The sequence below is a fragment of the Pinus tabuliformis genome, chromosome 8 (assembly GCF_031772625.1).
Source record: "Pinus tabuliformis cultivar Carrire ecotype Pingquan chromosome 8, CPIR1, whole genome shotgun sequence".
Lineage (NCBI taxonomy): Eukaryota > Viridiplantae > Streptophyta > Pinopsida > Pinales > Pinaceae > Pinus > Pinus tabuliformis.
The window spans coordinates 1,303,779,646-1,303,851,734 of NC_142294.1; positions in this window are offsets into that span (position 1 = coordinate 1,303,779,646).

Genomic DNA, 72,089 nt, shown 5'->3' on the forward strand with positions numbered 1-72,089 from the left:
CGTAGATAGGGCAAGCAAGACAACCTTGGTTGAAAATTTGACTGAGGCATTAGCAGTTGAAAAACGCGTAGTAGCCCTAGAAAAGAGATCTGCAATCGAAGAACGTAAATCTAAGAAAATCTCTTTCAAAGAAGACACCAAGAAGAAGCAAACGAAAGATCCTTTCGATATGGAAGGATTACAAAAGGTGTTAAAGGCCATGTCTAATGAGATGATTGACATAAGAAAGCAAGTAGCAGAATCGTCCCCAAGAAAGCCTTTTAGGAATTTTAAAAGAAATCCTCCCATGGAGACGAAGCCACCCAATGTGGTCTCAAACGTTGAATCTGAAGAAGAAGATGAAGAGAGCACCATCGAAACATAGACCGACGATGAAGAGGTGGTGGAACTGCAAGGAATGTGGGATTTCATCCTCCCACAAGAAGAGGATCAAGAAGCATTTCCGGTTAGCACGCGAAGCAAAAACCAACTTGATCCTCCCCAAACTACCCCCAAACAGAAGGGCGCAAGCCCTGCAGCAAAAGAAAAGGTCGCAACAAAGAAAACCACTGCTAAAGCGACCCAATTTAACCCAGTCCAATCAGATCAAACGCCTCCATCAAGAACACTGATAGTGTCGGATGAAATAGAGTATAACATCATCGATGACATGAAAAAGACTAGGGCTAATATCACTCTGTACGAGTTGAGCAAATTGAAACACCAACAGAAAATCATGATGAAAGAGTTACATGCCGTGCCTACTACCCCTTTACCTACAGCTGTAGCTTCCCACCATATAGGAAGACCTCCAGTCAACACGATCAATAAAATCGATCCGAATGACATCGCTTTGATTGGAGGAAGATCTAGATCTCATACTCCTCCTTTCCTCCTCACTTATGAAATCTTTAATAGAAACGTGCACAACTGCTTGGTTGATTCTGGTGCCTCAACCAATATTTTACCCAGGTCAATATGTGCCAAACTGAATGTTCAACCGCAGAAATCCGCAGTGCGCATAGTTCAACTTGATCGATCGCAAGTCGAAGTGATAGGTTAACTTAAGCAAGTCACCATAAGACTGTCGTCTAACCCCAAGGTATGCCAGGTTATCGACATTCTAGTGGCTGATATCCCTGAATTTTATGGTTTGATTCTTAGCAGGGACTGGTCCGAGAAACTTCACGGATACTTTTCAACTGACTGGTCGCACATGTGGTTACCCTCCAATGGGAAACCAAATCAAATAAAGGTTGAACGAGAGTTGCACCAAAAATACATAGTGACGGATTTGGAAGGAGAGAATGAAGCCATAGCATACAACAACAGCATCATAGGCAACTACTCGGTAGATTCTTTCCTCGGAAATTTCAATGCTCACATATCACCTTATTTAGAAAATTCAGTTTTGTCCCAAGTAGAAAACTTTTCCCAGACTGATGATTCAAAATGTGTTAGTTTTTTAGATAACCCTGTAAATACATCTTTATTTTGGAAATTATATTTTGATGGATCTAAGTCCAACGAGGGAGCAGGAGCAGGATGCGTTTTAATTAGCCCAAATGGAAATAAGACTATGCTTACATGCAGACTCGAGTTCGATTGCACGAACAACACAGCGGAATACGAGGCCTTGGTGCAAGGCCTATACAAAGCAATCGGATTGAACGTCAAGTATCTTCAAGTCTTTGGAGATTCCGAGATCGTCGTCAAGCAGGTACGTAACACCATACACTGCCTGTCAGGTCATTTGAAGCACTATCAATCTTTAGTACAAGATCACACTGCACATTTCATAGCATTCAATATTTCATCAGTCCCGAGACTCCAAAATGCAAGCGCAGACCTGTTAGCTAACGTAGCCTCCAGACTCATTCCCTCCGAAGACTTTAGTCCAGATAGATTCTCGATAGAGTTAATTTTTAAACCGTCCATCCCTGACAACATCACCAACTGGAGGGTATTCAACGACGACCCACACATCGTAAGTTTCCTCACCTCTGAAGGATCCTACTCAAACCAGATAATTGACGAAGACTGTCATGATCACCAAATACAACGAAATAGCGCTGATAACGCTATACCTAAATAGGTGGTCAAACTAGAAGACTTATATGACTTAAAAAGTCGGTTCAAAAGGTCAACTAATGCCAAGCTCTACAGTTCAACTTTGAACTACGAATCAGTGAACCTAGGAACCGATGAGAAGCCGCAAAACGTTAATCTAGGCCAAGGTCTAGCCCCCGAAGAGAAATCAGCATATATCCGTCTTCTACGACAGTACAAAAACGTTTTCGCCTGGAATTATGATGAGCTGAAAACTTACAACACTTCTATCATTCAACACACTATTCCTATGATTGAAAACGAGAAACCTGTCCAACAGAAGCTCAGAAAAATCCACCCCAACTTGGAAAATCAGATAAAAACTGAGCTGAATAAGTTGTTGAGAGCCAGAATAATCTTCCCGGTCAGACATTCCAAATGGGTATCCAATATGGTACCTGTTAGGAAGAAAAACGGAGATATTAGAATCTGCATCGACTTCCGGAATCTCAACAAAGCCTGTCAGAAAGACAATTTTCCCCTCCCACCGATGGAACAAATATTACAGGCAGTAGCAGGCTCAGAGTTAATGTCTTTCCTGGATGGATTTTCAGGATATAACCAAGTGCTAGTACACCTGGATGATCAGTTAAAAACCACCTTCCGAACCAAATGGGGTACCTACGCGTATCGGAAGATGCCATTCGGTCTGATCAACGCCGGCGCTACTTTCCAGAGAGCCATGGACATCGCATTTAAAGGTTTAGTCAATAAATCGGTAGTGATTTACCTGGATGATATAACTGTGTACTCCAAGAACAGAAACGACCATCTCAAAGATTTGAAGCAAATCTTTCAAAGATGTTTGAGGTATCGGATCTCGCTTAACCCGAAGAAATCTTTTTTCGCGTTGAGTGAAGGGAAATTGCTAGGATTCATAGTGTCCAAATCGGGCATCCACATTGAACCTGACAGAATCAAGGAAATTTCCGAGATACCCATGCCCCATAACAAAAAGACCATGCAATCTTTCCTAGGACAGATCAATTTTGTGAAACGGTTTGTCCAAGATTTTTCACGTATTATCTCTCCTTTACAAAAAATTATAAAAAAGAATTCAAACTTTAAATGGGGTCTAGACGAGCACGAAGCGTTTAACTTAATCAAATAAGCCATCATCAATGCTCCATCTTTAGCAACCCCAAATTTTTCAGAACCTTTTGTCTTATACACGTTTGCCTCAAAGAATTCTTACGCTGCAATTTTGACTCAAGCGAATCAAGAAAAGGTAGAAGCTCCAATCACATTTTTTAGCTCAAACTTACAAGGTGCTGAACTCAATTATTCGAACGTAGAGAAACAGGCATACGCCGTTTTCAAAGCGATCAAATATTTCAGACCTTTCTTGCTAAAGGCCCATACCAAGGTCATAGTACCGTTTCCAGCGGTAAGAAACCTCCTGATACAGAAGGACATGGGCGAGAAGAGAGCGATTTGGATCACCGCCTTACAAGAATACGACCTGGAGATCAAGCCGGCACACATCGTAAGAGGTCAAGGCTTCTGCAAGATGTTAGCTGGAGCATCGCAAATCCCTGAAAACTCATCTGAAGAGGTACACGCGTATGAGGTAAGCCTAAACGACACAGAATCATTATATGCTGACACCATTTATTTCCTTAAGAACGGGTATGCTCCATTTCACCTGGATCACACCAAGAAGAGAGCCCTGAGATTGAAAGCTAAACAATACCAGCTCGTAAATGATGTCATGTTTAAAAGAAATTATGATTATATACTTCTTAGATGTCTTGAGAAAACTGAAGCCGAAAAGGTTTTGCAGGAACTCCACGATGGACCAGCAGGTGGACACTATGCTGGAGAAGCCACCACACATAAAATCTTACGTGCAGGATATTACTGGCCCACGCTGTTCAAAGACTCGTACAATCACGTAAGGAAATGCCAGGTCTGCCAGACTGCTGCAGGAAAACAAAAGAAGTCATCCATGCCACTGCAACCAGTTAACATCGAGCAGTCGTTCAGTCAATGGGGCCTGGACATAATAGGTGAGATCGTTCCTCACTCCTCTAAACAGCATAGGTATATCCTCACAGCAACTGACTATTTTACTAAATGGGTAGAGGCGGTTCCTCTCAAGAGAACTAATTCTGAAAACATTGTTGAATTCATAGATCAGTTTATTATCACTAGGTTTGGATTGCCAACGGCCTTAATATTTGATAATGCTTCATATTTTTCTGGAAATACCATGACTGAGTTCGCGCTCAGGGTTCAAACTGAAGTATTCTGCCAACTACTATCCGTAAGGTAATGGGTTGGCTGAATTGACAAACAATAACCTAATCAGGATTATTAAAAATACAGTCGACCAAAACCAAAAGAATTGGCACAAAGCACTGGTAAACGCCTTATGGGCAGAAAGAATTACAAAGAAAGCCTCTATCGGCACTTCTCCCTTTAATCTAGTTTACGGGAGAGAAGCAGTTCTTCCTACTCACTTAGTTATTCCCTCCTTGTCCTTAGTACAATACATTGATGAAGTATCTACTTCCTCCTTACAATTAAGACAAATGGAAATAATCAAACTAGAAGAACAACGAGAACAGGCTAGGAAAACCCATGCTCACCACCAAGCGCTAATAAAATCCTCTTTTGACTCGAACATAATGACCAAAAAAAACTTTCAGATGGGAGATTTAGTTTTGAAGTGGGATAAGGCTCATGAAGAAAAGGGCAAACATACGAAATTCCAGAAGCTATGGCTTGGTCCTTTTCAGATTGTAGAAGTCATAGGCCCCTTGACCTTTGTGTTGCAGGACATAACAGGCAGGAAAGATTCTCTGCCTGTGAATGGACAAATTCTCAAAATGTATTTCCCATAGAAGGTCACTCTTCTATTTTTGTAGGATAATTTTAGTTTTATTTTAGTTTTTCATTTCTTATAGATAAAGGTTGGTTGTAAATGATCATAAATAGTATTCATGAAGGAACATACCATTTCTCTATCAGATTTTGATTTCACTTGTATAAATAGCAAAACTTTTCGAAAATCTGGCTTTTATTATTGACAGATAGAGTTAACTTTAGCCTGAATATGATGTTAGTTTCAACCTCAAAGAAATCTGGGACGAAAGTAACGTTTGGCAAAAAATTGTTTTACGCCAATGCAATGAAAGGTATCATCAATAATAAAATAAGTATTCTCTGCAAAACTGTTGTTTTTAAACTCTATTATTGTCGTCCAGAGCTTTCTTAAGGAAAAACAATGACTTCCTCCTTGCTAAGGAAAATCGCAGCATCCAGAGAAACAATCCAAGAGAACACCATATCTCAAAGAATAAGAGGTCTCATCACGAGCCGGCTTATCATGATCACAGATATATAACTTGCTGACTTTGCCAATACTGTCTACCAAAACAGGGCAACGACTCAAGATTGTTGCAATCAAAAGACAAGGGGTATCATCACGAGCCAGCTTGTTCAGCAAAAGTGTAAATCAAGTGAATGACTGTGTCATAATTTGGCCACCAAACCAAGACATTGTTCTTTAGAGAAAAAAAATTAAGAAAGAAAGAAAAAAGGTCGAAGGGATTTTTCTCTGGAATTTTGTAAATAACCTCAAGCAGGAAAAAGGATCATTGTTGGATAACATGGTAACCCTGTCGAGGCTATGGACGCTTGCGGGCAGCAGAGGCTCTACCTACGACAAATGAGCATATTTTACAAAGCCAGTACGCAGAGGACACCTTATTTTATCTTTGAAAATACCGAGTAATGTCTGGTGCGAATACAAGAAATAACCCAGAGGGAGCAAACAATCAGAATGAAACAAAAGTTATGACGAAACATCATTGACAAGATAAGGGGTAATACTCTATCTGTCCATAACAAAATTTAGATATACGAAATTTTTTCTGTTTTGGAAGTGAAAGTGCAATAGAACAAGCATAGATAACTGGTTCTTCACAGTGAATCGCCATTGTTGTGGTCACCAACAACCCCCCCTCTTTGTTTAATATTAGCTATAACATCAAGCAAAGGGGGGACCCTGAACAAAAAATCCAAAAAATATTTTGTTAGAATTTTTTTTTATTTTCCTCCCTAAAGCTTAAATCGCATCGCAGGGAAAGGCTGAAGCATCCCCCAAGCGCGAAAAGAAAAACTGGGAAAGAGCGACGCGAAGTTCATCGCGTCGCATGCATTCCAAGAACTCTTAAAAAGAAGATCTTCAAGAAACGCCGATCGCCGATATGCGACATCGCACATCGCAAACGTCGCACTAAGAAGCATAAACCATCGAATGAAATCTGCGATCTGCGATCTGCGATGTCTGCGATCTGCGATGTCTGCGATCTGCGATATGAAAAGACTCATCGCAAGAATTCTCCCACGTACACGATAGATTCAAGTTTAAGCGCGCACCTTAAATGAAATTAATGACCGCATGCTTGAGTATCCAGAGATGATTGCATCGCATTTCCTGAAGAGTCAAGTCATGATGAATGTCAGGATAATGCATTCAATAGAATTTAATGCTTTCATGTCAATCTTTTCATTTTTCCTTCTTCTTTGCGTAGACTGCAAGACACGCAACTGATATAAATCTATATGCAGGAAACATCAAAGGAAAAAGGGAAAGCGCCAATCAGATAACAGAGAGAAGATGCCTCCGCAAATGGATGCCGCATGCAGCAAGACCGCGGATTCCAAACTATCAACCAACCGGCACTGATGAAATTAGACTGTTCAAGATGAAGAGTCAAAGGCGCACAAAAGCAGTGTGTTTGCAAAAAATCCTGAAGCTCAGACTTGGTAAAGCAGAGAAAGAAGCGCAAGAGAAAGAGGACGCTCCAGAAAAGCCTGGAACAAAGAACGGAAGAAATTCTCGACTCAGGGAGTTGTCCATACAGCACGACTCCTAACTCACTCAGTCATTCGCATGACCAGAAACCAAAATAGCAACAGCAAAATCAGTTCGAGAAGAACCTGGGTTGTGCTAAGTATATGCGCAGCGAATACACCCAGCTAGAGAAAGATTTTCGAAAATATCTTGTGGTCTGTCAGAAGGAGTTGCCAGCTCTTGTTATTTCCACTTTTATCTCCCGAGCGAAAAAAGAAGCCAGCCCGCCGACTCTTCCCAGGCAAACGTAGCACTGTTTACAGCACTAAGGAGAATATACAGAAACGGTCAGAAATTAGATTTAAGTTTTAGAAATAAATTTGCTTTTAGTAAAGGGCGGTGATTTGAAGCCGTTTCCCTAAATTCGTGTAAATAAGATTAATTAGTTAGTAGTATTTAACCCTTCTCATGGCATTTAGAGAAGGGTCCGGAAATCTGTCAAAACACTTGTTCTCAGAACATGCACTTCTGCACCCTCGGAGGAGGTTTTTGATGAATGGATGGATCGAGATTTATTTATGTTTGCATTTTAATGTCTGTTACTGATGTTGCACTTTTGTACTCTTAGCAGATATTAGAACAAGTAGAAATAAATCATTATTGCTTGAAGTTTATTAGTGAAGTCAGTCATAAATGGTACTTTTATCTCTTGACTAAATTCTACTAGTATTCCTAAAGTGATATGCAGCTGAGTTCTTTATATGTTACTGTATGAATGTGTGTATTACCATTTGGCACTTCTGTACGGTGGAGTCATTTATTTATGCTTGACATATGAATAACTAATTATGCGATATGTTGTTCACAACTATTCTGCCTAACTTCTTATGCAGAGTGGTTTATCTTTATTGATTTATATTCTGATAATAGCTGAATGATCTTCATTACCAGCTGTTGTTTGAAATCTTTCTAGATCGCATAACAAAAGAAAACACCCCGGGTTAGCGTAGATTAGATGTATTGTTTTTCTTCATTAGATTACATTAGCATAGAGTTAGTTTAGCAGTTAGAATTAGGACTAGCTTAGAAAAACCTTTAAATCAATACCATCAAACTCTACACACACACACACACCCTTCACATTGGGAAACTAGTCCCATTACCCCCAGTCAGACCCGCTACTCCAAACGGGCAAGGAGCCGCCAACCAGGTTCCGGACCGGGTGGGTATCCCCCTTGTTGTCGACCCGATTTTGGGGCCCTCAACATTTTTGGCGCTAGAAGGAGGGCCGAGCTATGAATGGCACATAATTCAAAATCCAAATACCATTCTGAGAGCAAATCACCCTCACCAACTTCCCCGACTTCACCGGTACGATTAAACTCGGAACTAGAGGTCGCTCGGGCATCTACCGTTGCTACACACCCTAATACATCAGACCAACTTATCATTGATCCCCCTGAAACTCAAACTTTGATCCATAAACTCCAGGGATTCTCTATTTTTACTCAGAGGTTTAATAAATCTAAAGGCAGCGTGACTTCGCAGTACAATCCTGCTCATCCCCTGACTAGATTGAAGAGTGAAAGGTTTGGCATCCAGCCAACTGAAATTCCTCTCCCCACTAGGAAAAGAGCAAGGAAAGCACTTCCAGAGTCTGACAGAGAGACTCTTTCATCCACTTCGTCCATTTCGACTACCTCCCCGCGAAGTCAACCACCCACATCTTCACCTCAAATCACCCATCCATCTTCCACAACCCTTCCTCCGCAATCATCGAAGATCATAATACCTCCATCTTCTCAACATCAGAGATCACCTTCTGCACTTTTGTTAACTAGCAACTCAGCGATGACCCAATCTCCATGGAACAATCCTGGGGTGGTTTTAATGCCTCCACCCCTAAGTCCAATACCCGCTCATCCTGAGAAATGGCTACCGAAGTTCAATCCAGAAATAGGAATGGTAGCCGAAGAACATATCAATAATTTCATGCTTTCTGTTAATCTCAACGGAGTTACCAACGAAGATTCCGTAGTCCGACTCTTTCCCTATACAATGCAAGGGACAACCGGGTCATGGTATTTTCGCTGCCCTCCGGATCTATCACGAGCTGGGATATTTTTCAAAATCAATTTCTTACCAAATTCGGTGATGATAGATCGAAAACGACACTGATCAACGATTTATCCAATCTCAAAGTTGAGGCTAGGGAGCCCATTAAATATTTTAACTTACGGTTCAACAAGATCCTCAATAAAATCCCCGCTGCTTCCCAACCCAGCGAGGAAGTGAGATGTGAATGGTACATCACGGCCTTACCTTCCAACTTGGCCATCTTCGTAAATAGGGCAAGCAAGACAACCTTGGTTGAAAATTTGACTGAGGCATTAGCAGTTGAAATACGCGTAGTAGCCCTAGAAAAGAGATCTGCAATCGAAGAACGTAAATCTAAGAAAATCTCTTTCAAAGAAGACACCAAGAAGAAGCAAACGAAAGATCCTTTCGATATGGAAGGATTAAAAAAGGTGTTAAAGGCCATGTCTAATGAGATGATTGACATAAGAAAGCAAGTAGCAAAATCGTCCCCAAGAAAGCCTTTTAGGAATTTTAAAAGAAATCCTCCCATGGAGACGAAGCCACCCAATGTGGTCTCAAACGTTGAATCTGAAAAAGAAGATGAAGAGAGCACCATCGAAACATAGACCGACGATGAAGAGGTGGTGGAACTGCAAGGAATGTGGGATTTCATCCTCCCACAAGAAGAGGATCAAGAAGCATTTCCGGTTAGCACGCGAAGCAAAAACCAACTTGATCCTCCCCAAACTACCCCCAAACAGAAGGGCACAAGCCCTGCAGCAAAACAAAAGGTCGCAACAAAGAAAACCACTGCTAAAGCGACCCAATTTAACCCAGTCCAATCAGATCAAACGCCTCCATCAAGAACACTGATAGTGTCAGATGAAATAGAGTATAACATCATCGATGACATGAAAAAGACTAGGGCTAATATCACTCTGTACGAGTTGAGCAAATTGAAACACCAACAGAAAATCATGATGAAAGAGTTACATGCCGTGCCTACTACCCCTTTACCTACAGCTGTAGCTTCCCACCATATAGGAAGACCTCCAGTCAATAGGATCAATAAAATCGATCCGAATGACATCGCCTTGATTGGAGCAAGATCTAGATCTCATACTCCTCCTTTCCTCCTCACTTATGAAATCTTTAATAGAAACGTGCAAAACTGCTTGGTTGATTCTAGTGCCTCAACCAATATTTTACCCAGGTCAATATGTGCCAAACTGAATGTTCAACCGCAGAAATCTGCAGTGCGCATAGTTCAACTTGATCGATCGCAAGTCGAAGTGATAGGTTAACTTAAGCAAGTCACCATAAGACTGTCGTCTAACCCCAAGGTATGCCAGGTTATCGACATTCTAGTGGCTGATATCCATGAATTTTATGGTTTGATTCTTAGCAGGGACTGGTCCGAGAAACTTCACCGTTACTTTTCAACCGACTGGTCGCACATGTGGTTACCCTCCAATGGGAAACCAAATCAAATATAGGTTGAACGAGAGTTGCACCAAAAATACATAGTGACGGATTTGGAAGGAGAGAATGAAGCCATAGCATACAACAGAAGCATCATAGGCAACTACTCGGTAGATTCTTTCCTCGGAAATTTCAATGCTCACATATCACCTTATTTAGAAAATTCAGTTTTGTCCCAAGTAGAAAACTTTTCCCAGACTGATGATTCAAAATGTGTTAGTTTTTTAGATAACCCTGTAAATACATCTTTATTTTGGAAATTATATTTTGATGGATCTAAGTCCAACGAGGGAGCAGGAGCAGGATGCGTTTTAATTAGCCCAAACGGAAATAAGACTATGCTTACATGCAGACTCGAGTTCGATTGCACGAACAACACAACGAAATACGAGGCCTTGGTGCAAGGCCTATAAAAAGCAATCGGATTGAACGTCAAGTATCTTTAAGTCTTTGGAGATTCCGAGATCGTCGTCAAGCAGGTACGTAACATCATACACTGCCTGTCAGGTCATTTGAAGCACGATCAATCTTTAGTACAAGATCACACTACACATTTAATAGCATTCGATATTTCATCAGTCTCGAGACTCCAAAATGCAAGCGCAGACCTGTTAGCTAACGTAGCCTCCAGACTCATTCCCTCCGAAGACTTTAGTCCAGATAGATTCTCGATAGAGTTAATTTTTAAACCGTCCATCCCTGACAACATCACCAACTGGAGGGTATTCAACGACGACCCACACATCGTAAGTTTCCTCACCTCTGAAGGATCCTACTCAAACCAGATAATTGACGAAGACTGTCATGATCACCAAATACAACGAAATAGTGCTGATAACGCTATACCTAAATAGGTGGTCAAACTAGAAGACTTATATGACTTAAAAAGTCGGTTCAAAAGGTCAACTAATGCCAAGCTCTACAGTTCAACTCTCAACTACGAATCAGTGAACCTAGGAACCGATGAGAAGCCGCAAAACGTTAATCTAGGCCAAGGTCTAGCCCCCGAAGAGAAATCAGAATATATCCGTCTTCTACGACAGTACAAAAACGCTTTCGCCTGGAATTACGATGATCTGAAAACTTACAACACTTCTATCATTCAGCACACTATTCCTATGATTGAAAACGAGAAACCTGTCCAACAGAAGCTTAGAAAAATCCACCCCAACTTGGAAAATCAGATAAAAACTGAGCTGAATAAGTTGTTGAGAGCCAGAATAATCTTCCCGGTCAGACATTCCAAATGGGTATCCAATATGGTACCTGTTAGGAAGAAAAACGAAGATATTAGAATCTGCATCGACTTCCGGAATCTCAACAAAGTCTGTCAGAAAGACAATTTTCCCCTCCCACCGATGGAACAAATATTACAGGCAGTAGCAGGCTCAGAGTTAATTTCTTTCCTGGACGGATTTTCAGGATATAACCAAGTGCTAGTACACCTGGATGATCAGTTAAAAACCACCTTCTGAACCAAATGGGGTACCTACGCGTATCGGAAGATGCCATTCGGTTTGATCAACGTCGGCGCTACTTTCCAGAGAGCCATGGACATCGCATTTAAAGGTTTAGTCAATAAATCGGTAGTGATTTACCTGGATGATATAACTATGTACTCCAAGAACAGAAACGACCATCTCAAAGATTTGAAGCAAATCTTTCAAAGATGTTTGAGGTATGGGATCTCGCTTAACCCGAAGAAATCTTTTTTCGCGTTGAGTGAAGGGAAATTGCTAGGATTCATAGTGTCCAAATCGGGCATCCACATTGAACCTAACAGAATCAAGGAAATTTCCGAGATACCCATGCCCCATAACAAAAAGACCATGCAATCTTTCCTAGGACAGATCAATTTTGTGAAACGGTTTGTCCCAGATTTTTCACGTATTATCTCTCCTTTACAAAAAATTATAAAAAAGAATTCAAACTTTAAATGGGGTCTAGACGAGCACGAAGCGTTTAACTTAATCAAACAAGCCATCATCAATGCTCCATCTTTAGCAACCCCAAATTTTTCAGAACCTTTTGTGTTATACACGTTTGCCTCAGAGAATTCTTACGCTGCAATTTTGACTCAAGCGAATCAAGAAAAGGTAGAAGCTCCAATTGCATTTTTTAGCTCAAACTTACAAGGTGCTGAACTCAATTATTCGAACGTAGAGAAACAGGCATACGCCGTTTTCAAAGCGATCAAATATTTCAGACCTTTCTTGCTAAAGGCCCATACCAAGGTCATAGTACCGTTTCCAGCGGTAAGAAACCTCCTGATACAGAAGGACATGGGCGAGAAGGGAGCGAATTGGATCACCGCCTTACAAGAATACGACCTGGAGATCAAGCCGACACACATCGTAAGAGGTCAAGGCTTCTGCAAGATGTTAGCTGGAGCATCGCAAATCCCTGAAAACTCATCTAAAGAGGTACACGCGTATGAGGTAAGCCTAAACGACACAGAATCATTATATGCTGAGACCATTTATTTCCTTAAGAACGGGTATGCTCCATTTCACCTGGATCACACCAAGAAGAGAGCCCTGAGATTGAAAGCTAAACAATACCAGCTCGTAAATGATGTCCTGTTTAAAAGAAATTATGATTCTATACTTCTTAGATGTCTTGAGAAAACTGAAGCCGAAAAGGTTTTGCAGGAACTCCATGATGGACCGGCAGGTGGACACTATGCTGGAGAAGCCACCACACATAAAATCTTACGTGCAGGATATTACTGGCCCACGATGTTCAAAGACTCGTATAATCACGTAAGGAAATGCCAGGTCTGCCAGACTGCTGCAGGAAAACAAAAGAAGTCATCCATGCCACTGCAGCCAGTTAACATCGAGCAGTCGTTCAGTCAATGGGGCCTGGACATAATAGGTGAGATCATTCCTCACTCCTCTAAACAGCATAGGTATATCCTCACAGCAACTGACTATTTTACTAAATGCGTAGAGGCGGTTCCTCTCAAGACAGCTAATTCTGAAAACATTGTTGAATTCATAGATCAGTTTATTATCACTAGGTTTGGATTGCCAACGGCCTTAATATTTGATAATGCTTCATATTTTTCTGGAAATACCATGACTGAGTTCACGCTCAAAAGAGGGTTCAAACTGAAGTATTCTGCCAACTACTATCCGCAAGGTAATGGGTTGGCTGAATTGAAAAACAAGAACGTAATCAAGATTATTAAAAAGACAGTCGACCAAAACCAAGAGAATTGGCACAAAGCGCTGGTAAACGCCTTATGGGCAGACCGAATTACAAAGAAAGCCTCTATCGGCACTTCTCCCTTTAATCTAGTTTACGGGAGAGAAGCAGTTCTTCCTACTCACTTAGTTATTCCCTCCTTGTCCTTAGTACAATACATTGATGAAGTATCTACTTCCTCCTTACAATTAAGACAAATGGAAATAATCAAACTAGAAGAACAATGAGAACAGGCTAGGAAAACCCATGCTCACCACCAAGCGCTAATAAAATCCTCTTTTGACTCGAACATAATGACCAAAAAAAACTTTCAGATGGGAGATTTAGTTTTGAAGTGGGATAAGGCTCATGAAGAAAAGGGCAAACATACGAAATTCCAGAAGCTATGGCTTGGTCCTTTTCAGATTGTAGAAGTCATAGGCCCCTCGACCTTTGTGTTGCAGGACTTAACAGGCAGGAAAGATTCTCTGCCTGTGAATGGACAAATTCTCAAAATGTATTTCCCATAGAAGGTCACTCTTCTATTTTTGTAGGATAATTTTAGTTTTATTTTAGTTTTTCATTTCTTATAGATAAAGGTTGGTTGTAAATGATCATAAATAGTATTCATGAAGGAACATACCATTTCTCTATCAGATTTTGATTTCACTTGTATAAATAGCAAAACTTTTCGAAAATATGGCTTTTATTATTGACAGATAGAGTTAACTTTAGCCTGAATATGATGTTAGTTTCAACCTCAAAGAAATCTGGGACGAAAGTAACTTTTGGCAAAAAATTGTTTTACGCCAACGCAATGAAAGGTATCATCAATAATAAAATAAGTATTCTCTGCAAAACTGTTGCTTTTAAAAACTCTATTATTGTCGTCCAGAGCTTTCTTAAGGAAAAACAATGACTTCCTCCCTGCTAAGGAAAATCGCAGCATCCAGAGAAACAATCCAAGAGAACACCATATCTCAAAGAATAAGAGGTCTCATCACGAGCCGGCTTATCATGATCACAGATATATAACTTGCTGACTTTGCCAATACTGTCTACCAAAACAGGGCAACGACTCAAGATTGTTGCAATCAAAAGACAAGGGGTATCATCACGAGCCAGCTTGTTCAGCAAAAGTGTAAATCAAGTGAATGACTGTGTCATAATTTGGCCACCAAACCAAGACATTGTTCTTTAGAGAATAAAAATTAAGAAAGAAAGAAAAAAGGTCGAAGGGATTTTTCTCTGGAATGTTGTAAATAACCTCAAGCAGGAAAAAGGATCATTGTTGGATAACATGGTAACCCTGTCGAGGCTATGGACGCTTGCGGGCAGCAAGAATTCTCCCACGTACATGATAGATTCAAGTTTAAGAGCGCACCTTAAATGAAATTAATAACCGCATGCTTGAGTATCCAGAGATGATTGCATCGCATTTCCTGAAGAGTCAAGTCATGATGAATGTCAGGATTATGCATTCATTAGAATTTAATGCTTTCATGTCAATCTTTTCATTTTTCCTTCTTCTTTGCGTAGACTGCAAGACACGCAACTGATATAAATCTATATGCAGGAAACATCAAAGGAAAAATGGAAAGCGCCAATCAGATAACAGAGAGAAGATGCCTCCGCAAATGGATGCCGCATGCAGCAGGACCGCGGATTCCAAACTATCAACCAACCGGCACTGATGAAATTAGACTGTCCAAGATGAAGAGTCAAAGGCGCACAAAAGTAGTGTGTTTGCAAAAAATCCTGAAGCTCAGACTTGGTAAAGTAGAGAAAGAAGCGCAGGAGAAAGAGGACGCTCCAGAAAAGCTTGGAACAAAGAACGGAAGAAATTCTCGACTCAGGGAGTTGTCCATACAGCACGACTCCTAACTCACTCAGTCATTCGCACGACCAGAAACCAAAATAGCAAGAGCAAAATCAGTTTGAGAAGAACCTGGGTTGTGCTAAGTATATGCACAGTGAATACACCCAGCTAGAGAAAGATTTTCGAAAATATCTTCTGGTCTGTCAGAAGGAGTTGCCAGCTCTTGTTACTTCCACTTTTATCTCCCGAGCGAAAAAAGAAGGCAGCCCGCCGACTCTTCCCAGGCAAACGTAGCACTGTTTACAGCACTAAGGAGAATATACAGAAACGGTCAGGAATTAGATTTAAGTTTTAGAAATCAATTTTCTTTTAGTAAAGGGCGGTGATTTGAAGCTGTTTCCCTAAATTCGTGTAAATAAGATTAATTAGTTAGTAGTATTTAACCCTTCTCATGGCATTTAGAGAAGGGTCCCGAAATCTGTCAAAAAACTTGTCCTCAGAACATGCACTTCTGCACCCTCGGAGGAGGTTTTTGATGAATGGATGGATCGAGATTTATTTATGTTTGCATTTTAATGTCTGTTACTGATGTTGCACTTCTGTACTCTTAGCAGATATTAGAACAATTAGAAATAAATCATTATTGCTTGAAGTTTATTAGTGAAGTCAGTCATAAATGGTACTTTTATCTCTTGACTAAATTCTGCTAGTATTCCTAAAGTGATATGCAGCTGAGTTCTTTATATGTTACTGTATGAATGTGTGTATTACCATTTGGCACTTCTGTACGGTGGAGTCATTTATTTATGCTTGACATATGAATAACTAATTATGCGATATGCTGTTCACAACTGTTCTTCCTAACTTCTTATGCAGAGTGGTTTATCTTTATTGATTTATATTCTGATAATAGCTGAATGATCTTTATTACCAGCTGTTGTTTGAAATCTTTCTAGATCGCATAACAAAAGAAAACACCCTGGGTTAGCGTAGATTAGATGTATTGTTTTTCTTCATTAGATTACATTAGCATAGAGTTAGTTTAGCAGTTAGAATTAGGACTAGCTTAGAAAAACCTTTAAATCAATACCATCAAACTCTACACACAGACGCACACCCTTCACATTGGGAAACTGGTCCCATTACCCCCAGTCGGACCCGCTACTCCAAACGGGCAAGGAGCCGCCAACCAGGTTCCGGACCGGGTGGGTATCCCCCTTGTTGTCGACCCGATTTCGGGGCCCTCAATATTTCTGGCGCTAGAAGGAGGTCCGAGCTATGAATGGCACATAATTAAAAATCAAAATACCATTCTGAGAGCAAATCACCCTCACCAACTTCCCCGACTTCACCGGTACGATTAAACTCGGAACTAGAGGTCGCTCGGGCATCTACCGCTGCTACACACCCTAATACATCAGACCAACTTATCATTGATCCCCTTGAAATTCAAACTTTGATCCATAAACTCCAGGGATTCTCTATTTTTACTCAGAGGTCTGATAAATCTAAAGGCAGCGTGACTTCGCAGTACAATCCTGCTCATCCCCTGACTAGATTGAAGAGTGAAAGGTTTGGCATCCAGCCAACTGAAATTCCTCTCCCCACTAGTAAAAGAGCACGGAAAGCACTTCCAGAGTCTGACAGAGAGACTCTTTCGTCCACTTCGTCCATTTTGACTCCCTCCCCGCGAAGTCAACCACCCACATCTTCACCTCAAATCACCCATCCATCTTCCACAACCCTTCCTCCGCAATCATTGAAGATCATACTGCAAGGAATGTGGGATTTCATACTCCCACAAGAAGAGGATCAAGAAGCATTTCCGGTTAGCACGTGAAGTAAAAACCAACTTGATCCTCCCCAAACTACCCCCAAACAGAAGGGCGCAAGCCCTGCAGCAAAAGAAAATGTCGCAACAAAGAAAACCACTGCTAAAGTGACCCAATTTAACCCAGTCCAATCAGATCAAACGCCTCCATCAAGAACACTGATAGTGTCGGATGAAATAGAGTATAACATCATCGATGACATGAAAAAGACTAGAGCTAATATCACTCTGTACGAGTTGAGCAAATTGAAACACCAACAGAAAATCATGATGAAAGAGTTACAGGCCGTGCCTACTACCCCTTTACCTACAGCTGTAGCTTCCCACCATATAGGAAGACCTCCAATCAACACGATCAATAAAATCGATCCGAATGACATCGCTTTGATTGGAGGAAGATCTAGATCTCATACTCCTCTTTTCCTCCTCACTTATGAAATATTTAATAGAAACGTGCACAACTGCTTGGTTGATTCTGGTGCCTCAACCAATATTTTACCCAGGTCAATATGTGCCAAACTGAATGTTCAACCGCAGAAATCCGTAGTGTGCATAGTTCAACTTGATCGATCGCAAGTCGAAGTGATAGGTTAACTTAAGCAAGTCACCATAAGACTGTCGTTTAACCCCAAGGTATGCCAGGTTATCGACATTCTAGTGGCTGATATCCCTGAATTTTATGGTTTGATTCTTAGCAGGGACTGGTCTGAGAAACTTCACGGATACTTTTCAACCGACTGGTCGCACATGTGGTTACCCTCCAATGGGAAACCAAATCAAATAAAGGTTGAACGAGAGTTGCACCAAAAATACATAGTGACGGATTTGGAAGGAGAGAATGAAGCCATAGCATACAACAGCAGCATCATAGGCAACTACTCGGTAGATTCTTTCCTCGGAAATTTCACTGCTCACATATCACCTTATTTAGAAAATTCAGTTTTGTCCCAAGTAGAAAACTTTTCCCAGACTGGTGATTCAAAATGTGTTAGTTTTTTAGATAACCCTGTAAATACATCTTTATTTTGGAAATTATATTTTGATGGATCTAAGTCCAACGAGGGAGCAGGAGCAGGATGCGTTTTAATTATCCCAAATGGAAATAAGACTATGCTTACATGCAGACTCGAGTTCGATTGCACGAACAACACAGCGGAATACGAGGCCTTGGTGCAAGGCCTATACAAAGAAATCGGATTGAACGTCAAGTATCTTCAATTATTTGGAGATTCTGATATCGTCGTCAAGTAGGTACGTAACACCATACACTGCCTGTCAGGTCATTTGAAGCACTATCAATCTTTAGTACAAGATCACACTACACATTTCATAGCATTCAATATTTCATCAGTCCCGAGACTCCAAAATGCAAGCGCAGACCTGTTAGCTAACGTAGCCTCTAGACTCATTCCCTCCAAAGACTTTAGTCCAGATAGATTCTCGATAGAGTTAATTTTTAAACCGTCCATCCCTGACAACATCACCAACTGGAGGGTATTCAACGATGACCCAGACATCGTAAGTTTCCTCACCTCTAAAGGATCCTACTCAAACCAGATAATTGACGAAGACTGTCATGATCACCAAATACAATGAAATAGCGCTGATAACGCTATACCTAAATAGGTGGTCAAACTAGAAGACTTATATGACTTAAAACGTCAGTTCAAAAGGTCAACTAATGCCAAGCTCTACAGTTGACCTCTGAACTACGAATCAGTGAACCTAGGAACCGATGAGAAGCCGTAAAATGTTAATCTAGGCCAAGGTCTAGCCCCCGAAGAGAAATCAGCATATATCCGTCTTCTACGACAGTAATAAAACGTTTTCGCCCGGAATTACGATGAGCTGAAAAATTACAACACTTCTATCATTCAGCACACTATTCCTATGATTGAAAACGAGAAACCTGTCCAACAGAAGCTCAGAAAAATCCACCCCAACTTGGAAAATCAGATAAAAACTGAGCTGAATAAGTTATTGAGAGCCAGAATAATCTTCCCGGTCAGACATTCCGAATGGGTATCCAATATGGTACCTGTTAGGAAGAAAAACGGAGATATTAGAATCTGCATCGACTTCCGGAATCTCAACAAAGCCTGTCAGAAAGACAATTTTCCCCTCCCACCGATGGAACAAATATTACAGGCAGTAGCAGGCTCAGAGTTAATGTCTTTCCTGGACGGATTTTCAGGATATAACCAAGTGCTAGTACACCTGGATGATCAGTTAAAAACCACCTTCCGAACCAAATGGGGTACCTACGCGTATCGGAAGATGCCATTCGGTCTGATCAACGCCGGCGCTACTTTCCAGAGAGCCATGGACATCGCATTTAAAGGTTTAGTCAATAAATCGGTAGTGATTTACCTGGATGATATAACTGTGTACTCCAAGAACAGAAACGACCATCTCAAAGATTTGAAGCAAATCTTTCAAAGATGTTTGAGGTATGGGATCTCGCTTAACCCGAAGAAATATTTTTTCGCGTTGAGTGAAGGGAAATTGCTAGGATTCATAGTGTCCAAATCGGGCATCCACATTGAACCTGACAGAATCAAGGAAATTTCCGAGATACCCATGCCCCATAACAAAAAGACCATGCAATCTTTCCTAGGACAGATCAATTTTGTGAAACGGTTTGTCCCAGATTTTTCACGTATTATCTCTCCTTTACAAAAAATGATAAAAAAGAATTCAAACTTTAAATGGGGTCTAGACGAGCACGAAGCGTTTAACTTAATCAAACAAGCCATCATCAATGCTCCATCTTTAGCAACCCCAAATTTTTCAGAACCTTTTGTCTTATACACGTTTGGCTCAGAGAATTCTTACACTGCAATTTCGACTCAAGAGAATCAAGAAAAGGTAGAAGCTCCAATCGCATTTTTTAGCTCAAACTTACAAGGTGCTGAACTCAATTATTCGAACGTAGAGAAACAGGCATACGCCGTTTTCAAAGCGATCAAATATTTCAGACCTTTCTTGCTAAAGGCCCATACCAAGGTCATAGTACCGTTTCCAGCGGTAAGAAACCTCTTGATACAGAAGGACATGGGCGAGAAGAGAGCGAATTGGATCACCGCCTTATAAGAATACGACCTAGAGATCAAGCCGGCACACATCGTAAGAGGTCAAGGCTTCTGCAAGATGTTAGCTGGAGCATCGCAAATCCCTGAAAACTCATCTGAAGAGGTACACGCGTATGAGGTAAGCCTAAACGACACAGAATCATTATATGCTGACACCATTTATTTCCTTAAGAACGGGTATGCTCCATTTCACCTGGATCACACCAAGAAGAGAGCCCTGAGATTGAAAGCTAAACAATACCAGCTCATAAATGATGTCCTGTTTAAAAGAAATTATGATTCTATACTTCTTAGATGTCTTGAGAAAACTGAAGCCGAAAAGGTTTTGCAGGAACTCCACGATGGACCAGCAGGTGGACACTATGCTGGAGAAGCCACCACACATAAAATCTTACGTGCAGGATATTACTGGCCCACGCTGTTCCAAGACTCGTACAATCACGTAAGGAAATGCCAGGTCTGCCAGACTGCTGCAGGAAAACAAAAGAAGTCATCCATGCCACTGCAGCCAGTTAACATCGAGCAGTCGTTCAGTCAATGGGGCCTGGACATAATAGGTGAGATCGTTCCTCACTCCTCTAAACATCATAGGTATATCCTCACAGCAACTGACTATTTTACTAAATGGGTAGAGGCGGTTCCTCTCAAGACAGCTAATTCTGAAAACATTGTTGAATTCATAGATCAGTTTATTATCACTAGGTTTGGATTGCCAACGGCCTTAATATTTGATAATGCTTCATATTTTTCTGGAAATACCATGACTGAGTTCGCGCTCAAAAGAGGGTTCAAACTGAAGTATTTTGCCAACTACTATCCACAAGGTAATGGGTTGGCTGAATTGACAAACAAGAACCTAATCAGGATTATTAAAAAGACAGTCGACCAAAACCAAAAGAATTGGCACAAAGCGCTGGTAAACGCCTTATGGGCAGACAGAATTACAAAGAAAGCCTCTATCGGCACTTCTCCCTTTAATCTAGTTTACGGGAGAGAAGCAGTTCTTCCTACTCACTTAGTCATTCCCTCCTTGTCCTTAGTACAATACATTGATGAAGTATCTACTTCCTCCTTACAATTAAGACAAATGGAAATAATCAAACTAGAAGAACAATGAGAACAGGCTAGGAAAACCCATGCTCACCACCAAGCGCTAATAAAATCCTCTTTTGACTCGAACATAATGACCAAAAAAAACTTTCAGATGGGAGATTTAGTTTTGAAGTGGGATAAGGCTCATGAAGAAAAGGGCAAAGATACGAAATTCCAGAAGCTACGGCTTGGTCCTTTTCAGATTGTAGAAGTCATAGGCCCCTCGACCTTTGTGTTGCGGGACTTAACAGGCAGGAAATATTCTTTGCCTGTGAATGGACAAATTCTCAAAATGTATTTCCCATAGAAGGTCACTCTTCTATTTTTATAGGATAATTTTAGTTTTATTTTAGTTTTTCATTTCTTATAGATAAAGGTTGGTTGTAAATGATCATAAATAGTATTCATGAAGGAACATACCATTTCTCTATCAGATTTTGATTTCACTTGTATAAATAGCAAAACTTTTCGAAAATCTGGTTTTTATTATTGACAGATAGAGTTAACTTTAGCCTGAATATGATGTTAGTTTCAACCTCAAAGAAATCTGGGACGAAAGTAACTTTTGGCAAAAAATTGTTTTACGCCAACGCAATGAAAGGTATCATCAATAATAAAATAAGTATTCTCTGCAAAACTGTTGTTTTTAAAAACTCTATTATTGTCATCCAGAGCTTTCTTAAGGAAAAACAATGACTTCCTCCCTGCTAAGGAAAATCGCAGCATCCAGAGAAACAATCCAAGAGAACACCATATCTCAAAGAATAAGAGGTCTCATCACAAGCCGGCTTATCATGATCACAGATATATAACTTGCTGACTTTGCCAATACTGTCTACCAAAACAGGGCAACGACTCAAGATTGTTGCAATCAAAAGACAAGGGGTATCATCACGAGCCAGCTTGTTCAGCAAAAGTGTAAATCAAGTGAATGACTGTGTCATAATTTGGCCACGAAACCAAGACATTGTTCTTTAGAGAATAAAAATTAAGAAAGAAAGAAAAAAGGTCGAAGGGATTTTTCTCTGGAATGTTGTAAATAACCTCAAGCAGGAAAAAGGATCATTGTTGGATAACATGGTAACCCTGTCGAGGCTATGGACGCTTGCGGGCAGCAGAGGCTCTACCTACGACAAATGAGCATATTTTACAAAGCTAGTATGCAGAGGAGACCTTATTTTATCTTTGAAAAGACCGAGTAATGTCTGGTGCGAATACAAGAAATAACCCAGAGGGAGCAAACAATCAGAATGAAACAAAAGTTATGATGAAACATCATTGACAGGATAAGGGGTAATACTCTATCTGTCCATAACAAAATTTAGATATACGAAAAATTTTCTGTTTTGGAAGTGAAAGTGCAATAGAACAAGCAGAGATAACTGGTTCTTCATAGTGAATCGCCATTGTTGTGGTCACCAACAACCCCCCCTCTTTGTTTAATATTAGCTATAACATCAAGCAAAGGGGGGACCCTGAACAAAAAATCCAAAAAATATTTTGTTAGAATTTTTTTTTATTTTCCTCCCTAAAGCTTAAATCGCATCGCAGGGAAAGGCTGAAGCATCCCCCAAGCGCGAAAAGAAAAACTGCGAAAGAGCGACGCGAAGTTCATCGCGTCACATGCATTCCAAGAACTCTTAAAAAGAAGATCTTCAAGAAACGCCGATCGCCGATATGCGACATCGCACATCGCAAACGTCGCACTAAGAAGCATAAACCATCGAATGAAATATGCGATCTGCGATCTGCGATGTCTGCGATCTCCGATATGAAAAGACTCATCGCAAGAATTCTCCCACGTACACGATAGATTCAAGTTTAAGCGTGCACCTTAAATGAAATTAATGACCGCATGCTTGAGTATCCAGAGATGATTGCATCGCATTTCCTGAAGAGTCAAGTCATGATGAATGTCAGGATTATGCATTCATTAGAATTTAATGCTTTCATGTCAATCTTTTCATTTTTCCTTCTTCTTTGCGTAGACTGCAAGACACGCAACTGATATAAATCTATATGCAGGAAACATCAAAGGAAAAAGGGAAAGCGCCAATCAGATAACAGAGAGAAGATGCCTCCGCAAATGGATGCCGCATGCAGCAAGACCGCGGATTCCAAACTATCAACCAACCGGCACTGATGAAATTAGACTGTCCAAGATGAAGAGTCAAAGGCGCACAAAAGCAGTGTGTTTGCAAAAAATCCTGAATCTCGGACTTGGTAAAGCAGAGAAAGAAGCGCAAGAGAAAGAGGACGCTCCAGAAAAGCCTGGAACAAAGAACGGAAGAAATTCTCGACTCAGGGAGTTGTCCATATAGCACGACTCCTAACTCACTCAGTCATTCGCACGACTAGAAACCAAAATAGCAACAGCAAAATCAGTTCGAGAAGAACCTAGGTTGTGCTAAGTATATGCGCAGCGAATACACCCAGCTAGAGAAAGATTTTCGAAAATATCTTCTCGTCTGTCAGAAGGAGTTGCCAGCTCTTGTTATTTCCACTTTTATCTCCCGAGCGAAAAAAGAAGGCAGCCCGCCGACTCTTCCCAGGCAAACGTAGCACTGTTTACAGCACTAAGGAGAATATACAGAAACGGTCAGAAATTAGATTTAAGTTTTAGAAATAAATTTGCTTTTAGTAAAGGGCGGTGATTTGAAGCCGTTTCCCTAAATTCGTGTAAATAAGATTAATTAGTTAGTAGTATTTAACCCTTCTCATGGCATTTAGAGAAGGGTCCCGAAATCTGTCAAAAAACTTGTCCTCAGAACATGCACTTCTGCACCCTCGGAGGAGGTTTTTGATGAATGGATGGATCGAGATTTATTTATGTTTGCATTTTAATGTTTGTTACTGATGTTGCACTTCTGTACTCTTAGCAGATATTAGAACAAGTAGAAATAAATCATTATTGCTTGAAGTTTATTAGTGAAGTCAGTCATAAATGGTACTTTTATCTCTTGACTAAATTCTGCTAGTATTCCTAAAGTGATATGCAGCTGAGTTCTTTATATGTTACTGTATGAATGTGTGTATTACCATTTGGCACTTCTGTACGGTGGAGTCATTTATTTATGCTTGACATATGAATAACTAATTATGCGATATGCTGTTCACAACTGTTCTGCCTAACTTCTTATGCAGAGTGGTTTATCTTTATTGATTTATATTCTGAAAATAGCTGAATGATCTTTATTACCAGCTGTTGTTTGAAATCTTTCTAGATCGCATAACAAAAGAAAACACCCCGGGTTAGCGTAGATTAGATGTATTGTTTTTCTTCATTAGATTACATTAGCATAGAGTTAGTTTAGCAGTTAGAATTAGGACTAGCTTAGAAAAACCTTTAAATCAATACCATCAAACTCTACACACAGACACACACCCTTCACATTGGGAAACTGGTCCCATTACCCCCAGTCGGACCCGCTACTCCAAACAGGCAAGGAGCCGCCAACCAGGTTCCGGACCGGGTGGGTATCCCCCTTGTTGTCGACTCGATTTCGGGGCGCACTCACCCGCCCGCCCGCCCGGCGCCCTCGCCCGCCCAGCGCCCTCACCCGACCGCCCGCCCGTGCCCTCGTCCGCCCGGCGCCCTCACCCGCCCGGCGGGCGGGCGGGTGAGGGCGCCGCGCGGGCGGGTGGTTGAGGGCGCCCGGCGCCCTCACTCGCCTCACCCACCCGTGCCCTCGCCCGCCCAGCGAGCGGGCGGGTGAGGGAGCCGGTCGGGCGGGCGGGTGAGGGCGCCCGGGCGATTCCCGGAATCGTCTGGGCGCCCTCACCCGCCCGCCCGCCCAGCGCCCTCGCCCGCCCGGCGCCCTCACCCGCCTGCCCGGCGCCCTCGCCCGCCCGGGCGATTCCCGGAATCGCCCTGCCGCCCGGGCGATTCCCGGAATCAGCCGGGCGAAGGGCCCGGGTGCCCTCACCCGCCCGCCCGCTCGGCGCCTTCACCCGCCCGCCCGCTCGGCGGGTGAGACGGGTGAGGGCGCCGGGCGGACGAGGGCACGGGCGAGAGGGCGGGTGAGGGCGCCTGGGCGATTCCCGGAATTGCCCGGGCGCCCTCACCCGCCCGCCCGCCCGTGCCCTCGTCCGCCCGGTGCCCACACCCGCCTCACCCGCCCGGCGGGCGGGCGGGTGAGGGCGCCGGGCGGGCGAGTGCGCCGGGCGGGCGGGCGGGTGAGGGCACCCGGGCGATTCCCGGAATCGCCCGGGCGCCCTCACCCGCCCGCCCGCCTAGCGCACTCGCCCGCCTCACCCGCTCGGCCGCCCCTGCCCTCGTCCGCCCGGCGCCCTCACCCGCCTCACCCGCACGGCGGGCGGGCGGGTGAGGGCGCCGGGCGGGCGAGGGCGCCGAGCGGGCGGGCGGGTGAGGACGCCCGGGCGATTCCCGGTGTGACGCCCTAGCGAATCGGGCAGGGCGTGCACGACGTTTTGGTAACTTGACCCGTGGGCGCGCCGGCGGGCGAGCGTGCACGATGACCGGTGGGCGGGGGAACAGAACCGCGGGTGGGTCGGGCGACGAGCTGGGCGAGGGCGCACCCACCCAGCGGGCAGGCAGACACGATGACATAACGTGCGGGTGGACTGACACGACGAAACAGTGCGCAGGCGGACGACCCGGTGAGGTGACCCGAGGGCGACCCGTGCACGACGGGCGGGCGCCCTGGGCGCTCGACCCGTGCACAACAAAAAAGCGCAGGTCTGAGCAGGCGGAAACGGAGCAGATACACAGTGTCGGGCAAAGCTACCCGGACCAGCGGACGAGCTAAACACAACAGGCAAGCTGACACGGGCGGGTCGCAACGTGGGCGAGCTGGACGAGCAGACATGGGAGAGTCGAAACGTGGGCGAACTGGGCGAGCTGACATGGACGAGTCGTAACGTGGGCAAGCTGGGCGAGCAAACACGGGAGAGTCAAAACGTGGGCGAGCTGGGCGAGCTGACACGGGCGAGTCGTAACGTGGGCAAGCTGGGCGAGCAGACATGGGAGAGTCGAAACGTGGGCGAGCTGGGCGAGCTGACACGGGCGAGTCGTAACGTGGGTGAGCTGGACAAGCAGACACGGGCGGGCCGAGACGTGGGCGAGTTGGACAAGCAAACACGGGCGGGCCGAGACGTGGGGCGAATGAAACAAGGATCGAACGAACAAACGCAAAGGGAGATGCGAGCAGCGTGCGGGTGAATGGGCAGCAGGGCGGCGATCTCCATAAAGCATAGCGTTAAGAAATGTGAAGGGGCCGCGAGTTTATAAGATAGCGTGGTCGGCTTTGCCTTGGGAAAAGGCTGACCCGCCCACAAAAATAAACAAAGGGCTCGAGTTACAAGTTTATGGGGTCGGCTCGTGAGGTGAGCGCCCCTCGAATGGAGGATGAGGCGACTATAAAAGGAGCGGCTCATTCGAAGGAGAAATCAAGCAAGCGAGTTGAGTCTTGGTCTTCTCACATCGCAAAAGGGTGAACAGTTGGTGATGCGCATATCTCTTGCGCAGCAAGAGAAGGTGCGAAGGGTCATCCGGTGCCAGTGTGAAACAGTGTGCAGTAAACGGCGGAAGAGTTAAGCGGGTTGGCACGACTGTGTAGTGTGGGCGCAGGCCGAGTTGGCTGCGGCTCGAGGTACACGAAACAGTCGTGCGCAGTTCGGTTACACGGCGGTCGGGGTATTGTGCAGTGTGGTAAAGGCGCGGCCGAGTTGGAGAACGGGGACCCGGGTGGGCACGTTCTGCCATAGGTCTGGGCGTCCGGTTTAAGGGCAGCAGGCCCGGTTTTGTTATCGGTTCAGGGTGGCCGCGAGCTGGTCCGACACCCGAGTTGTATATTCTGGTTATTGTAACAAGTGCGGCCGTGAGTAGTCCGGCGCACAGTTGTAAACCTATTGTAATTTGGTGAAGTGCGGCCGTGTGGAAGGCGCACGAACATATATCCTGGTCATTGTGACAAGTGTGACCGTGAGTGGTCCGGCGCACGAGTTGTAATCCCGGTTCTTGGTGGAGTGCGGCCGTGTGGAAGGCGCACAACTGTATAGTCTGGTCATTGTAACAAGTGCAGTCGAGGGCAGCTCGGTGCATCATTGTATTTCTGGTTATTCGTAAAGTGCGAAGGCACTATTGTAATCTTGGTTACTTGGTGAAGTGCGGCCGTGTCTAAGCCGGCGCACTGTTTGTAAAAGTTGAATTCGATTCATAATAAAACAGTCGGGCGAACTCTTCGGGAGTTGCCCCTCCCATTTACTTGGTGTTATTGTGTAATGTTTTATTATGTGATTGATCTCAGTTATGAATGTTAATGGAATGTTATAACTGTTAATGTTATGTTAAAGACACCTTAAGTATTAAAGTTAAGTGGTTGATGGTAAGGCGTAGTCCATAAGTGCACATTCGGTAAAGGGTGGGCACTCGGTGGTGCCGCGCTCTGCCCAATTAGAAAAAAAAAAAGATTGGGGGCGTGACAGGTGGTATCAGAGCTCGGTCAGCGAGCTGGTTGAAGCATTTCTAACTTAGACAGGGTTGTCTCGGTTGAGAAATTGAAGGTGAATCTGCATGTTCTAAGGCGGGTAGCCTGGAAAGATGTCTATCTTGGAATTATTGGGTTGCGAAACCTTGGAAGAACTCGAAAAGGGAATTCTTGAAGAAAATGATAAACTACGACGGGAGTACATGGATTGCGGCAGGAAGTTGGCAGCAACAAAGCGCGCTCTCCGTGCGTTGGTGAAAAAGGGGGCTTCGGACTTGAATACGGACGAAGCCAACCGACTTACAAAAGAAGGGCTCTTGATAGAAGCAGAATTCAAGGAGCTAAGATTAAGACACGAGATGAACAAAAGAAGGAAGGATTGTCTAATCCTCGAAAGACGCCTCGAGGCCTTGAAAGGAGAAGTCAGGCTTGAGGAAAAACGAAAAGAAGAACTCGAGGAGAAAGTCTCGCGAGTTGGAGAAGACTTGATAATAGAGGTCTCTTCCGCCGAAGAACTTCATGATAAGACTACAAACGAGGTAGACTTAGACGCTACCTCCAAGGTAGAAATCGAAGTAGAAAGTGAAGAGACGGATTCAGAAAAATGGGGACTGTTATATGCTCAGGTGAGGTTCGGTATGACAGATGTTTTCGCTATGATTGATAGCGGAGCTTCGCATAACTTTATGAGCCGAAGGACGGCGAGGAGACTTGGGCTGAAGGTTGTGCCTATGGAGGCGCAGATAAAGACGGTTAATTCTCCTCCGACAAATGTTTTCGGTATGGCTGAAGGAGTGATAATCACTCTTGGTACGTGGACCGGAAAGATGGACTTCACCATAGTGAGGATTGACGATTATGAGGCCGTATTGGGGATGGAATTCATGAAGCAATATGAGGTCGTAGTCGTGCCACATCTGAAGAAAATTTTCATCTATGATGGTCAGGAAGACACGCCCATTGGTGTTCCAACCATTGGCATGATGAGAAATGACTCTAAGAAAGACAATCGGTTGCTTAAGGATAAGGCAAAGCTTGTGGAACAACCCTTGGTTGTTGAAACGCTCTCCGATAGTTGTTCAAACGTGCTGAAAGGACTAGAAGAAGTGAGAGACAACATCGATGAAGAGTATGATGTGCCGAAGATCCGGGAGGAAGATCGGGGGTCATATCAACAAAAGGCAAGAAACAAGGAGCCTGACATTGAAATGGAGCTGGTTGATAAAGGGGAACCTCCAGGTTCTCCTCGTACATCTTCTTAGAAGACAAAAAGAAGATGGGCTCATTGTTGGCTGTTCAAGGCAATGAGCCCTCACTTGGAGATTGAGCAGGTATGAGGACGTGCAGCAGAAAATGGGGGTTCCCATAGATCTGGGCATGGGACCATGAGATGGATACTTGGTTATGTGCATGGGCACATGAAGCAGACTTGGGGAAGGGAGACCTATACGAGTTGATGGTTACCTTGTATGAGGGAGCCTACATCACGAAGATAGCAGCTTTGAGGAGAGTGTGACGCCCTAGCGGATCGGGCAGGGCGTGCACGACGTTTTGGTAACTTGACCCGTGGGCGCGCCGGCGGGCGAGCATGCACGATGACCGGCGGGCGGGGGAACAGAACATCGGGTGGGTCGGGCGACGAGCTGGGCGAGGGCGCGCCCACCCAGCGGGCACGCAGACACGATGACATAACGTGCAGGTGGACTGACACGGCGAAACAGTGCGCGGGCGGACGACCGGGTGAGGTGACCCGAGGGCGACCCGTGCACGACGGGCGGGCGCCCTAAGCGCTCGACCCGTGCACAACAGAAAAGCGCAGGTCTGCGCAGGCGGAAACGGAGCAGATACATAGCGCCGGGCAAAGCTACCCGGGCCAGCGGACGAGCTAAACACAACAGGCGAGCTGACACGGGCGGGTCGCAACGTGGGCGAGCTGGACGAGCAGACACGGGAGAGTCGAAACGTGGGCGAACTGGGCGAGCTGACACGGACGAGTCGTAACGTGGGCAAGCTGGGCGAGCAGACACGGGAGAGTCGAAACGTGGGCGAGCTGGGCGAGCTGACACGGGCGAGTCGTAATGTGGGCAAGCTGGGCGAGCAGACATGGGAGAGTCGAAACGTGGGCGAGCTGACACGGGTGAGTCGTAACGTGGGCGAGCTAGACAAGCAGACACGGGCAGGCCGAGACGTGGGCGAGTTGGACAAGAAAACACGGGCGGGCCGAGACGTGGGGCCAATGAAACAAGTATCGAACGAACAAACGCGAATGGAGATGCGAGCAACATGCAGGCGAATGGGCAGCAGGGCGGCGATCTCCATAAAGCATAGCGTTAAGAAATGTGAAGGGGCGCGAGTTTATAAGATAGTGTGGTCGGCTTTGCCTTGGGCAAAGGCCGACCCGCCCACAAAAATAAACAAAGGGCTCGAGTTACAATTTTATGGGGTCGGCTCATGAGGTGAGCGCCCCTCGAATGGAGGATGAGGCGACTATAAAAGGAGCGGCTCATTCGAAGGAGAGATCAATCAAGCGAGTGGAGTCTTGGTCTTCTCACATCGCAAAAGGGTGAACAGTTGGTTATGCGCATATCTCTTGCGCAGCAAGAGAAGGTGCGAAGGGTCATCTGGTTGCTGGTGTAGAAGTGCGAAACAGTGCGCAGTAAACGGCGGACGAGTTAAGGCGAGTTGGCACGACTGTGTAGTGTGGGCGCAGGCCGAGTTGGCTGCGGCTCGAGGTACACGAACCAGTCGTGCGCAGTTCGGTTACACAGCGGTCGGGGTATTGTGCAGTGTGGTTAAGGCGCGGGCCGAGTTGGAGAATGGGGACCTGGGTGGGCACGTTCCGCCATAGGTCCGGGCATCCGGTTTAAGGGTAGCAGGCCCGGTTTTGTTATCGGTTCAGGGTGGCCGCGAGATGGTCCGGCACCCGAGTTGTATATTCTGGTTATTGTAACAGTGCGGTCGTGAGTAGTCCGGCGCATAATTGTAAACCTGTTGTAATTTGGTGAAGTGCGGCCGTGTGGAAGGCGCACGAACATATATCCTGGTCATTGTGACAAGTGTGACCGTGAGTGGTCCGGCCCACGAGTTGTAATCCCGGTTCTTGGTGGAGTGCGGCCGTGTGGAAGGCGCACGATTGTATAGTCTGGTCATTGTAACAAGTGCAGTCGAGGGCAGCTCGGTGCATCATTGTATTTCTGGTTATTCGTAAAGTGCGAAGGCACTGTTGTAATCTTGGTTACTTGGTGAAGTGCGGTCGTGTCTAGCCGGCGCACTGGTTGTAAAAGTTGAATTCGATTCATAATAAAATAGTCGGGCGAACTCTCCGGGAGTTGCCCCTCCCAATTACTTGGTGTTATTGTGTAATGTTTTATTATGTGATTGATCTCGGTTATGAATGTTAATAGAATGTTTTAACTGTTAATGTTATGTTAAAGACACCTTAAGTATTAAAGTTAAGTGGTTGATGGTAAGGCGTAGTCCATAAGTGCACATTCGGTAAAGGGTGGGCACTCGGTGGTGTCGCGCTCCGCCCAATTAGAAAAAAAAAATTTGGGGGCGTGACACCCGGAATCGCCCGGGCGCCCTCACCCGCCCGCCCGCCCGGCGCCCTCGCCCGCCTCACCCGCCGGGCGGGCGAGGGCACGGGCGGGTGAGGCGGGTGAGGGCGCCGGGCAGGCGAGGGCACGGGCGGGCGGGCGGGTGAGGCAGGTGAGGGCCCTCACCCGCCCGCCCGCCCGGCGCCCTCGCCCGCCCGGTGCCCTCACCCGCCTCACCCGCCGGGCGGGCGAGGGCACGGGCGGGTGAGGCAGGTGAGGGCATCGGGCGGGCGAGGACACGGGCGGGCGGGCAGGTGAGGGTGCCCGGGCGATTCCGGGAATCGCCCGGGCGCCCTCGCCCGCCCGCCCGCCCGGCGCCCTCACCGGCCCGCCCGCCGGGTGGGTGAGGTGGGTGAGGGCGCCGGGCGGACGAGGGCACAGCAGGGCGATTCCGGGAATCGCCCGGGGGCCCTCACCCGCCTGCCCGCCCATCTCCCTCACCCGCCCGCCCGCCCGCCCGCCCGTGCGGACGACGGGCGGGCGGGCGGGTGAGGGCGGCCGGGCGATTCTCGGAATCGCCCTGCCGCCCGGGCGCCCTCACCCGCCCGCCCGTCCCTGCCCTCGCTCGCCCGGCGCCCTCACCCGCCTCACCAGCCCGGCGGGCGGGCGGGTGAGGGCGCCCGGCGGGAGAGGGCGCCGGGTGGGCGGGCGGGTGAGTGCGCACGGGAGATTCCCGGAATCACCCTCACCCGCCCGGGCGCCCTCACCCGCCCGCCCGCCCGTGCCCTCGCCCGCCCGGCGCCCTCACCCGCCCGGGCGCCTTCGCATGCCCGCCCTCCCGACGCCCTCGCCCGCCCGCCCGACACCCTCACCCGGCTCACCCACCTGGGTGCCCTTGCCCGACCGGCGCAGGACGATTCTGAGAATTGCCCGGGCGCCCTCACCCGCCCGCTCGGCCGCGCCCTCGCCTGCCCGGCGCCCTCACCCGCCTCACCCGCCCGGGCGCCCTCGCCCGCCCGACGCCCTCGCCCGCCCGCCTGGCTCCCTCACCCGCCTGGGCGCCCTCTCTCGCTCGCCCGCCCGGCGCCCTCACCTGCCTCACCCCCCCTGGCGCGCTCACCCGCCCACCCGCCCGGCGCGCTCGCCCGCCCCCTAGGCGCCCTCACCCGCTCGCTCGGGCGATTCCCGAAATCGCCCTGCCGCCTGCCAGAAGGGGCCGCGGGCCGCCCTGGTGGCATGACCGAGGTAGGCGCCACTCGGGCAGCCCGCGCCCAACAGTCGGCAGGGCGATTCCCGGAATCGCCCTGCCGCCTGCCTGGCGGGGGCGCAGGTCGCCCGGGTCGCGCCGCTGCGCGGCGGAGCCAGGCGTCACCCGGGCAGCCCGCGCCCCCACCCGACAGACGGCTCGCTCCACCCCCCGGCAGGCGACAGGGCGATTCCAGGAATCGCCCTGTCGCCTGCCAGGCGGGGGCGCGGCCGAGGCAGGGTGGGTCAGGGCGCCCAGGCTGGTAGGCGGGTGCCAGGCGGGTGAGGGCACGCGGGGGGGGGGGGTGAGGGCGCCAAGCTGGTGGGGGCGCCCAGGCCCGGCAGGTGAGGGCACTCGGGCCAGTGAGGGTGCCCGGGTGGGGGGCCGGGTGAGGGCACCGGGCGAGGGTGCGGGTGAGGGTACCCGGGCCTGGCGGGCGGGCGGGTGAGGGTGCCCGGGCCGGGCGGGCAGGCGGGTGAAGGTGGGTGAGGGCGCCCGGGCCCGGGGGTGGGTGAGGGCGCCGGGGCCGGGTGGGGGGGCGGTTGTGGGCGCCTGGGCTGGTGGGAGGGGGGGTTGAGAGGGTTGGGGCGCGGGCGGTTGTGTGGGCGCCCGGGCGAGGGGGCTTGGCAGGGTACCTGGGCCGAGTGGGTCGGCGGGTGAGGGTGGGTGAGGGCACCAGGGCCGGGGGGCGGGTGAAGGCGCCGGGGTCGGTTCTGGGGGCGGGTGAGGGCGCCCAGGCCAGGGGAGGGGGGCGTTGAGAGGGTTTGGGCACGGGGGGTTGTGTGGGCGCCCGGGCGGGGAGGGTTGCAAGGCACCCCGGCCGACGCGGGGGGTGGGTTGGGAGGGTTGGGGGGGCAGGGGTTGAAAGGGCACCCGGGCCGGGCAGGGGGAAAGGTGAGGGCGCTCGGGCAGGCGTTGTGTTGGGTTGGTAGGGATTAAAGGGGCCAGGGGTGTGGGTTGTGGGTGAAGGTAGTAAGGGTGTCGAGAGGGGGGTTAGAGGTAGGGGACGAGTCGCGCTGTGGCGCCCACCCTAGCATGTTATGGTTGAAAACATGTTAAATTTATACTTAGGAAAGAAAAATGATATTCTACCAAAAACATTAATGTGTTTTTTTTCCTCATAAACAACTTTGTTTGACACATAAAAATTTGGTTTTATTAGCATTTTTTAAAAATGTTGAAAATTGACCCTAAAAAAAAAAATCATTATTCCAGTATCATCACTTTCATTTTGAAGCTATATTTTGCACGAAAAATTCATAGTAAAGTTCGTAGTTACTGCCATTTTTAAAACATGTTCAAAATTAACGCCTAAAAAATAAAAACATCGTTCTAGTATACACACTTTTCGTTTTTAGCACTGTTTTTTATGCTTTTTGGGGGTTTTTTGGACAGAGTTCCCGTTTTGAGTTTATAGTTCCCGTTTCAAAGTTTACACTGTTTAAATTTAGAAAAACATTTTTCCCCTTAATTTTGAGTTGATCAAATAATCTTCAATCGTAGAAGAAAGTCAATCAAAACCCCGTCGTTCGTGGAGACTAGCGAGTCAACCATCTTTGACTCCGGAAACAAAACCATTCTGGGCAAAACAGTCTCATTTAACTAAGTCCAATTCATCTGGTTTTTTTGAGACTTTTGTTTCAACATCATCAAAGACTACAGTTACTCCGATCATTTCTAGTACATCTGCCTCTAGAGAAGAAGTTCCACAGTTGCAAGAAGACATTAGAACTGAGCCTAGTGTAATGGTAGACACTTCTATACCTGAAACAACTCCATCTAGAGTTGATCCATTCACTTACCTGAACATCTGGAAGTTGAGTTCCAGAATTTAGAAGGTGTCACCCCTCTGGTATCTATCACCACAGAAGTTATACCTTCTTCGGCTCCAGAAATATTTTACAGACCTGACGGTCTACCTCTTCCACCTGGACTGATTGCTATAGAGGAGATAGTAGAGGATCCTCCATCCAGTACCCCGTTACATTTTGGGACTGGGATTCATCTATATCCTTCTATTCCTGAAGTTGGTTCTTTTAATCATCCTTCATCGCAAGTTCCTGTCGAATCACTAGAAAATCTTTTGGATAGACTAAACATGTCTGAGCAACCATAAACATCTAGGACTGTGTCATCTGATACAACTACAGTAGAACTTTCTGCTGCCATTCCTACAATGTTTGCTGGTATGCCATCTATCCCAACTAGTTATCAATCACTAGCTAGAGTCCACTCAGGGGCTGTTTCGACGACATGGTCTGTTCCTTTTTATTCATCTGGAATTCCATCTGGTATTTCTTATGTTGAAACTTGGCAAATTGATCCTGCAGGCCGGTAACAATTTGGGCAGAGCGGTCTTCAAAGGCCGATATATCCTTTGAACACTGGACTGCCACCATATGGAAGGTAGTATGTTTTTTCATTGTTCCCTCTGAGAGAACAACCATATGAGAGTTTACAACAAAATTTAGGTCAAACTGGAATTACATCCAGCAGTTGAGTACTGATACTTCCTCAACAACCAAGGGTTGTATATTCAATGCAACTAACCCAACCTGTGTCAAATATTCCCACTACCCCAGCTATTGTGACTGTGTCACAAGTACAAGAATTTCCTATTGTGTGTCAACCTCAAGTCTCTTAGGTTGCAATACAACAACCTCTTGTCTCTACAGCTCAATCACAACCTCAGGTTAGTGCTTCCTTACCTGGAACGACTCATGCTCAAATGGGTATTATCACTCCACATCTTGGTCAATCTTCTAGTATTGGACAATAGCAAATGGTCCAACAACCAAGGGTGGTACAATACCAACAACCACAATTCTATCAAACCTACAGAGGACCTGAACAATGAGGCTTTATAGGTAATGGATAGTCGCATTTTCAAAATATTTATCAACAACCACATTATACTGGTTATGTCCAACAACATTATCAAAGTTACCAGCATCAGATACATTATGCTAGTATGCAAAGACCTACTGCTCAGGAAATCCCATCTTATCCTGGGTATGCTTCACCTAACCTGAATCAACAGTTGTCTTTTGTAGCAACTCTAGAATTACTAGATTTGAACTGGCTGACGAATGATCCAATTGCATATGCCCCTTGGTGGCCAGCAATTCCTCATAAACTTCCCTCTGATATTCCTAAATTCAATGGAAATCCAGGTGAATATTCATCGAATCACATAATGACTTTTCATTTGTGGTGCTCATCTAACACCCTGAATGATGATTCGATCAGGCTTTGCCTTTTTCAGAGAATGCTCACTGGTTCGGCAATGAAATGGTATATTGAACTGCCTAGAGCTTCGTTCGATAACTTCAACGCCATTGCCACTACTTTTCTAACCCAACCCATAAGGTATGAAACGAGAACAGAACTCCTTACCAACTTTAAATAGACCACAGCCATTCACATATATGATCATATTCACGAGTGGCGACGTCATCAATGAATGGTAAAGACGTACATTCCTGATCAGCTTTTAGCTTAGTGGTTTATTAATTCCTTACTACCATCTATAACTGAGGACGTGGCAAAAGGAGGAGTTGTCACCGAAGAGCAAGTCATTGCTCGTGCCCAATATTTAGAATTGATCTATACTCAATCTAGCACACTCTACGACAAAATTCCTAACACTCCCAGACCAGAATTTTCCATTCCTCCCCCTCCTAAATCGAACAAGGACTCTCATGCAGGTGATGGCGTGATCGGTACCTCAAGCACGCAAACTGCAAAGGCTCTATCTGGTAAAGCCCTCGCAATTTCTAGTCAAAAATCAAATGACAAAGCTCTTGCCTTGGAGATTAATGTCGTGTCATCTGACAAGGGCAAGAATCCAAAGCAACCAGGGGGCAAGAAGAAAGGGAAAGATAAAAAGAAGAAGCAGGAAAATTCAACCCCTGAAAAATCTTCTGAGAACCCTACCGGGTGAAAGAAACCTCGTGATCCATGTTACATATGTAACGAGGACCATTGGATGAGAAATTGTCCACATTGAGCTGAGGTTATGAAATTGTTAAAGACTTCAAGTACCTCAGCGGTGTTCACTGATCTGTTTCCAAACCCAGAAAATAATTTGGTTGTTATCAATCATGCTTCCACATCACAAGTGCTTATGCTATCCATCTCGAAACAACAAAATGATTCTTTGATATCGATAAGGAACAAAGATTATGGGAATCCACCGTCGTCAAACAACAAGGCTATGGATCAACCTAGTAGTTCGATGAAAACTTTGCCAGAAGTTGTTCCACCCATTATTCCTGAATTAACTATAAAGCCGCCAAAGGGAGTCATACATAAATCAACATTTAATCCCCATGCTCAAGTTGCATAGAATTATAATATAGTGGAGGATCTGGCTCAGTCGCCATCCGCTATGTCGACATCTGAAGTACTGTAGAATTGCCCCTCCAAAAAGCAAGATTTGTTATCAGCAATAGGTGGCATTGATCCAACAGATTCCAATCTCATGGCCTTTAACCATAAAGGATACACACCTCAGTTACCGGCCCAACTCGCTTTCCTTATATAGGTAAAAGCCCTCAATAAAACTGTTCATCGAACGATCATTGATGAGGGGGCATCTACCTGTATTATGTCGATGAGTTGCTGGAAAACTCTAGGTTCACCACCCTTGTCGCGATCATCAACTACATTAAAGGCATTCGATGGAATAACATACATGCCGTATGGGATTTTAAGTAACTTGCAAGTTGAACTGGGGGCAAAACAGTAGAAATTGAAGTCGAAGTTATTGAAGGAAACCTTGACTACAATGTATTACTGGGAAGACCCTGGATTTATGCTATGGCTGCGTTGTCTCTACATATTTTAGAAAGATTTCATTTCCCTTCCAAGGTGGAATTACCATCGTTGACCAACTAGCCTTTTTTCCTAACAATTCACAACCTACTAGAAGCATTCCATTGATCCATGGAAGTTCTCAATCACTTCAAAATGTCGGAGTAGGTCTCCTAAAAGACCCTTCCTTAATGGGTACTTTTGCACTCCCACCTCCAACCGAACCCGCGGAAGTGGCCATAGTGGAAACCTGTCATATGATATCTTCTACATCCTCTAAGATAAAGAAGACCTTTGACAATTTTGATAGTGTGGATCACCGTGAGGTGTTGCCCCCAAGCCCCATAGAATCTTTGTAGCAATCAATTTTCTGGGCCTGGGCGGTGAACCCAAATCAACACTTAACGAGTGTTTGGATAGATAGGTCTCTAGAGTATGGTACCTCTTCCGATCCTTGGTCTCGTATACATTCTACAAACGAAGGAATCATCCAGTCGATGATGATAGGAGAGATGTCATGGGAAGATTACCACCATTGTTCCCACCTCCAAGATAACAATGAACATTATTCAAGCGACCTTAATCATCCTTCAGTTTTTTATTTTCTATCAAATACTGTAAATACAGTGGATTCTGAGCGAAATCTGTCCAATATTGAAGAAACTATCGCCATTAATATTTTGACCAAACCTAATGTCGTAGAGAATATTCTTGTTGGAAAATCTTGTTCTCCTTCAGAACTGGAGATTTACTGCGCTCTCTTTCACGAATTCAGAGATGTCTTTGCATGGTCATATGAAGAAATCCCATGCATTGACTCGAGAATTGTCAAACCAGTATGACAATGGCTTCGACCGCTCCATCCGAAGAAAGTCGTTGCCATTAAGGCAGAAGTTGAAAAACTTTTGCATGTTGGTTTCATTTACCCTATTCCTCTCACTGATTGGGTATCGAATATTGTTCCTGTATTGAAAAAACAAGGAACGATTAGAGTGTGCGTCGATTATAGGAATGTAAACCAAGCGTGTCCAAAGGTCAACTACCCTACGCCCTTCATCGACCATATAATTGATGAATGTGCCAGATGCGAAATATTTTCATTCATGGATGGATTTTCCGGATACAATCAAATCAATATCCGCTCACAAGATCAGTTGAAGACTGCATTTATATGTTTGTGGGGCACATTTGTGTATCGTAAATTACCTTTCGGTTTGAAGAATGCAAGGGAAACTTTTTAGAAGGCAATGAACTATGCCTTCCATGACATCAAACACATCATTCAACTGTATCTCGACGATCTACTGGCTCATTCGCGAAAGCAGACTGATCATCTGCATCATTTGAGAGCCATATTTCTACGTTGCCGACACTACAAGATATGACTCAATCCACACAAGTGTGTGTTTTGTGTTGGTTCTAGTCAATTACTTGGTTTCGTAGTTTCTAAGGACGGAATTTGACTCGACCCATTTAAGGTTTAGGCAATCATTGACATGCCTCCACCTTCAAATTTGCTTCAGATTCAGAAACTCCAAGGGAAAGCTAACTTTCTGAGGAGGTTCATTCCACATTATGCTGAACTCGCTAAAGTTTATACACGTCTTTTGAAAAAAGAAGTACCCTTCCACTGGGATCAGGTTGTGCAAGCTTCCTTTGATGCTTTAAAAGATTCCCTGATAAAAGCATCATTAATGTATGCTCCTGACTATCAAAAAGACTTTAACCTGTATCTCGCCACTGCAGATACAACCATCACAATGGTTTTAGTACAGAAAGATAATGGAATAGAACATCCTATATATTATTTAAGTCGCAACCTTAATGATACAGAAAGCAAGTACTCTTATTTTGAAAAGCTGGCTTTAGTAGCCGTTCAAGCAGTATAGAGATTTCGACACTATGTTCTCTTTCACAAGACTACCATTGTGTCAGATTGCAACCCTATGACCTACATTTTGTCGCGTCAATTACTAGGGGGAAAATATTCCAAATGGATAGCCATTTTTCAAGAGTTTGATCTGGAATTCACCAAATCCAAATCAAAGAAGTCTCTCGTCTTTGCAGAGTTACTTTGTGACCTTCCATCGCCATCCAACAATTTAACATCTAAAGCATCAGTTGTGGATGAGACTTTGTTTCTGATATTGTCAAGCGATCCATTGTACGGAGATATACTGGTCTATCTCCAAACCCAAACTTTTAGGCCTAACACCTCTCGCTCTGAACAATGACATACTCGATACCAAGCCAAAGACTACCTGATCATTGGCGATACACTTTATCGTCGTGGTATCGATACAGTTCTATGAAGGTGCATCATGCATGAGGAGGCCGAAAAAGTTTTGAATGATTGTCATTCAGGTTCTTGTGGAGGGCATCTATCTGGTTATGCTACTGCACAAAAGATCTTACGAGCAGGTTACTTCTAGCCCACCATATTCAGAGATTGCATAATTGTAGTCAGAAGTTGCCATGCTTGTCAGATTTTTGATTGCAAAACCAGATTACCTCCTGCACCACTGCAACCAGTAGTTGTTGTTGGGCCATTCGCTAAATGGGGCATTGATTTCATGACATGTAACTCCACCTCGGCTGGAGGGCATGGGTATATTATAGTCGCCATCGACTATTTCACAAAATGGGCCGAGGCGATGCCTACATTAAACAACAGCGGCAAAACGGCTACTCTTTTCTTTTTTAATCATGTAGTTTCTAGATTTGGTGTTCCACAGGCTATAGTCATAGATCATGGATCGCATTTTCGCAATCACATGATGGTTGAATTGACTACCAAATTAGGACTGTCCCACGATAGTTCTACTCTGTATTATCCGCAAGCTAACGGACAAGTTGAGGCAATCAACAAATCCTTAAGCCCATGCTACAGAGAATGATTGGAGTCCACAAACGGAATTGGAATTTAATCTTGTACTCAGCTCTGTGGGCATATAGGACTTCGGTGAGAAATGCAACCGGATTTATGCCCTTTCAGTTGGTGTATGGTCTGGAAGCTATCTTACCAATTCAGTGCAAAATCTCGTCCCTCAAGCTCGCAATTGATCTGCTTCCCGAAACTTCTAAAGAAGAGGCTCATTTCTTGGAACTAATCCACCTGGATGAAACCCATCGTGATGCCATGCTAGCTAACGAAGCACATAAGAAATGTGTTAAGGTGCAATATGACAAAAATTTCAAGCCTTGCGTCTTCTCCGAAGGGGACCTGGTCTTAATTTATGATCAGGACTCTGACAAATTGGGAGCAGGTAAGTTCGAACCATTATGGATGGGCCCCTACATTGTTAAAGGAGTATTGACAAAAGGAGCCTACGAGCTGGTCGATTATGATTGGATGCCTCTGTCACAGCCCCGTAACGGGTTGTATCTTAAACGTTACTACACTTGATTAAGTGTAGTGCGCTTATTGTATATATGCTTTTGTTGCATTTTTGTTTTCTTTTAGAGTTGTCATTTTGGTTAGGTAATCCACTTCGCTTTTGTTGCAGATGTCAGAATTTTTGGAACCATTTGTTGGGTATGCCGATGGAGCTAGTCGTAGTATGCGGAACCTGTCCTCTACAGCCTGGGCCATTTTCACTCCAAACGGTGAGTTAGTGAGCTTCAGGGGAATATGTATTGGTCGATAAACGAAAAACATCGCTGAGTATAGTGCGTTGATCGAACTTCTCTTTGATGCCATTTTGCATGGCATATGCTGACTCGTTGTCAGGCTAGATTCACAGCTCATCATTCTACAACTTACTGGCATTTATTCCGTTCAGAACCCAGCTATTTATCGCATGTTCCTAAGAGTCAGGATTACGGAAAGATAGTTTGATTCCATTCAATATCAACACATTTCTAGAAAATTAAACACATTGACTGATTCATTAGCAAACTATGTGTTAGATAGACATTTGTAGCATTTGTAAAGAAATCATTTTACATTAACATTTGCATCAGGATTCCATAACTTAACCAAAATAAAACTCCGAAAATCAAAAAAATATAACTGTTTATATTTTTACAAGATGTTTTGTGTCCAATACAAAATCGGTCACATGACCAAGAAACTCAAAAATGAATGCAGGGAAGCATCCCAGACTAATGATGCTAGTAATAACATGTCACCCCCTGTGTGATCATACGCAGGAGCCAAGTCCAACGACTCAGTATGCCAGTAGTATGGCGCTGTAACCTCAAAGGTAACTCACGGTCCTGACATCCTGAATACCGAGAGTGAGGCCCTCAATCTAATCCTACAACACTGCAAGGGTCTCCAATATGTTCAAATCCCGAAGGACGGCCCTCCCTATAGCCTCTCCTGCTGGAACGTCATCTACCACCCGTAGGCGCGCCACTAGTCACACTGGTCCAATATCTGCACACACATATAAGTTTAATTAGTCTTGGTAACATTTTAAAACACAAAAACATTATAAAAGTGATAAACAAAGATGTGGTTGAATCATTTTACCTATAGCACTCCACTACTCGCCAGATGGTAGCATCAAATCTAGGTCGCCTCGGAAATCCATCCCAATATATGGATACTCTGCAAAGACCATCTCCTGACAGTTGAACCACTCAAAAAAGGCATCAGAGAAGGAAATTTGTGACTGACCAGCATGTCTGGCCATAATATCAACCCATCTCTGCATCCTTGGTTCCCCCGGTGTTGGTAATCCTAGTGAAATATATTGAGGCTGCATTAGTGGAATCCTCTCCAAGGAAAAAGCAGTCAATATGGAACCATAGCCAAAATTCTTGGTCCTTCCATTCTTTACTTTGGAGAGTTGTTCTTTTATGACAAGAAGTACCACCTCGCACCAATTGAACACCTTTGGTTCCAGGCATTCCAGGGCGTACTGCATGTAAGATCTATTTGCCAAATGCAAATCCGTGCTACCAGCCAATCTAGAAAAGGTAAATAAAATGGTCCTCAGGGGCTGATCAGTGACATCTCAGATATTGATCTTTCCATCTCGGCTAGGCTGAGATCCATCTCTACAGAACTGACGAATGTAATCTTTCACGGATTCACCCCCACGAGCGAATCCTGAAAGTCAAAGTGGGGCACCATGCCTCGACAACCCCGTCAGAAAGTAAATGTCCTCGACTGTCAATGGAATAGATTTTCTTCTAATTTGGAATACCTGGTCAATTGGATCCCAAGCATCGAGAAAATACTACAACAAACTGATTTGTTTCCTCATGCTGGATATGCAGAAGAACTTTAGCAAGCCATAGTTTCGTAATGCAATAACTGTGCCCTGGTCGTGTAAGGAAATCATGTCCTCTTCTTCATGTTCGCGTTCATGCCATGTGACGACCATCTTGATCCAACAAATATTTGAAACACAGACAAAAGATGAGTTAATCAACTGATGAAATTTGAGGGGGAAAACCACTCCAAAGCTCCAAAATCCCAAATTTGAAATAGAATGATGAAAATGAAAGGTAAAACTACTTTTTATGATTACTATTCACGTACTTCAAGTAAAATGCTAGTTTTAATTCATTGTTCATATGTATATATGTATTTATAATCAGTTTGATGGAGTGATGGAGCAGGTTGAATGACCGACGAAAGAATATGATGTGCTAAACAGTGAATTAAACATTTTTGACCACCATCTGAGCATATGTTGTCGTATGGTTCAAGCTTGCTAAGAAATAAACCTACCACTGAGCATAGTTCCCCACAGTTCAAGCTCGTTAAAAAATAAACCCCCCTTCGGTAAATAACCTTTGTGATTGCCATGCTATCAGCCTTTTGATCCTTGCTTGTGTTCCTGCCATCACCTCCATCCTTTTGGCTGATCATACGCTTCCACTTGATTGTTTACCCTTTTGAGGAACAACTGCGACGAGTGGTCCTGTTAGCCAACCTCTTCACATCACCATGTTTTGAGAAGTTCCAAGCTTACCCGGAACCAATTGCTACCCTAAATGCCACTCGTTCCTCAAAAACGAGTCCCCTTTAAACTCTTTTCAGACTCATTAAATATGAAAATATTGTTGAGCAATTGGCCTTTCCAGCTCGTTAAAGTAATTGGAAGTGCCATCCCTCCTATATTTTTAATCCTTTTCGAACCCGAGGGGTTATCTCACGAAAGTTTCGGCTTGTTAAAAGTGATCGAAAAGTCATCCCTTTTGTATTATTTTATCCTTTTTCGGACATAAGGGATTACGCTACGAAAAAGAGCTGCTGGAGTTTCCTTTTCGCCCCTTTTCAAACTCTCTAAGCATGAAAAGAACCGAGTTATCCTTGTCGTTAAACTCGTTAAAACAATAGTGACAAACTTGTCCACCTAGATAAGAATGAGTTTCACTGTCACTAGACTCACTAAAATATAGCGACAGGTTTGCCCGAAGGGAAAATTATAGAACAAGTATATGTTATCCTCCTCAAGCTTGACAAAAATAAAGAGGTACTGGTCAAAAATGACTGGGGAAAAAGGGAAGAAAACTTGAAGAATTTTATGGTAGCAGGTCGCTCTTGAACATGACACTTTCACTCTGTCACCTTGATTGAGTCAGGTTGGGTTATTCCATTCACCGGTCATTTCACCATTAGTATTCCACACCATCCATCTTTTGGGGTTAACACTACCAATCCATCTCAATGTCGCCGGTGTGTTCAAGAGAAGTCATTCAGTTGAGAAACCACAATCTAGTTAATCCCTCATCCACTGCAATAGCTTCACCCTCCATTTTTCATGACCACCTTCCTGAACCTTGTGTCGTCAGATCGTTTTCACCTCCAGAAAATCATTTGCTTTGTTTCGTGTCGTAGATGTGGGATACATTAAGGCCCTCCTACGATGGGTCACTTCTTGTCGACATCAGCTCATTATCCAAGAAGTTGACTTAGAAACACCCCTTTCAGTACTTTGGAGCTTGCATGCCTCAATGGCAAGTTTCTCACTTCTGGCGATAGGTTGACATCAATGGCCTTCGACCGAAAGATTTTGTGTGGTGTTCAACATCGAATCATATATTCACACCACGTGAATTGTACTGTAGTACCTTGAGGGTCATTATCATTATCGGTGATTCCTCTCTCATCTGTTAACAACCCACATTATTGGCTGGTAATCAGGCGATGTTTTTCCATGTTCGACTTCAGAACATATCTTCACATGGATTGACTTGTACATCGGGCGAAGATTGAATGAGTTTGAAGACCCCAGATCTAGTTTCATCCATCCGAGCTGCAATATATTCAGGGATATAAAGACATAAAATGTACACAGAAGTTGCACAGATGGTCATCCAAGCCAGGGAAGATGACTCTACATATGAAGAATCACCATTCTGCAACTGCAGACGATTATCTGTTCTATGTACATGAAATGAATTTATAAAGCTAAGCATGGGAGTGCTTGCCTCAGCTAGATCATGAAAAATTATATTATGATGATGCATTGTATTGTATCTTATACAGGTCACCTTCCAGTTTCGAAAACCTCGGATCCTCATGATAAAGCATTTCACCCGACATCAAAAGATTTACGACTTCATGCTTTAGGGGGCAACTGTTATAGACATATTTGGGCACTACAACCCCAATCTTATATGTCGATAAACTAGGTCTTTTTAACCCCTAAAAGTGTTGTTTCATACCCTAAAAGATCATGGTCAACTGATTACATCATTCCCCAAAGGTTCCACCTCAAAAACCATCCAGAATTGGCCAAAACAAGACCATACTGATTGCTCCACTATCAGGGTGCGATGCATACTGACTCCTACACTAGCCAGGTGCGATGCATACTGATGATGCCTTCTATAGGGTGTGATGAGCGAGGATGGACAAATGTCCGAGACAGTTTGCTAAGTGGATGCTCATGAAATCTTCTAGAAACTTCTCTTATGACACTTGCCTCTCTGAATTCACCCAGGGATGAGTAAGAGATCCAAGAAATCTCCAAATGGAAGCAAAAACAACAAGTGGAATGACACTAATCAAAACCCTAGAGATGACTCACACCCTTGCACACATCTATAAATGGATCCCTCATCTAAGAGATCTAGAGGCTGGAATTTTGTAATTTGCAAGGAAGTGCTGATAGTTTGTCTTTGAGAAAGAGCATTGTATTGTTGGGTGATCTTTCTTTTCATGAGGTGAAGAGGGCTTTGATGATGGGAGGATGATGCTGGATCAGATAGCTGGGTTGTAATTATCCCTTCATATTTAATAAAGTTCTTTGAGTTTTCCTCCATACAATTGTGTATTTGTGAATGTTGTTATTTGTGAATGCCATTGTATGTTCATTGTATTTCTGAATCTGCAATGCTTATGATGTAATAGATCAAGATGCTTTGATGGTGTTTTGTTACTTTGTTTCTACAGTATTCTCTAAGCGGGATAAGTAGGAGAGGAGTTGCAAGCTCTGTCAAGGGAGAGAGAGATCATGCAAGGAGTTAAGCGGAAGATCCAGGTTGGTTCCTTTGCCTCTCTCTTATCTATCATACATAGAGGAAATCTCGAATTGCTTTGATTGTTTGTTTCTAGGATAGCTGCCAATCCTAGAGGGCTAGTCGATCGAAAAGACACTAGTTTTCCTGGAAACACTTCTGATTTCCATTGTGCAAATGAGATCTTCTACCCTTCCTCGATCTGATGGACACCGAAATAATCTTCCAGTTGTTGCAACTAATGGTTCAACTTTAGAGCATTGATCTTGCCATGGTACGGCTTGATATCAACATTTTCTTCCACTTTAAACAAGCATTTATTCATGACACTCGAACTCGGTTGATCTTTTCCAGCTTCTTTCTTAGGTTGGTTCTCTACGTCTTCCTAATCTCTCGATCCCCCTTCTGATTTATCCTCTGCATTTGAGCACCCATCTTCTCCAAATATCCCCAGATTATTGCTTAGTTCCACCATGAGGAGGATTGCATTTCGGTTTATATTCATGACTTGTTGTTCGAGCCGTGAAAACCCCACCTCTATAGGATCACGAGGTTCATTTATAAATTCGTCACCCATGATTAGGGTTTTATGATTTTAGGCCCTACCATTATAGATCCATGCAATCTCCACAAAATAGCCAAAGAAACTCACTCTGATACAAAATGATCCATAAAATTCCATGGATATTCAACTGGACAGTTCATTACAATAGATCTGATAATATTATATTTAAAAATCTCATATTCTACATTATTACAGTTTTAATTAATTTCTAGGTCTGTAGATTTTACTTTAATTAGTGCATGCATCTAAAATTGAAACGATTAGAAAAGTAGAGAAAAAAAAAAATCTCACACACACATAATACACAAGATATGCTCTTTGGAAAACCATTTCGGGAGAATACCCAGTTCGAAGGTGAGGTGGCTTCGTTCTCTTTCTCTGTCTGGAAATATGGCTATAGATACAAAGAAGTAATGTCTGTGGCCCGTGGGCTACTATAGTGCACAGATCCTCTCTGCATTCTCTACCTCCTATCTCTCCTTCCTATATTTGCTCAGTTATGGAACAAAATTCTCTGTAAAGAATGAAATGACTCTTCCTCCCAGTGGCCCGTTATAACACAACCTGATAGCCTACTACTAGTTAAGTTTGACAACATAAAATATTAACTAGAGTTAAAAAATAGACTCTTCTAAAGTATTTTACATCATAAACACATGGCTAACCCATTTTCCATGACTAATTGGGGTTGATGAGATATCCTCCTGAACTATAGGTGTAAAAATAGGAAGGTCAACTTTTGCACACAGATTCCAATTGACACGCTTGCACCGTTGGAAAGGTCTCTATGTGTGGAATAACATTTAAATGTGTGGCACTAAAGAGGAAAATTTTTACCCCCAAAAAATGTCGTTTGATGCCTCAAAATGCTCCCAGAAGGTTTCAGACCTCGTTTCGCCAAACTGGGTCCCACTGGTAAAAACAGTCTCATGAGCTGATTCCTCCACTTTTTCCACTCCAAATGAATTGATATGGATGAAAAATAATATAATGATCCAATTTTGATCAAGAGAGAAACATAGTTTTTTTGGAGGAGTGAGTAAATGCTCTAATGCTCCATTATTGGGGCTAGTGGTGTTCACTATCTTGGAACTTTTACTTAATTTAGAAGCTTGTTGAGCTAGAAAAATTTCATGCATATGTCATGAATATTCTAATACTATTATTTGAATTTTTGTGATGTATGTTCTTTTTGAAGGTGTGTTGTATTTGCCTTAATAATTGTTGCTTCCTTGTGAACTAATTTGTTGGTTGATCAATGATTCAATCATTTCTATATGTTTGTGTTACTTTTCTAGATTAGTATTATTACTTGTCTTTAAAGGGCCCACTATTCTCTTCAATTTCAGTGGAAGGACCTTGATAGTTTCTACAACTAAACATTTCACAAGCCATACTCACTTGTCGATATGGAAATATATGTGTATTACTCTCTTGTGCTGAACTTTGTAGCCAAGGAAAATCTACAAGGATACATGGAAGTTAAGTTGATACTCCAAATGGGGCTCCTACTCCAAATGGTGTGAGGTCTAATTGGGAGTTCACATTGGGGAGACCCCCTTAGTTGACATATTTCTAGCACCGTCAACAAAATGATACTAGAAGGAGGGTCAGATGACAAGTTGTCCTCGTTGAGTCTATTTTGAACTTCTTATCTGAAATGGATCATCCTCAAATGATAATTTCGAGGTGTTTTTCTAACCTATCCCCGGTGAACATTCAATCCCTGATGAGCCTCCTTATGACTTGTCTCAATTTACGTTTAATGGTGAGGATGGAACATCCATAGCTAAGCACATTTATGATTTTCTTAAATTTTGTGAATATTATGAAGTCGATGATGAAGATTTGTCTTTTGTGACTTTTCTCCTCGCCCTTGAAGTTCATTTTAATTGATGGTCCCATACCTTACCATATGCTTCCATCCACTCTTTTTATCATTTCCTCAAGGAACTTCATCAAGCCTTTGATAGGTATGATTACCAAGATGTTTATAAAGGAATCAATCAGCTTAGAATGGAACCTAATGAATCAATTGATGAATTTTCTAATAGATTCCTTCACTTATGTTATGAGTTTCCCAAAGAAGATATGAATTGGGATTTCTTCAAGCAAAATTTTGAGTGTTTAGTTCATATCTCTTTTATAGGTGAATTTGAACCCCTTAATGTTTCTACTCCGCCAACCCTTGAAAATCATTAGACACCTCTAATTTTAGAGCATGAAACCACTATTACTTTTGTTCGTTGTCCTCATCCTTTTTTAGTTTTGATGCGGGTTCCCCCTTGTGATGATAATAAAGTTGGGAAATATGACAATCAAATTCCTAATCCATATTCTTATCCTCCTACTTTTCATGATTTAGATCCCATGGAAGAAATCCTAGAATGGTTCATGAAGCTTATGGTGAATAATAATTTCTCCATTCCTCAAGATGATACTATTACTCATAATTTAAATATTGAATTTGATGTAGATACTTGTAATCCTCTATGATCTCTTTCTCATAACCCCTTCTCCCTCAATCTGCCTAATCAATCTCTTCCTAATCTAAGCAGTGAACAAATGGAAGGTAGTTACATTTCACAAATAGATGAGAAGGAAGGTGAATATTATTTCAACCTTTCCTCTTTTTCAAAATCCTCCATGTGAAGATGGTTTTTCCTCATTCTTGGCTGATATTGAATCTGGTAATCTTGGTAGTCAATCAAATGTGATCAATTTACCTTATCAACACCAAGTCTCAGGAAATAGTAATTCTGATGGGGATGACTTCACTGATAGATATGATAATGAATACCCAAGTACACCAACTGATCTGTTAGTTTCCCAAGAAGATTTTGTTTCGAAAGATTCAGATCATAAATATGTTTCAGTAAAGGAATATTTACGTATTAGAACTTGTTCTTCTTCACCTCCCTATCACTTGTGCTCTATTATTTACAATGCATCAACTTGCGATGGAGACTCTTCATGCTCTTCAAGTTTTTTATCTCATGAGTTGAATCTTGAAATGACACAGGATAGAGAGAATATCCATGATGAAGAAGAAAGTGATGAAATTGTAGAGTACCCATTCCATCCCTTATCATATCTTGTTTTGTATGGGGGAAAATCTTTGAATAAAAATGATCACAAGATTTTTCCAATTCATACATCCTCAAACTCGCAATCATAGGAATATTATTCCATGAGTAATTTGTTTGTTGAAGTTGAAAAATATGATCAAACTAGTGATGTAGATTGTTTCCATCTAGATAATGGTGATATTGTTAACTCAATCGATAGCATCTTTCCACATGAAATTTGTGATATGACTTAGTTTATAAAATTTTCTTATCTATCTTTTCAAAGTTCTGGAACTTGCCAGGAAGTCAACACACTTCAACTTTCATTGACGATTATGTTTGGTTCTCGTGATCTTGGTAAAATTCCTAAACCATGTCAGATTTGGATTTTCTCACATAACTCTCTCATTCGTATTGCTTCATTGGATGAAAACCTGTTCTTGATGGATTTTGGGATTTCTCCTTACAATTTTCTTATTTCTTCAGATCGGGCTTTTGAACCTACTATTGTGGTGAATTCATCCCCATGCAAATATCTTATGTAAAATTCAAGTTTGGAGTGTATACCTTCGTGAATGCGCAAAATTGCAAAGTATGTCAATTTAAAGATTACGTTTGGCTGAATAATTGATATTTGTTTGGTCTTATGGTGGATAATCAACTCCTATTCTCTCTTGTGAATGTGTTGATGACACTGTGAATCCTCTTGAGTGTTAGTAAGTTCTTGAGTTATTCATTGAATCAAGTTCCTCTTCTTCATCTGTTGCATGCTAAATATTTTCATATATTTTCTATACTAGCATTCCTTTTCAATTATTTCGATGATTACGATGCTTGTACAACTTGTAACGAGTTACAGGAAAATGGTTTTTTACATTCATCATGTGAGGAAGATGATTCTATTATGTAGAGCATTTGCGACACTGTTCAAATTTATTTATATTTTTTAACTACTAACTGGGAATATGATGCTTTAATTAGCCCATCTGATCATGATTATGGATCCAATGAATATCATTCAACTGACCATTTTCCCATCAGTACATCTAACGACAATTGTTTTACATCCTTTGATTTTTAAGGTTTAACATCTCAGTATCTGTGTACTTGTCAAGCAGTTGAAGCACTTCCGAAGTTGTTAATTGCTACATTAGGTCCTCATATACATTTTCCCTCACAAGATTGTCATCCTGACCCTGTGCTTATAATTGAAAATTCATCTTTCCAAGATTGTTTTGAATTTCACAATCCCATCTATGATTTTTTGGAAGAATCTTACTTAGCAAACCATTTTTCTAACTACAAGTTTCAGTATTTTCTCATGATTTATAAGAATTATGGAAGAGATGAGGGTGCATTGAAAAGAAGCTCTCAAGGTTTGTCTTATTATAATTTTCATTGAAAAGGTAAGATCGCAAGTTGGGAAGAAATAGTAACTATGGCACCTCGTTTTGCTAATAGGAGAGACCTTCAATTTGTTGTGAAAATTATTCAAGGTATTATATTTTCCATTCCACATTAAATTATATCATATTTAATCGATCACAGATTTGTGTATGCAGGATGGGAGTAGCTATAGTGGCTACATTGGAAATTTCATTATACGTGACCTTGACCTTCTAGCTGGTTAGGTTAGGAGTATATATAGCTACATATTAGTTTCCCTTGCATATGCATTTTTCCCTCACTTTTTGTAGTCTTCATTTCTGTTCTAAATTTCATCTTGCATCCTCTTTCCAGTTACAACCCATTTGCTTCATCCTTTTCATTTTGGTTTTTGTTGTGTCATGTCTCTTCTTTCGTGTTTTGTTTAATAATATTTTGCATGAAGGGTGTTCCCTTTGGCTTGAAAGACAATGTGTAAAAATAGACCAACGCTTTGTGGCAGTGCAACATTTGGCTAAACTTCAGTCCTTCTTCTCGGTCATAGTTATCCTTTGTTCGATGATTTTCTAACAGAAAATATGATCCTTGCATGAGGAAAGATATGTGTCAAACCATGATATCCGTGTCTATTCTAGAAACCTCATGCCTATGATTGGTTCTTTTTGTTTCAGTATTTTCCATGCTGATCCAATAAAGTAGAGAAGGACAAGGGGAAAATCTGAATGAGAAAACCAATATCATAGGTATTACATATGCTTCTATGAAGGAACAACCTCTTGTTCTATCAATAAGTTGGGATCCCTCTTCTACCCATGAAATGAATAAGTTTTGATGCATAGTCCTATATAAAATAAATAAATAAAGGGTGAAAGAAGAGAAAGGTCTCCTCAGCAGGGAGGTGAAGCAAGAAATTTCGTCGGGCTACTATCTAGACTCAATAGCCATGGAGCAATGTTTATGTTCCTAAAGTGGCTCTAATAGCATACTATCCAAGCCTACTAGTAGCAAATCAACACCAGAGATGAAAATCTATGCTCTAAAAATCTAAAGCTTGCATGCTACATTACCCTCCTCCTATCTTGAAACATTGTAATATCGTTAGTCATATGTTTTTGTTGAACTAAGAAGGAATGAAGCAGACTATGTTTACATATGGAGTAAGTGGGGAAGCTACAGTGATCTGAATGGTGAATCAATACTCCCTAAAGAACTAGATCCTGCATAAAGAATTTACTAAGGCAGAGAAGTTGGAGTTCCACCAGTGTGTCGCAAGGTGTTGTGACTAGAATAAACACCCTCCACAAATTTCCTATACTTGAATTTTGGAGCCTATTGTGGATCTTTCTATCATTCATTCCATAGTCACTTCTTGGTTAGTTGATATTATGTTAAGTCTTTGAGCTCCCTTCTTGGGTTGTAAGTGTCATCTTCTCACACATGCTCAGTCTATAATGAATTCATGAGTTCATTCTTTCACGAAACCTTAAATTGGCCTAGCACAGTTCATCAAGATAGTGCCCGTGCAATTTTTAAACCATGTTGATAGTCAATTCACACTTTCAGTGACAATCTCTCACTTTTGGATGTGTTTGTACTTCTATTTCGATGAGTTTTTCAAACTGGCACTGTTGCGCACCTTCGCTTTCACGAGTGTCATTTTCATGTTTTCAACTGTCAATTTTTCTCAATTTTGACTTTAATTAGTGTCATATTCATTTTATCTTTGCTCTGACCTGTGTCGATTTCACTATCATTCACATATCGGAAGTTTCATTTGAACTTTTCTTTTCATATAGAAAATGTCATATTTTAGCATGGAAATCATCACGCATAGTATAAAAGTAGTTTTGGTTTTCTTCAAGTGGTAATATTTGTCTTAATGAGTCATTCTTATCATGTAAATATGGATCACACTCATTCTCAAAGTTTTAAGTACTATCATACTTGGAGTGAGTTGTCGCAATGTTGTCTCATAAACGAACGTACGTTGATCATGTGTTATGAGTGTCCTGTGCTATGTCATCAAGTGATCTAAGTGTTTGATCATGCTCAAGTCTTGTCCTTGTTCAAAGTCATCTCACTCATTCCACACTTAGTCAAAACTAGGAAAACTCCCTGACTGGGCCACTTAGCCTCATCTGAACACTACTTAGTCTCAGTCCTCAAAAATAAATATTTCCTCTAGGCACTACACAATGCGCAGTCTCTAACTCTCAGAACTGTGAAATATATAGTCTCACTTCTCAGTCCCAGGCCTTGGGCTCCAGAACTGTGCAATCTTAGCCTCTAGCTAGCCTTCTCTACACATTACGTAGTCTCAAGCCTTAGTCCTAGACCTTGACTTATGGAACTGTGCAATCACTAAGTCAGTCACTCAACTAGTAACCAGTTTCATCCCTAATAATGGATTTCATGAAACATGTTAGATTATGCTTTTATCATATTTATGTCATCTTCTCATGAGTGGACTACATTCACAGGGATTATTTCATGCTATGATAGGATGCTGATGAAGGGGATAGAGAAGGGGACCATGATAGAAGACACTTATGGAGATGAAGAAACCAGATGATCATCAATTAAGAATATGAAGGAACAAAATATTACAACAGAAGAAAAAATATAACTATCACATTGAATACTCCTTATCTTCAAGTCATGAGGAGGAGGAAGAAGAAGAACATGCACCTTATTTCAAGAAGACAAAGAAACTAGCAACAAAGGGTGACTTGGCATTGCCATGTCATCACAAATTCCATGTCAGTAGTGTCATGTCATGTCATTTCATAAGTCATCATGTACCACATCATATTGTGGATTATGTAATTTTTGTATGGGAGAAATGTAATGTAAAGTGGAAGTCCAAGAGCCATCGATGTAATATGAAAAATCATGTAGGAATTCAAAAGGTCATAGAGGATTTGAATAATGATGAGGGTAGTCCAAGAGTCAGAAGGGAGGTGAATGATCACCCCACTTACTATATATACACCCTCATTATTCATGCAAAGGAAATTTTTGCCTTGGCTCCTCCTACTAGGAATTGGAGAGGAAGATCATTGTTTTGGAGGAGCGAATGACTGCTCTAATGCTCTACTATTTGAGCAAGTGGTGTTCATCATCTTGATGTATCTCTGAACTTTTACTTAATTCAGAAGCTCGTTGAGTGAACACGCTTTCATGCATATGTCATGAATATTGTAAGACTATTCTTTGAATGTTTGCAATGTATTTTGTTTTCATATGTACTAAGGAAATTGAAATATTTTGGTGTATTGAGTACTTATCTTGATGAAGGTGTGTTGTATTTCCTTTAACAATCATTGCTTCCTTGTGAACTATTTCATTGGTTGATTAAATATTCATTCATATGTATATGCTCGTGTGTATTTTCTAGATCAGTACTATTACTTGTCTTTAAAGGGCCCACTTTTCTATTCCCTTTCAGTAGAAGGACCTGTTGAGAAATGGCAACAAGAAATTCTAGTTTAATTTTTCCTTGAATTAAACTATGAACTAAAATCGAATTCTATTCTCATAGAAACTTGTAAATATTTAATTAACTTTAGTTAACTTAATTAGCTTAATAATTTTGAGTTGGAAGTCATGTATATGTTCTCCCTAAATTTTAGGGGTCTAGTATGAGTTTAGATTGAGTTGTAATTAGATAACTCAGTTTATTGAGTTATAGTCAATTAAAATAGTTCTAACTGTTTGTTGAAGTAGTAGAGGATTAGAAGGCAGTTAGTGCACTAGCGTATCCATAGGTGCTACTTCATATAACTGAAGATTCACTCGTCAAAAACACATGCATGTTAGTTCTGAGAAAGACCCAATTGAGACTAGAGTACAGAGACAGTGTACTATCATTTGTATGATTTACTGAGTTGTAAATATCATGCATGCAATCAAAGAGAGGACCTAATTAGGATTGCACAGTTTTCGAAGCATGAATTCACTTTAAATATAGGCTATTCATCCTAGGAATTGCCCAAGGAAATAGGGGCTTACCAGGCAGTGGAAATTGGCTGTGTGTTGGCTTAGAGCGGGCTTGTGAGGCAGAGAGTTTATCATACTTGTGTGGAATTGTTCTAGTGAGAACAAGATTTGTATATTCACTCATATTTTTCATTAATTCAATGCAAATAGGTGAGATTTTGAGTAGTGGCTTTCCCCAGGAAAGCTTATTGTGTTATGTGCCATTGATTTGTCTTATTCTTGTTCATATTGTTTGCATCGATCTATTGGTTTTAGCTCAATAAATGTAGAAGTAGAGTCTTATCCTGTGCTTTAGTAAATTGCATGAGCTTGTGAATCTACAGGAAATTCTACATGGTATCGGAGCTGAAGGCAATATACTAGAGGAGATTTCAAAGTTTTGAGTTTTGGGTTACAGTTGAAATTCGAATTTTGCAATAAATTCTTTAGGATTCACAAATGGCATCTTAAGGCTTGCGGCTCGACTATGCCTTGGAAGGAAACTTAAATTATATAGACTAGAGGGACATAATGGAGGTTGTGCTAGAGGATAATTGCTTGAATGAATTCATTGATCAAGGCATTCCTAAGGCAACAACATCGAATGCACAGAATCTGGCTGAATGGAATAAGTGTGTGGTGAAGGCGAGGAGGATAATCCTTGAGGGAGTTCGAGACCACATTGTCTCAAGTCTCCATGGAAAGGAAACTCCATATACTATATAGAAATAATTGAAGGATTTGTGCTAGAACAACAATGACCAAAGTAAATTGGAACTGAAGGAAAAAATTTGAGAAATCAAAATGGAGAAAGGCGAGACTATTACAAAATAGTTGACCAAGTTCACTCAATGTCGTGATGAGCTTGGAAGTGTTGGAGTCATGGTTGCCAAGGATGATATGGTGAGTCTTGCTCTTATGGGAATCCCAAAGAGTTGGAATAGTTATCAAGACTTTGTCAATGGTCGGGACAAGCTGTGAGATTCAGAACGATTATGATCAGATTTGAAGCAGGAGGAGATCGAGAGGAACACCAAGGATCGCTCCTCATCAAAGATTGATGATGAAGAGAACTGTGCCTTAGAGATTAAGGTAAAGAAGGGGAAAGGGAAAGCCTCCCATTCCAAATTAGATTATTTCCATGGAGGTAACAAGAAAGACATGACGAAAATTAAGTGCTTTCATTATCATGATCTGGGCCAGTTTGCTACAACTTGTCCACTCAAGAAGTCCAAGAAGAAGCCCTCAGGAGGAGTTGTGGGTGAGGCTTTGGCCTCTCAATTCGAATTGGACTTTTCCCTCATTTCATGCATGGTTTCATCAATGATGGGAAGTGTATGGTATGTTGGGTGTGTGTTATATTCTTTACATGACTACCCCATGTGTGGGGGGTGGTCACAAGGGGGCAGTAGCCCCCTTGCACGGGGTCTAGGGCAGCACCCCAAGAATTTTTTTTTTGGACCATATATTAGGTGGGTAGACCTATGTATGGTTTTTTGCATGGATTTCACACATGGTTTTGGACATGATGGTTTTCTATCCATGTTATTTTGTAGATCTGGTCAAGGGAACTACAGTTATGTTCTAATCCAGGATTAATGGATTGGGGTTTATGGATGCTTTGTCATGTATATATATGCATTGTAAAATTGACATGAATATAACGAAAAATCAATCTGGTAGTCTCGGTTTTGGGATCCAGGAGAAAATTTCTGTGTGTATTTTCTTTATGTTTTACACCCTAGCCATTTTTTATTTTCTATTTTTAGAATTCGTATGTAGGTAATTTTTGTACAGGGTTAAAACCTACATTTGGTATCATATTTGTTTTGGCTTCAATGAGACACCTTTTTTGCTGAGGGGTTTTGTTCGGGCCTGTGGTAGACACTGTTTAGTGGGAGATATACAGGATCGATTCTTGTGGTGAAAGAAGATGGTGAGGAGTGGAAAGATAGAGATCGCAAAATTTAATGGTCAGAGTTTTGAGTTCTGGAAACTCAATATGAAGGATCTTCTGGTGGATAAAGATCAATGGATCATGGTAGATCTGAGTATTAAACCAAAAACAATGTTAGCTGAAGATTGAGTGAAGTTAGATCAGAAGGAAAAGAGAAAAATATAATTCTGTATCTCATATTCAATATTGATAAATGTATCAGGGAAGCTTCGGCGAAGGCTTTGTGGGACAAGTTAGGGACTTTGTACCAATCTAAGTCTCTCGAGAAGAAATTTTTCCTACAAAGAAATTTGTATAACCTGAGGATGAAATATGGAGACTCAGTGAAAAATCATCTAAATGCCTTTAATACTATGGTAAGCCAATTATTATTTGTTGATATTAAAATTTCATATGAAGATAATTGCATCAATTTGTTGTGTTCTCTACTAGATTCATGGGATATTCAGGTTTTTGCAATAGGTAGTAATACAACTGCCTTGTAGTTTGATGAAATATCCTCATCCTTACTATCAGAGGAGATGAGACAGAAAAATATGGAGGGCCAGAATGGTAATTCCTTTTCTATATGAGGACGGTCCCAAAACAAAAAGAAAATTAATTCCTCGAGTGGGAGATCTAAATCTCTGGGAAAACTTGTAAAGGTGTCCTAGAAATGAGGAAATGAAGGGCACTTCAAAAGGGACTGTAAATCTAAAACTCCTGAGAAGGCAAAGGGATTTGATGATTCTCCTTATACAAAGGTGAAAACCACCTCAGATGAAGGTGGGGATGTGTACTTGGCTTCTTCTTCAAGTACACATGCAGATCATGAGGTATGGTTGATTGACTCAGGTGCATCCTTTCACTTCACTCCACATAGAGAGTGGTTCTGTGAGTATGAGAAATGTGATGGGGGTGATGTCTTCTTAGGGGATGACAGAAAGGCTAGAATCGTTGGTCATGGAAAATTCAAGTTGAAGTTGCAAGGTGGAAGGATTAGAACACTTCCCGATGCTACCCATACTCTTGCATTAGCCATAAATCTAATTTTTTTGAGCAAGCTAGATGATGCAGGTGTAAAAGAAGTGTCCGATAAAGATACCTGCAAGATGGTTCGGGGAGCACTGGTATTGATGCAGGGATTTCAGATTCGAACTATGTACAACCTTTAGCATAGCAATGTTATTGGTGGGTGCAATAGTTTTGTGGTTCCTGAAAGTGGAGATGAAAATATAGTGGTCTCTGGAGAAAAGACCATGCTATGGCATCAAAGGCTTGGACATATTGGAGAGAAGGGCCTTCGAATACTTCATGGTAATGGTATCATAGAAGTTTTGTCTAATTTCTCTGTAGATTTTGATTTCCGTGAAAAGTATGTATATGGGAAGCAAAATCGAGTGAGTTTCCCCTCTAGTGGTAAGAGGGCGAAATGAATATTAGAGCTTGTGCACAGTGTTGGACCTATGTCAATTCCATCACTGGGTAAGTATCTCTACTATGTATCATTTATAGATGACTTCTCAATGAATACATAGATATATTTCCTCAAGAAGAAATATGAAATCTTTGACAGTTTTGAAGAATATAAGGATCTGGTGGAAAACCAAATAGAGAAGAAGATAAAGGTGTTGAGGATAGATAACGATGGAGACTTTTTCCAAAAGGAATTTGAAGAGTTTTGTAAGAAGTGTGGTATAGCATGACAAAACACTACTCCATATATCTGTTGAGCTATGCAATGGGTATGTATTTACTCTCAATTACATTGCCTTTTTCCTCTTTTCTTATCTCTTTCGTACCTTGATATGCTAACATATTAATGGATTGTGATAGGATATGAATGAACTACTCTCGATTAAGATTTAGCCATTATAACTAACTATTATTCCTTTTTATGCAGAAAAACGATGAAAGGAACAGATGTTGTTCCCTAGAGACAGAACAACATAAACCAACAAAGGGGAATGAGGCACGTCAGGTGCAGTCAAGCCGGAGAACGAATCAGGAGGATCAATGCTAAACAAGAAGAATGTCAGAAGATAGAATTTAGTTGTGAATACCTCAGGATCTCCCAATCGTGAGGGATCACATTTATCTTTTACCTTTCGACTATAAAAGTGAAAAACTGTAGGAAGAAGGGGGACCGATCGCTGTTTATTTCAAATTGTAATTTTAAATTACAGAAGTGTGCTTTTGGAGAACATGACCGTATTGTAATGAGGATTGAATTCAATGGTTAATACATAATCTATGTTGCTATTCATTCATATTCTCTGAAGTATCTCAATAGTATTCGCTGGTGGCTAGGGCCCGACCCCTGGTGGATCAAACTGCTATTATCTATGTTATATCTTTCTAATTCACACGAGTTTAATTGGTTTGATGTTTTTCCATTTTCTGCTAGTTTACCCTGTTTGATATTTTATGATTTCCCGTGAGTTTACATTGCAGTTAGTTTACTTTCCTTTATTCTGATCTCATGTACTTCACAACTTTGTCATTTGATTTCATTTATGCTCGCTGTAGGTTGAATTAATTATCAGTTAAGACATTGATTTTCATTGATTACGATAAGAGTGTGGTTAGTATAGAATCAGCTGTAAGAGATTGGTTAATGCTACTAAACTCTCGGTTGACATCATTTCCATTCGGATTGCTTAATTGAGATAGAGTGTAATTCAGATAGAATCAGCTGAAAGAGATTGGTTAATGCTACTATGCTCTCGGTTGATGCTATTTTCAATTGAATTGCTTGCTTAAGATTTGATTATGATTTTAGTTGGAGATTAAGTCTTGATGCTTAGATGTAATATTTCCGTTAACAGTTGTAGCTTGAGTTTTATAAATGCATCCATTTACTCTTGTACCAAGTTTTATAGTTCATTTTAAAAAGCATTACTCTTTGGATTTATAGCTTGCACACATTGTGTACACTCTTGGAATAAAAGGACTTGCTTGGGTTGATAACTAATTTGAGGAAATTAGGTGTTTTAACAGACACTTATTAGCACCCAAAATTTTGGCGCCATTATTGGGGAGAGTGTTTCCATTTTACAAAGAGTGATGCATGTTTGGTATTTTCTATTGGGAAGAATTGGGTATTGAAAATGAGATGTAAGAACCTATGTAACGAGCAAGTAAAGTGCTTGCTCCTCCGCCTGCTTTTTAGCACAATTGCATAGAAGTTGAAGTTGGTGTTAGATGTTTGTTTGCTGAGGGAGAACTAGGTATTAGAAACAAGAGGTAAGAACCTGCGTAAGGAGAAAGTAAAATTCTTGCTCCCCTGCCTGATTTCCAGCAAAATTGCTAGGAATTTAAGGTAGAATTAAACATTTGTATTTTTGCATGAATGACTAAGAAGAAAAGACTAGAAAACAATATAATCCCAAATCCCAAACCTAAAAAATCTAAGGGACCGGTGACCCTTGGACGATCAACCTTTATCGACAAAATCATAAGGAAAGCTGAGTCTCACCCATCAGTAGGACCCCAAACCGTTGCTTCTAGACACCCTATTGTCTCCCTTCAGGCCACAAGATCACCATCTGTAGCTTACACTGAGGTTCACAGTAAAACTGAAGGGACTAAACAGAGTTTTCAAGATATTGAAAATTCACAATCACGTCCCTCACAAGAAGGGAATTCTTGCAACCTCAGTGAAGGAGAAGGAGAAACAGGTAAATCTGAGATTAAATCAGCAGAACCAGGATCTCCTGAGGTAGTGATTGAGCAGAGGACACCCAGTGTCCCAAATCAAGGTAGTGTTTTTAGAATCATCCCCACCTCTTATGGACATCTTAGGAACAACTCTCCAACACCGGAGGTCCCAGAAGGATACTGGCATATTTTTGACCAAATGGCCAATAATCCGTGACCACCCCAAACCTCTATGCTACAATATCCTATTGTTGACATAGCTATCAATGCCCCCATGAAAGCTATCCCATTACAAAACATTTCCACCTTTCATGGGCTCACTTTAGAAGATCTGGATGCATTCTTGTTTGAATTCGATGTCCTATGTAGGGGTTATGATTACACTACCGACCCCCAAAAACTAAAACTATTTCCCTCCACTTTAAAGGGAGCAGCCCTGCGTTGGTTTATGGGACTTGGTGGAGGTACCATCAATGATTGCGACCAAATGAAAACATCCTTCCTTAAAAAAAATATCAAGATTATTGCATATCTACATAACTAAAAGATGAGATATTCCAAATGGTAGCGAAGCCTAGCGAGACTCTGGAAGAATATGTGGAGTGTTTCCAATATAATCTCCAAAGGTCTCCTTACGCAAATCTACCTGATAATGTTCTAAAAACCATGATGATCAAAGGTATGAAAGACCAATGGATAGAAACACTAAATACAATAGGTAAAGGTGATATTTGTCAAGAAGACTATGACAATATTATTGATTTGTGCATCAGGTGCTTAAGGGGCAGTATAAGACTGAAACCAGCCGGACATCATGTGATCACCAGGGACAACAAAGTCTCAGGAGGAAGCGTTACCCGTGCTGAAATTTGCGATCTGTTGGAGGATTTCAAGACGGATATCCTGGGGACCCTGACAACATAGTTAGATATCATGCAAGCCAAGCAAAAGCAGGTTGAAGCAGAGCAGAACCTGGTTATTTTCTACCCTCGATCTAGAAAGAAACACAGTTATAAAGAATGCCCACTAGATATGGTACAAACCTGTGCTATATGCACTGAGGAACATGCCACGGAAAATTGCCCATCACTCCCAAGATTAAAAGTGGTCTTCAAGGAAGCAAAGGAAGAAGTAGAACCAGTATATTTGTTGAACCAGCGTCGTTAATGGCAAGCACGGAAAACAGGTATGCCTATCGACCCAACTTAATTCTTTCAGCCTTCGCAATATAATTCCCAGCAATATTCAAGAGAAGCATGGCAGAACCATCCACCTTTTCCTAATTGGTCACCACAAGAATTCTCTATGCCACCATGGTCCAACCAGTCAAATCCGAACAATAGTTGACCAAATTCCTCTCACCTTCCATCATTCTTACAGAACAACCCATATTCATCTCAATGGTCCCCCTCCACCTCAAAAAATCAAAATTGGCAATCAGGCTAGAAAAGACCCATGAACTAGGCAATAGGGACAATCCCCTTGCCTCAACCCACACTACCAACACCTTATACATTGCAGCAGAATCCTCAAACCAATATATGACCGCAACTCCCAGCCCAACCCAACCCAAATCCTAACAACAGACAAGTCCAGTCGGTACAAAGCATTGAGATTCTGGACCCGGAAACCAAGTTGAGAGAATGTAATGAACTCAAATTGAGGTCTAGGCAAACAATAGCTTGAGAGGACGATACAAATCTGCAACTTGAAGAACCATATCCAAATAAGCCTTTAACTATAGATGATGAACAAACACCTCAAGGGGAAAATATAGTCAAGCAGAAAATTCACAAACAGATCATTACCTCTTCCCCGCCATTCCCAGAAAGATTGATGATACCTCGCCGAATTGAATATCCCGACTTCGATCTCCTAGGCGAACTAAAAAATCTTTTCATAAAAATACCCCTCCTCCAGGCTATTCAGGACATTCCAATCTATGAAAAAACAATTAAGGAATTGTGTGCCAAAAAGTCTACGAGAAAAATAAAGGTAACACCAACTATCCATGTAGTCGGAACTTTGTCTGATCTATTATTATGCAAAGAGAAACCTGTGAAATACGAAGATCCAGGAAACCCCATTGTCACAGTCCAAATAAATGGATGCTCCTTTCCCAATGTGTTAGTCGATTTAGGGGTAACCATTAATATTCTCACAACAACAACCTGCAAAAGGCTTGGCATCACAGCCTTAGATCCAACTACTACCTTGATGGAACTTGCCAACCATTCAATTATTAAGCCAGAAGGAACATTATAGGATGTGATGGTGTCTGTAGATTCTTGGGAATATCTGGCATATTTTTTTATTATTATTCCTAGAAACCGGGTAGATGGACATCCTTTAATATTAGAAAGACCTTGGCTAGCAACAACAGATGCTTATATAATCTGCCGAACAGGCAGTATGACCATAACTAGAGGGAATGATGTGAAGAACCTAGCTTTATACCCTCCGGCTCAGCAAAGCCTAACCATAATAAAAACTAGGAAGCATCGTGTAACATATTTAATAGAAAATATTCGTTCACCATTGACTATGGCAGATGCTCTTGAATTTAAAAATCAAATAGAAGATGATATTATTAACACTTGCATTAACCACCCTACTGCAGTATCTATCTAAAATGTCACATGATTAAAGTATTCCTTGATAATGAAATTGAAGAAGATCCTTTAAGAGATAAAAATGACCAAATAATACCAATGACCATTGGCTATAATAGCAAACCTATTGAAATTGAGCCAGGGAAAGTCCTCAACATTAACAAAAATATGAGTGATGACCTGCAGTAGAAGCTTATTCAAATCCTTAAGAAATGTAAAAGGGCTTTCGCTTGGGATTACCCAGATATAAAAGGGATTGACCCTCAACAATGTATGCACCACATCTACACTGAAAAAGATGCAAGACCCATTCAACAACATCAGTGTAGATTGAATCCTCACCTAAAGGATATTGTTAAAGATGAACTGCAGAAACCATTAGATGTGAATTTTATCTATCCTATATCTGACAGTAAATGGGTCTCTCCATTAGTTGTGGTTCCCAAAAAGAATGGAAAATGGCGTATATGCGTTGATTACAGAGAGCTCAACAAAGCAACACAAAAAGACCACTTTCCCCTTCCATTTATCGACCAGTTTCTAGATACATTGGCAGGAAAAAAAATCTTCTCTTTCCTGGATGGCTTCAGTAGCTACAACCAAATCCAAATTGCCCCTGAAGACCAAGATAAGACTACGTTCACCTGCCCCTGGGGGACTTGTGCTTACAAGGTATTGCCTTTTGGATTATGTAACGCACCTGCTACATTCTAGAGAGCCATAATCAGTATTTTTTCATACTTGATAAATGAAGGATTAGAGGTATCCATGGACGATTTTACACCCTATGGAGATGACTTTGACCAGGCACTAAAAACATTGGAGAAAGTCCTGGAAAGATGCATTGTTACTAGGTTATGCTTGAGCCACGAGAAATGTCATATGATGATGACAGAGGGCCTGATCTTGGGCCATTACATCTCAGCAGCTGGAATTTAGGTAGTTTCAACAAAAATACAGGTAATCCTCTTACTAGCTACCCCCTGCACTCAAACAGAGGTACATAGTTTTATGGGATTTACTGGATATTATCGGAGATTTATAAAAAAAATTCATAGATTGTTGCACCGTTATATGCTTTGACAGGAAATATTGATCCTATATGGACTGAAAAATGTGACATTGCCTTTGCAGAATTAAAACGGCTAGTATCAACAACACCAGTATTACGAGGCCCGAATTTGGATATACCATTCCAAATTTCATCAAACGCATCAGATATAGCCATTGGAGCAGTTCTTGGCCAAGAAGAAGAAAAGAAACCCTATGCTATATACTACATTAGCAAAAATTTAACTCTTGCCGAGTTGAATTACACAGTTACAGAGAAGGAGTTTCTAGCCGTGATTTATGCTATTAATAAATTCAGACACTATATAACGGGATACCCTGTAGTTCTATATACCAATCACTCTGCTATCAAATATTTAGCTAATAAACCCATTACGAATGGAAGAGTGACACATTGGTTAATACTTTTGCAGGAATTTGACATAACAATAAGGGATCGACCAAGAAGGGAAAATCTGGTGGCAGACTTCCTCTCCCGAGTGCCAAGAACAGACGATGCAGTGGCGGTAGAAGACCAGTTCCCCGATGAACACCTCTTTGTTGTGACTGTAAAAACACCATGGTAGGAAGATGTGGCGAATTACTTAGCAGTGGGAAAACTACCCAAACATCTGACATCCAGAGAAAGGAAATTGATAGTGCAGCGCAACACTCGGTTCTCCTGGATCGGAGGATACCTCTTTCACACAGGGGCCGATATGCATATCCACAGGTGTATCAGGGAAGACAAAATTTATGATATCTTAAAAACCTGCCATGATGGACCTTGCGGTGGAAATTTTGCAGACCGTAGGACTGGACATAAAATTTTACAGATGGGCTATTATTGGCCCACGATTTTTAAGGGCTCTAAGAAATTTGTCTAGGCATGCGATAGCTACCAAAGAATGGGATGCCCTGGCTAGCCTAACAAGATGCCCCTACATCCACAGCTGGTCATAGAATCCTTTGAACACTGGGCGTTAGATTTCGTCGGCCAAATAAACCCATCATTTAATCAAAAATCATATATATTGGTTTCAATGGAATACATGACTAAATGGGTGGAGGCAGTGGCGTTACCAAGGGAAACAAAGGAAACAACAATTAATTTTCTCTTTGAAATTTTCGTGCGATATGGTTTACCCAGAGAAATAATTACGGATGGGCGGCCCAATTTGTAGGCCATAAGATTGCTGCTACACTAAAAAATCATTACATTTTGCACAAAATCACCTCTCCGTACCACCCGCAAGAAAATGGCCAAGTAGATTATACCAACAAAGTAATCGAAGCCATTCTAACGAAGATAGTCGCCTCGCACATACAAGACTAGGCTACTTGACTGCGAGAAGCCCTCTGGGCATATCACATGACTTGGAGGAATACAACAAGATACTCCCCATATCAGCTAGTGTTTGGTAAGGAACCTATCTTCGCCATAGAATTTTAAATACAGACATTAAGGATAGCCCAAGAAGTGGGGCTGGATTTGAATGAAGCACAGATTAACAGACTACAACAAATAAATGAATTAGATGAAATCCGGCTATTGGCTCTTCAACATATTGCACTTATTCAACAAAAACGAGCAAAATGGCATGACGCCTTCATCAAGAAAAAGACATTCCATGAGGGTGACTAGGTGCTTCTATACAATTCCAGGTTCCAAGACTTCCCGGGGAAACTCCAGACTAGGTGGTTAGGTCCCTACAAGATAAAAAAAAAGTGCACGATAATGGCACCCCTACATTGGCCACATTGATGGGTCCGGCTACTCCTTTAAAGCAAATGGGCATCAGGTGTGCCTCTACCACAAACCGCTTAAACGAGAATCCTTTTACCAACAGATACACGAGGATTCTACAATACAAATTCTCGCTGCAAAAGGAAACTCTTCAGCAGCCCCAATTCTGTGAAAAGTTATTTTTTGAGAATTGTAAATACAATTGTTTTTTTTTGTTTTTTTCTATTGTTTTTCTTTCTTTTTATGATTTCCCTTCTGTTGTTTAGAGCAATAAGGATGATTGCTTGTCTGTGTTCTTTTTTTCTCTCTGTTTTTGTTGTTCCCTCAAGGGAACAACACTTTTAGAGTTTGTTGTTCCCTTAAGGGAACAACACTTTTTTTCGAGTGTTTTTGTAGTTCCCTCAAGGGAACAACACTTTTTTCGAGTGTTTTTGTTGTTCCCTCAAGGGAACAACACCTTTTTGGTAGTGTTTTTTGTTGTTCCCTCAAGGGAACAACACTTTTAGATTTTGTTTTTCCCTCAAGGGAACATCACTTTTTTGAGTGTTTTTTGTTGTTCCCTCAAGGGAACAACACTTTTAGAGTTTTCAACACTTTTTTTGGAGTGTTTTTTTGTTGTCCCCTCAAGGGAACAACACTTTTAGAGTTTTTTGTTCCCTTAAGGGAATAACACTTTTTTTGGAGTGTTTTTTTGCTATCCCCTCAATGGAACAACACTTTTAGATTTTTTTGTTCCCTAAAGGGAATAACACTTTTTTTCGAGTGTTTTTGCTATTCCCTTAAGGGAACATCACTTTTAGAGTTTGTTGTTCCCTCAAGGGAACAACACTTTTTTCGAGTGTTTTTGTTGTTCCCTCTAGGGAACAACACTTTTAGAGTTTCCTGTTCCCTCAAGGGAACAACACTTTTAGAGTTTCCTGTTCCCTCAAGGGAACAACACTTTTTGAGTGCTTTTTTTGTTCCCTCAAGGGAACAACACTTTTAGAGTTTTGTTGTTCCCTCAAGGGAACAACACTTTTTGAGTGTTTTTTTTGTTGTTCCCTCAAGGGAACAACATTTTTAGAGTTTTGTTGTTCCATCAAGGGAACAACATTTCCTTTGAGTGTTTTCATTGTTCCCTCTAGGAAACAACACTTTTTGAGTATTTTCGAGAACAACACTTTCTCCCCCTCGCAGGATCATTCCTAGCTCATCCCAGCCCATTTCTCTAATTCCATTTATGGCATAAAGTACAATACATATATGAGGACAACAAGTATGGAGTCTATTGAAGTAGGTGAATATCCTCAACATTATTATCTTTAAACAAGACTACTTGGTGATGATCGAAAAAAAAGAGACACAATTATCTATATCACTTTATTGTCCGCATTTTTGCTGTAGATGATACTGATTGATTATCTTCACCATGTTGGTTCTACTCCCTCTAGTTATAATTCTCTCTTCCTATTATAAATAAGATTATGGGTATACTTTTTTCTATTGATATGTTCAAACTTCTTCCACCATCCTTACTCTTAAGGAGTACTGAGCCACCCTCTATATATAAAAGACAGAGTGTATTCAAATATCTATCTATATATATATATATATATATATATATATATATATATATATATATATATATATATATATATATATATATATATATATATATATAGATATATATATATATATATATATATATATATATATATATATATATATAAATTTACTAACAATTTTTTTGATCTACAGACAGAGGATAGGGGGTCTCATCACGAGCCAGCCTGACCACTTTCGCTACTTCCCAGTGAATGGCAGTGTGTTCATCTGGTTACCATGCCAACACATTGATCTCTACTATGGACATCATAATGCACTTCCCCAACCATAAATAGAGAATCTTGGCTCATAAGGGTTCGAAAGCAACTCTGTCGAGGCTATGGATTCCTGTTGGTAGCAAAAGCTCTGCTTATGGTATTGAAGTTTTATTTTCTACATCAATAATTATTATAATACCCTCTTCTTATTTTTCTGTATTTTTCTGCAGAGAAATTATTTCCCTAACTTACCTTACTTTGAACCTTTATGCATGAGTTAATGTTTTCTAAATCAATCATATCATTTTCAAGTGGAATAACGATGGTAAGGTATCATTTCTTACGTATTGCTATCCTTTTTACTTATTGCATGACATCTTATCACTTATTAATAATTATCGTTACACGCCTCACTTTCATTACTCCTATACCTTTTTACTATCCTTTCATTAATATACGTACTCTGCTGCCTTTATTACCCAATCTATCACCCCTATACTTTGCTGCCAGAATGTCATATTTACGTCCATTCAGTCTTAGGTGACCTCTCATTTCGAGAGGGGGCGGGGACCTCCAGTACACCCATGCATGTAGTGTCATCATTTTATTGGATTTTATATGTTAATATGACATCCCATAATCACGCAGCGTGTGGCATAGTAATAATCCTCGAATTAATAGTATTAATTTTCATAGAATATCACCTGACAGTGTTGTTACAACATCTCATTGTTCTATCTTTCTGTTGTTGCTCGTTGCTGCGTTTTCTCCACTGCACTAATCATTTGCAGAGTAGGAAGAACTCAATCATCATGGGAGGTAAAACAGTGTGCTGAGAACCTTTAATACTGGCTGTCACCGATGGAGCCAGGGAAATTCTAGCCTGTGCAGGATGGACAACATATTTTACAAGATTTCAGCCCCCCAGTGAGGAAATCACCATTGAATTTGTACAACATCTACAAAATGGGCAATCCTTGGTGAGAGGTAGAAAAATTACAGTATCAGATGTTGTGATAGCAGCAGTGTCTAGGCTGCTGGCAGAAGGTGCAATATGGTCTGACAAGCGAGTAATGCTGCACGACACCATGGAGATTTTTAGGGATGAAGGACAAGAACTAATCAATAAGGGCAAAGGCATTCAACCATCCTCTCTCGAAGAGCCATGGGGAGAATTGAAAAGAAGTGTCCAGAACTATATTACCTGTGATGGTCATCGAGACGTGGTAAGGCTGCGTCAACTCAAACTTTTAGTAGTCTTAAAATAAAAATGCTCTGTTAATTTGCCTGCACTTTTGAATTTATTATTGCATGACACTGCCGATAGGCTGAGACGGGCTCAAAATCCAGACACTGTAGGTAGCCACCATTGTTTGATCATGTTAATAGTTATTCATAACCTTGCTCAACAACATTTAACATGGGGTGATCTCATAACGGCCCTTGTAAGAGGTGAAAACCTTCCAACACCTAACCCTGTTCCAAAAATAAAAAGGAATGCCCCTTCAGGAAGCAGACCTCACAAGCTTAGACGGTCTACAAGATTTAATTCAGTCCACGGGATGCCTGAGAATCCTCAAGGAAACACTAATCAACCAACAGAATCATCCAGCCCAACAAATATACAGGACCCGGAACCAGAGTTAGAAGGATAAGGCAATCCTGAGTCAGAACCTAAGGGAGGAGACAGACCAGACTCAGTGCAGGAAAGAGCACGACATTACGATGATGAATGGGAAAACGAAGTAGGGCCTCCTCCAACACCAAAAATGAGCTCTCAAAACGATCTTTTGCAAGATTTCGAGGTAGGGATGGCCCAGGTCCTAGCAAATATGAACGTTTACATGTAGCCTAAAGAACCGCTTAATCCTAATTTAGGAGAAGCCCAAGCTCCATGGAATTCTGGCCATACAGGAATTCTGCCTACCCTAGAAGAGGAAGCAGATACAGAGGCTATTCAGGAATCAGGTAACCAATCTGGTGACACGCTCCCATTAGAAAACAGTCATGATCAACAGCAAGAAGGTCTAGACACAGAGGCCATAGGCCAAGAAGAGGAAACAGACACAGAGGCCATAGGCCAAGAAGAGGAAACAGACACAGAGGTTATTCGTGAATCTGACAACCAATCTAGAGACACGATCCTATTGGAGCAAAGCCAGGATGAACAACCAGGCTCTTTAGAAACAGAGGCTATTAACGAGACCATTAGAAGAAAAGTTACTCCTCAGAAGAGGCACGGAGCTAGAATGGAACTAAGGAAGCTAAGAAAAGAACACCAAAATCTTCGTAAGACAGTCACAAGGCTCTGACGAAAGATAAAGGAAAATAAAATGGGAAAAGCTCCGAGCACTACCCCTGAGGTAGCTACTGTGGCTGTCCAAATAGAATTATGTGAGGGTAGGGCTATAGGGACCCAAACTGAGCTCATACCTACTCGAACAATAGCCACTCAGGCAAGATTGCATGCAGACTTAGTAGATGTATCTGCTCAGAAGAAGGGTTGGACCTACCAAAATAAATAAGTGTAGACAGAGGATATCCCCTCTTGTAGCACAGGCACTCAGACAGACATACAAGCCAAGGACATCCTGACATACCATGACCCCATTTTACTAAATCTTCAGGAGGAATTGACACAAGCCCGACTCTCTTTAGAACGTTATGAACATGAGACAGTTCCCCTGCAAAAATATCAAGAACTATAGAAACAGTTTAGGGAACTAACTATAATGGAGAATAAGACCTTTGACAGGTTTAGAAAGGAGGAAGAAAATCTGGATAAGGTGAAACTCAAGCTAGACAGAGTCATGAGTTAGATAAACACCATATTCTCGCTATATTCAAATGTCCTAACATGTAGGTCTCCCGCCACCAATTATGCCTTGTTCTTATTAGAACGATACCTGTTATTAAATATGAAGGTCGTAAGAGATGGTAAACCAATCGAATTAAAGACAATTGAAGATTTTATAAATTGTTGTAAGGAACATGGGGCAAAGGTCCAGCGACTTCTTTGTGAATTCTATTTGCATAATATCATATTAGAAAATGAGGTGGAAAAGAATCCTAATCCTTTTGTTGGAGACGTTCAATTCTAGGCTTTTATCTCTTTTGCAGTTAACCAACTCAAGTGGTTTAAGGCTTATAATTTATTCCAAAAATAGGAACATGGATTGGATCTCTGGGTAAGGAGTGAGCCTAAACACCCTCTGCAACTGTTTTCCAAACATAAAAAGCTGATGACACGAGAGGGCGTGATTAAAACTTTAGGGCCCATACATAGGGAGATTTTGCAGAAGGGAATATCATATTTCCTCTCCATCCAAGAAAGATCCTTGACTGCATCTAAGCTCAGATGGATGATCCCCACTAATAGTGTGAAGGAAAGGGAACCATTTAATTATAGGAATTTTAAAGCTGCTACAACCCGGATGATCACATACAACAATCTTATTTTGAGGGAAGGGCATTATTCGTTGAGGTGTCAGTTTCAGAGTCCCATTACTTGGTATCCAACTAAAGGGTATCGAGCTGACTATGAGTTGCCTGAAGGGTAGGAAAAGGTCGCCTTTGCACTCCTGGTTCAACATCATGGCTTTAGGCCAATTTTCAAAGCTTTCTCTCCAGCTTACTCTTTAACTACATTGCATAGGAACCCTTCATTTTTCATGAGGACATGAAACAAGGTAAGTAGGGTAGTATGTTGAGTTATGCAATGGGTATGTATTTACTCTCAATTACATTGCCTTTTTCCTCTTTTCTTATCTCCTTCGTACCTTGATACGCTAACATATTGATGGATTGTGATAAGATATGAATGAACTACTCTCGATTAAGATTTAGCCATCCTAACTAACTCTTATTCCTTTTTATGTAGAAAAATGATGAAAGGAACATATGTTGTTCCCTAGAGATGGAACAACACAAACCAACATAGGGGAATGAGGTGCATCGGGTGCGGTCAGGCTAGAGAAAGAATCATGAGGATCAACGCTAAATAAGAAGAATGTCAGAAGATAACATTTAGTTTTGAATCCTTATCTTTTACTTTTCGACTATAAAAGTGAAAAACTATAGGAAGAAGGGGGGTCGATCACTGTTTATTTCAAATTGTAATTTTAGTTTATAGAAGTGTGCTTTTGGAGAACATGACCATATTGTAATGAGGATTGAATTCAATGGTTAATACATAATCTACGTTGTTGTTCATTCATATTCTCTGAAGTAGCTCAGCAGTATTCACTGGTGGCTAGGGCCTGGCCCCTGGTGGATCAAACTGCTATTCTCTGTGTTATATCTTTCTAATTCACGCGAGTTTAATTGGTTTGATGTTTTT